This window comes from Protomyctophum bolini, assembly GCF_963924005.1.
Source record: "Protomyctophum bolini genome assembly, chromosome: 8".
Lineage (NCBI taxonomy): Eukaryota > Metazoa > Chordata > Actinopteri > Myctophiformes > Myctophidae > Protomyctophum > Protomyctophum bolini.
The window spans coordinates 38,135,628-38,207,716 of record NC_137869.1 but is presented as its reverse complement, the minus strand read 5'-3'; the positions used below and the strand labels follow the sequence as shown (position 1 = coordinate 38,207,716).

Here is a 72,089-nt window from a genome sequence, read left to right as displayed (position 1 = left end):
TTATTATTATTTTCCTAAATGTTCCAACCCAAATCAATATATATATCATCCCCCCTTTAAAACATGTAGGACATGTTTTAACCATAGTCCACCACAGGCCAAGTCACAACGGTCCACACATCATCCAACCATATTGTTCTCCCATTTAGCCCGAACAGCACACCAGGCACAATAACAGGCACATCATTATCTTGTATTATCTTGGCATAAGAAACTTTATCAACCTACACCCATTTGGTGTCGAATCTAAACATGTAATACAACTGTCTACCCTTCTAGACATGGAAATGTAAGCCCCAAAATAAACTATTCATTCACAGATTAGTCATTCATTCAATTAACCCGACTCCGCACAATAATTCTAAACTTAGGACCTTGTTTCCGCAATAATCAAATACTGTAGGGCGCATGATTCCGAAATATGACACCCCAAATATCATTGACACCTAGCCGTGTCGCCAGATCCACTTTGTCGACATGTTTTCCCCAAAATGACTCTTCCCACTAAAATGGAATTGAAAGAAAACACACTGACAAAACCATTAACTCCTACCCTACCTCGTCACATTACTACTACTTGTCGATGGTGGATTCAATACTTTGTAATATGACGGGATACGCCAGGTTCATATATCCTCACCATTTATGAAAATAGTTACTCAAAGTTACACCATAAACGACATCTATGTTATCAGTGTCTTTTCTTTCCCCGCTCACACCCCATATATTTACTTATTTAAATGACGACAGCTCATACTTGCTCTTACTACCATTATCGAATTAATATGCCAACACCATCAGTGAGCTGCGAAAGCACTTTCCGCTGTACTGTACTGTATTTTACTCGCACTCTACCCTGCCAACAAATTGAATCTCACCTCATCTCATCTTATCTGTGACACGCATTCCACCGGCCCTGAAGACCAGAGTGTAGCACAGGACTGTCATGCCTTATTACAAATACTATTCCAAATCAATTGTTATTTAACAAAACCATGCCCGCTATATACTGCACTTATATCCTAATTAATCACTTAACTGATACAATACAACGTAGAGATTGACTGATTTTACACCGGTATATTTTCGACCTCCCATAACTGTAGTAGCACCTTAACTTAACTGTCCATCTTCATTTGTATAAGCATATCACTGCCCACACATGCTGACGTGATTCATGATCGATCACTTATCTAATACTATAATATTGACTCATTTACATTAGTATTGTAGTATCCGACCTGCTGAGCACCTGATCATAGTATGTCTTTACATTCAGCCCTAACAATCTAATACCCTGCACTAAACGTCTGTGTTACAGAAGGACATGGGGGTTTGTTACTTTTTTTCCCATGTTGTAAACTAAGTCATAAACATTCTAATAGCGCTAGGCCAGCTGTTTTCCCTATGCTTTGTCAAGTCAAGATCCTGGTCAAACTAAAATCATATATCCTGGGGCACAATCATTTAAAGCTTACCAGACCCAACCACCCATTTCTATACACAGCAGCCATGAGTTACAAACCCTTCGAACAACTATATCCTAAATTATCACAATTATAGTTGTTATTACTCTAATATATCATATTCCATGTAGGCCTATGACTTATTGCCATACTCTTTGTTTTTACCCAGACCTGTAGACGCTCTGGATTAAGATAGAGCTCTAAATGCCTAAATTGTAAATTGCATTCCAGTTTTCTCTGAATTTCCTTAGATCTTTGCAAAAGATGTCACCAAATCAATCATCGTCACAATATTCTTATTTGCCAATCAGTGACTAGTTGTTAGCCTGTGTCAGGCCTAAAGAAAGCCCTTAAAAGCTAACATGTTATCCTCAATAAATGCAATCTCTTATCAGCCACACAGTGTTCAGGCGAATTCTTCAATTTTGTCACATACAGTAATACACATAGTAGCCTACATGATCAGGTCTCTGGCTCAAATACCACAAAACTAACTTTTGCCTTATTCGGGACTCTATAGGTGGGTGGGGCCTTGGGGCATTGGGGGTAAGTCCCTGCGACATACTAGTGTCATATCCAGAGGTGTACTTCTACATCAAGCTGCCTCACGCTACAAATGACATGGGATACATGGGATCCTGCCCTATGGGCCTCATGGCTCGGCAAGGCTACTTTACTCCCAATAGTCTCACTGAAATAACCCCGCGGGTTATCCACTAATTATTTTTTAACATTACCAATAACAAATGACAGCTACAAAGTAACTATCTTGGGAAGTAACCCTTTACATTCTCAATAGGAAACACAACTAGAACTGTAGTTATGGTCAATTTCTGTCCACGAATGGGCTTTATAAGGTGATCCACTTTAACCCTCTACTTTCTGCAGCATGAACCATGTCACACAGAGGAGAGGCAAATAGACAATGAACCAATTGTAAAGGGGTAATTATCTCACACAACAGCATGACCCCCTCCCAGGCCAGCAAGTATAGGCCTACTATCTGATTACATTTTCAACAAACTGCTTGTAGGACTGCTTATTTTTAAAACACTTGTCTTCTCACTATATCAAATTTGTCATCTTAAATTGTATTTCACTATTTGCTGTCCTAATAATTTCCTCAAAAGGTAATGTAATCCAGGTCCCATTCCATAATATCTTTCCATTCCGTTTTATCTTAAACCTTAAACAGTTCACATTCTGCTTTTCTCTGAATGTGTCTACAATTTAAATAACTTGCCATCGCGTATATTTCAGAGAACAGGAGATCTGGTGCATTTGGCTCTTAACTAATTTACAACATTAATCAGGGCACGGCCTGTCTGGGGACTTTAGACTATACATTTTTAAACCACGTCAGGGGAGAACAATGGCTCCATTTTTTACTGCTTAGGGAATTCACATGCAATTTTCCCAATTAACAACAACGTCAGACCATGAGCTGATCAGAATGAGGCAATACACTATTTTAATAGTGATTATAGCTACCATTTTTCATAAAGGCTTAACCCCACACTATAAATTATATAGTGAAGTCAATAGACGAGGCTATCGTTGGTCACTATTATACCTAAATTACTTTTTAGCTCCACGTTCTGATACAGCTTGTCCACAATGCATTTAATCATTAAAAGAACAATGTCCACGGCACTACATGTGCTTCGAATATGGCCTAAGGAAATCTGTAGACTTCTGCTCTTACTACAGCCATCTGCCTAAACATGGTGTCCCAAAACATTCCAGCAAGCCCTGCGCTGTGATAACCGGGTAATCATGGCTCCATGAACAACAGCTGGGTTTATGTCACAATGTGGTCAGATATTTTCACTCCAAAGCAACACAAAGAATACCTATAGAATTAATTAACCGTTATATTCTCATCATACACATTTGATCACTCCTCAGACATACAGTATGTGTTTTAGCATATCTCCCTATACTTTTTCAGTCCTCCGCTAGAGGATCATGACACTTCATATAGAATGGATTTATCTACATCCAGTTATACTAAGTATTATTTTTCATACCTATCTCCACTTTAGGCTCCCGGCTGTTAACTATTTAACATCACTTTTCACAACGATCTCTCACACTCCTTTTCTTCTCATTCTGTCTGTCTCTCTCTCTTCCCCACACACATACGGGCAGACAGACATTTAAATCGTCATGACAGTCATATCCATATAGCGCTCAACATCATTTTATGCTCTCGCTAGCAGCGGGACCCATAAGACAACTGGCGAGGATTATAACCTCCCTTATTAGTTATTAGTAGCTACGACTTTAGGCAAGACAATTTGTCTCCCTTTCAGATCATACACTCACAGACACACTACACGTAGGACAAACACAGACGCACAGCTCGCTCAAACAAACAGACACATGCATGCAGCAACAAGTAATCGAGTATTTCTACTCTCCCCTGCAGCGCGCATGCGGAGTCTGTGGACCATACTCCTCTATACACTCCTCTCCCAACTAACATAGGCCAATTATTCAATACACCAGCCCACAACCATACAACAACCGATCAACAGTCGCAGTATAAACAAAACAAAACTTAAAAAATCGCATCCAAGAGAGATAGATTGAGTGCAGCGAAACAAAAAAGGAAAAATAAAAATAAGATCACCGGATCACCATTAGATAAATCCACGCAGGGCCGCGTGACCCACTTGTTGAGCATACACACAAGGATCCAGACATTGGGACACCCGGTCTAGATACGAGTATCCCAAATAAGAAAACAAATAAATAATTAAATGACGGAGGCTGACAGGAATTGTCGTCACCGCTCCACACTTACGCGCACACACAGCCAAGATAGACAGAGACACAGCCCACAGAAAGGCAGACAGATCGACCACACTTTTGACAACATACAACAAAACAACCTACCCTATCATTGCAAATTCAATTTTAATCCAACCATTTTCATCACATCCATCATAATTAACTGGTACCAATCTGTACCTGGTGCCTCTATACACCTCCCAAGGCTCTTACGTTACCTGCCTACACATATTATAATGGGATGATTTTTTCACATGGGGTGAGCTCAAAGCCTTAATTCTATGTAACCCGCTTCTGTTTACATATTCAGTCTTAACAATTTTATATAACCTTGTGTCACATATTCAGTTTTAACATTCGAAAATTCTTTGCCCCCCTCATGCGCCGTCCCACAGGTATATAGTCGCGAATTATTACTCCGTTTAATAGGACGGTCTCCCCGCGATCATTCCCCAGAATGATCGTTACCAACCAAGGCGCAATCCCACGTCCCTAATTATTCCCAAAACGCAATAATTAAGCTTATGGCCGCCACTGCATGACATACCATCGATCATGTCAAACCAGTTCATTGTACAGTATAAATGAAACAAATAAAAATATATCTCAAAACTAACAAATAACAGCCTCACGCACCATTCATTCCGTGTCAACCCGGTGTAGGCTACCCACCGATATTATCCAGTGAGCCCCCGCTCCCGTCACCCAAAGCTGACGTTCATGTCACATCATAAACACATAAACACACCCCAGAACGATGCGGCCCTTATAATCCAAATATACTGTACAATGGACGCATATAAAAGTCGTATAAACATGATCGCATTCAACACGTTCCTAGCAAGTCTTTTTTGGACAACATGGGGTATTTCCCAGATAAGCCTGTATAACCAACACAGGTTTGCAGTAGATTATTCACCGCTCGACTTAATATGGACTTAAATGACTCCAGCGCAGTCGGCACAACATCGCACAGATCCGGGAAACCCCGTGTCATCACATTTCAGTTTTCACTTTTTATTTTAGTTTTATATTTTATATCATTCCATTTAATTTAATTCAATTTCACTTTCAATTAGTTTTACAATTTTATATCAATCTACTTTATCCCTGGCAATTGCGATTCCCAGAAATAGAGTAGGTAATCATTATTATTAATAATAATAATTAATAATAATAATTATTATTATTAATCATGGACTCTCACTGCCCGCAGTTTAGTAATACTCTCACCATTATGCAACCGACGCCAAATCAACGTGGTTCTTTCCGTTAACCTGTTCCTGGAAACGCAGTGAGTCAACTCACCAGGTCTCCCCCCCAAAAAAATAAAAAAACAGGCTGAGATCGTCCGCAGCTGGCTCGCCAGATTTGTAGTAAATTAAATATGGATAATGCCATAATGGTGGAGAATATACCTTGCAGATTTCAGTAGAATAGATCGGAGAATCCAGGCACATCTCTTTCTTTCAAATAGTATACAAGTTTATTCGGATTAGCCAAAACATGTGACATACAAGGCGGAATGCATCCTTGCAAGTGCCGCTCTCAACACGAGGCACAGTTAATATACACATTCAATTGTCCAGTTTCCACTTAGTGCATGTACGTGCATGTGAGTAGACTTTCATTGGTGTTCTTGTGTGACAGAGGTGGGTGTGCTTCTTACTCCCTAACGACTCTCATGCCCTGCTGCTGAACCCCAGTCCGGACATGCTATGATATATGGGACCTCGCCCAAACTCAGCTTTGTATAGTCTCCTCCGGCTCTTCTGACCTGTATGACCCAGGCCTGGACACTGGACAGAGCATTCCTTAGCTCTCCCCTTAGTATCGCTCCATGCTCATACAATATCTTAACTCACCCTTTAACATGGACTATAAGACTACATCTAACCCACAACTCCATATATCTCACTGTGGAATACATGACCTCACCTGTATCAGTGTGTAGTGGTTGTAAACACAGGTGTATTATTATGTGTCTTTATGACATGATGAAACCACCTTAACATAGTAGGCTACTAACTTCTGTTTTACCTCTGAGGGGGAAGGGTGGCTTGGTTTGTGAAATGATCCCTCTGCATGCCCTCCAGCTGCTTTAGTTGGAGGCAGTCAGGTTACTGGGTCTCTCCCCATATCTATCCCAGAGTGTGTCCCCAACTCTATTTATCTATATATATATATATGCCTACTGTATAATGCCTATATGTCTGGGCGCCAATACACAACAATCTCTTGATAAAGTAGATGCTGGTTTTATAGTCGTTTTTTTTTGGTTTTTTATAGCCTATATGAAGATGCATGTTGGTTTGTTGTTACTTTGTAGCCCTTGCTGTTTTCTATGCACTCTCATGTTTGACCATTTACCCTTTTTATTGTTTCGGGATAGGATAAAATCACCTGCTAAATGCTTACATTTTATGGGGGAATAACTGAGAAGGAAAGAATAGCATATAATACAGTTACATTCACCAGGTTTAAACAACAGGGACCTCCATACCAAGCCAAGTAATCTTAGGATGGGAAGCCCTTTCGTTTTTTGTTTTGTTTTCCCTCCAAGATAGGAACCCCTACAGTATATAGCAGCATAATTGTTTTTAATAAATATTAGACGTTTTTCAGAAAACTTAGGTCAGTATTTAGAAGGCGTTTTTAGAATCAGCCTCGCAGTCCTAAATGGGTTATGCTTATGAGTTGCTGAAATTGCGAACCAAGCTTATAAGTGGTGACAAGGGAGGAAAGGAACCTCTTAAACCTATGGCATACAGTCCAGAATGCGCTCTGAGGTATCCTTTGGGCATAACAACGTTAATTGCAGGACCTCGTACCTATCCATATGGCCAATGGCCATTATACAGCAGATACAGCATACTAGAATGTCCATTCTTGATGAGGATTCTTAATAGCTGAACATTTTGATATCATCATCAGTGCAAGGCAAAGTCATCTTTGCGTGTTACTTCAGTGTTTTTCCGTGCGATAAAAATGCAATAACAGTTTTCTTTTTACAATCAAATGAAGTTAATGGTTTTCCACCAAAGAGAGGCCGCATTTTGGAAATAACAATTTTGCTACTGCAAATGAACTGAACTCCCTGGTGAAGGGAAAAGCCTGCGAACATTCCTGGTTTAACCTCAGTCAATCTTGCCAGACCCGTGCTTATGATATTACAAACAAAAACAAATGTGTGCACGGGCACATGCACACACGGACACACACGCATGCACACATGGACACGCACGCACGCACGCGCATGCACACTATAACTACATTCTTGAACTGGATATTTGAATGTCAGAATCGTTTAATACAAGACGCGACACCAGGGAGCGACTTGGGGAAAGTGGGGAGGGAGTAAAGAGGATGAGCTTTTCATTCTGTCTGGGCTGGCGGATTCTATTACTCTTTCTTTCACTCTTTCTCGCTCTCTCTCACACACACAAGAATGCACAGGCAAATGCATATGCACAAGCCTTGCTCACTGATTGGGCCTAATGGTCATTGCAAAGTGAAGTTCTGGTGTTGTGATACAGTTACCTAAATACAGCTGCAGGCCGTGACAAACGGCATCATATAGAGCATCAGTCTCGCCCCTTTCATGACGACGCCAGGCCCAGGAAATAATTCCCAATGCATTTTTCCCATAGACATTTCAAAAAGTATTTATTTAAAGACCATATAAGCGTCGTACAAAGCCAACTCGAGTTGTGACAAATCATGACAACAAACACGATATTTTGGACCAAACAAATAATTACAAAGAATAAAAACAACAAAATGTGTTTTTTTCTTCTTTCTAATTCTTTGTTTGGCCCAAAACATTGTGTTTACTGTCATGATTTCTCACACGACGACGACGCTTAAAAGGTCTTTAAATAAATACTTTTTGAAATGTCTATGAGGAAAATGAACGAGGGAATCATTTCCTGGGACCTGGTAGGGCGTAGGGGGCGAGTCTGCGATGCTCTATAGAAATGCTATTTAAACCCTGGCTGGCACTCATATAATCTGCCTCGTAGTCTACTGCAAAACCCTATCCGTAATTAGCTCCTGTATTTCCCTTCTTCCTATATATACGATGTTATTGTGCACACTGATCCCTCTCAGACAGCCACACAGAACCCCTTGCAATGAACCGGTCCGTTAATTAGAGACAGGAGTTTTATTGTACTGTAGTCGTGGAACAAAGAGCTCTGAAATTACTATGGGTGCGCGCTGCCTGTACAGCCGAAGACAGACGACACAATCAGAGGGCTTGAAAGAGGCTAAGCATTTGATTAATGACACATCCGGTGACCCATGATTCCAATAAGTAACACCACATTCTGATTAACCCATTCTGACCTGAGATCAGATTCATACGAGGTTTCCACCTGGACACACACTGGTCTGATGAACCCATTCTGACCTGAGATCAGATTCTAAAAATGTCAGTCGTTCTTCGAATTTTTCAAAAATAGCAGACCTACAAGCTCGTATCGCGCCACTCGGTGGCGCGATATGAGCTTGTAGATCTGCTATTTTTCAATAGGTAAAGCATAACATGATGCTAACACCAAAATGGGTGCCCGGTCAGAATGGGTTAAAGCTTTGTCAACCTACTAGCTTTCTTTTTTTTAATCACCACATTATGCATGTGCGCTCTGTGGTCACGCTGAGATATGGACTGCAGACAACAGTCCATTTCTCAGATCATGACAAACAAACAAAGAACACAATGCTTTTGTTTTTCTAATAGATGACTGGTAATAATTGATCATTTAGATTAGTTTCATTTCATATTGGCATGCTGTGCAGCTGCGCCACCGTGCAAATGATCCAAACAAAACAGATGCATACGCCTTATCCATCATCGTTTGTATAGGCTGAAACCAAGAGGTAACGGAAAAGGTTTATTTCGAGCATAGACACATCTGTGGAAGACAACAGTATAGGCTACTGTAATTGAGCACATGTTGAGCACAATGTCAAGGATATCACATCCGTGGGCAAAATTATACATATTATATGTACATGTATAATGTTGCTCATCTTGTAGTGGAGGACATGGCAAAGCCAACATGTGGCACTGCTAGAAGTGCAAAAAAAAGAAAAGAAAGACTGACAAAAGCTGTCAGCTTTTCAGGCTAATTAAAATCGCAGCTTTGCTCGGTTCTCAGATCACTCCAACACAAAGACCCCTGAGTGGCATCATTGAGCAGGCTCAGGCTTAAGTGAATGTTTACCTCCCCTAATGACTATCTGTCTTACCGCTGAGTAAATGTGGTTGACTAGCTCTCCTCTCGCACTCGTTGTTCAAGCATGCACGCACGCGCGCGAGCGCACACACACGCGAGTGCACACACACGCGAGTGCACACACACACACACACACACACACACACACACACACACACACAATAATTATTATGGTGTGCATCGTAGTGATAACTAATTATGTTGAGCTCAACTAGTATTTCAATTAGGCCGTGGATATTCAGCCATGGGTAAATTAAATGTAATTCATCAAACGCAGCACCAACTCTCTGACCCCAGATCCTTATCATAGACTTAACCTAAACAAACAGATATAAATCAAAGATGGACGCCTCATTGGCCGCTGCAGTTCGTTGGAGCCATGTGTGTCGACGGGAGGGCAGAACAATTTACAATCTGGCGCGGAAGTGCGGAAGGCACGCTACGCTACGCCCCGCTGCCACTCAAGTGACTAGTGGCCAATCACAGCGCATCTTTTCCGGGACTTGCCAGACCCGTACATCCGCTCTGTGACGCATGTGGAAGCTTCTGTGAAGCACCAACGCGGAAGCTTGCCCTCTCTCTTGAGAGCATTCGCCCCAGAGCCAGAAGAGATGTATACCTTATCTGTAAGCAAATCCAACGCTCATGGGACTTCAACAGGGTGTCCGGGACGCCTAGGGGGTTCTCAGAGTTACTACAGTGGGGCCACCAAATATTTGTGTGATAGGAACTTATTTTTTTACATTATCCACTTCAACCCTGGCATACCCCTGGAGGGTAAAAAGTGCAGACCAAGTACAAAGCCAAAGGTCAAGTATGCTAAGTATTGAGGGTTTAAGTGGTTATTGGTTAAATGTCTGAAAATACACATTAACATGAATCCATGATATTAATAGAAAAAAATATAATTTGCAAACAAACAAACAAACAAACAAACAATTATGCAATTTTGTAGTGGGGTCCAATGTTGAAGGCCTAACTAACTAAGTGGCTAGCATGCACAAAAATGGAAAACATATCCAGATAACAGCGCCTAACCTGAACCAACTGCAAGCTAGCCACATGATTGGCCCTATAAATCAAATGGCAGAGGCTGAATATGGATATGACCAGACACAGACAGTAGCGTCAAGAGGCATCAAGAAAGGCGCTTTCCGGGTTTTTAAACAGCTGGTGGATGGAAATTACACTATAGTGCACATAGCTTCAACTTAATTGTAGCGAAAAGGCAAAAGCGTATCGCTATACAAGTTGAAGCTGCGCGCCATATAGCGTCATCTCCATCCTGGCCCGCTCTAGGTGTTTACTCGCCGCCTCTTGATGCGAAAGTGTGCCATGCACCGGGCTATCCACCACCTTTCAATTACCAATGCAGCCCGCAGCGGGTCGTGGTGTAAGAAGTGAGACTATGTGCAACGCAGTACCCAAGAGGGTTGTTATTGCAGTGCAGTGTATTTGGTCTCTATACTGCGGCCCCACAGACATTGAGACAACACCTTGTTATATCCGTGACCTACACGTGACCTGTGTCCTTCCCGCCGTTATAATGAGCTGACATTCTCTTTGATTATCCAAGGGTCTGCACAAGCCTGGATCCCTCGCATGTGGACAGAGATTCACACGCAATAAATCCCAAATAGCCTGGCACTCGATCTGAGATGAGATGCAGCAACCACATGCAAACCGCATGCAGCATGAATATACAAAACAATGTCCTTTTTCAAACAGTGTGTGCCGCTGTGCCTCTGGGCCTAGGGTTTGTGCTGTAAAACCTTCCTCAAATACCAACTCATTCTGCTGAATTAATCAGACACCCTGCATTGAAAATAATATTTTATTCAAACCTCTATACCTCCTCTAAACCCCCCCATAACCTCTATCCTCTTCTGCTCTGCAGACACACTTCCAAGATATTATTAGCAGAAATCTAAGGGAACCTGCATGTGTTTTTCTCCCACCAAAAGCCTACCCTACAAAATGAACAGACTACAGCGTGTCTCTTCCCATTCCACAGATGTCCTTCAAGAGTCGCGTAATGCCACGAGGCAGAGGTTGAATTGGGAGAGGAGCAGCAGAGTGCACATGCAGTCCTGAGACGCGGCGCGGTGGTGAGACTGTGACAAATTGACGCTTTCTCTCACTCCGGCTGCACTGCGAGTATAGCTGCACCCCGGGATTTTAGCTCCTCTTTGAGTTTCGGGAGCCAGCAAATCTAGCGACTCAATGGTGTTCATTTCTCTAATCCAATCCCTGTATAAAATAAAAAAAACCTCGCCTTTGAACATCTCAACAGCAAAGCTGAAAGGCAGCCCTATCCCTTCCTTCCCCTCCACTCGTCTGCTCTCTGTGTGCCTTCACTGATCCGCGCTCAGTGTCCAACTCATCAGCAGTGGGATAAAGTCACATCTAATTAAGTTGGCTGCCGACGCCGCGAGTGGTGATTTATTCTGAGGGACAGAAAGGATGAGGCTATATGAAGAATATGACCAGAACAGAACTGAATGAGCTACAACCTTTCTTCGTCGTCATCATCATCATCATCATCATCATCATCATCACCATCATCACCACCACCACCACCATCATCATTAGTATTAGTAGCTAATCTGTAGATACATTCTAGTAGGCCTACCCTCCTATATTCTATAACTATGCATATGGAATTCATTTGGATTACGCTTGTCGCTCGACTTCTATTCATCCGGATATTAACCTGAACTGCAGCTGACTTCTGTCTAATTCTCGCCCGAATCAAACACACGCCCCCCTCCCTCCCTCCCTCCCTCTTTTGACGAGTGACCACCACCAAATTCATCCCTGCATGGCTGCCCCTGAAACCCTCCTCCTCCTCATCCTCCTCCTACACTCACACCTTCCCCCCGTTCTGTCCCAGCCAATGGGGAGTGGGCTCGGCGCTGGAATAAATTAATCGCTTCGCACGGCAGGAAGAGAGAGAGAGAGAGAGAGAGAGAGAGAGAGCTCCATTCACACTGTACAGAGTACAGACTGCACGGGGATACACTACATACATACATGCATAGAACGCGCATCATCAGCACCACTCGGTCTCCGGACGCCCGAAGTGCGCGTCTCTACAAACAAGAGGAGTATAGCCTAACCGGGCGGGCAGGAGGCTAAATGCTTCATGCTCACCTGCATGATGGTAGTTCCTTCTCGCGGGACTCGCGCATGGTAAAATATTACGGTCGGAGCGACGCGTCCCCACAAACTTATAGTCATGTTCAACACGACTTGGATTGTTCCTCGACGCAGCGGTGCGCGCTTTGTGCCCGGCCGTTAATATTCCGTTGGATTGTACAGCCTGTTTATCGGATAAGTAAGGCTTTCCGTGGAGGTATGCGGCGGTGAAAAGGAGAGTGGGCGCCCGGGCTTTTTTTCCAAGTTCTTTTGGACCACGTAATATATTAGTGCCTCTCTTCTTTGTGTTTGCTGTTACCCCTCAAGAAGAATAAGAAGGAAAGGCAAGAAGAAAAACATTCCCATGCATGCCGCGCTTTATATGCACTGCCACGACCACAACTTCACTGGCCATTCAAAGGATTTTGCGGAGAGTAATTCCTACCACAACGCAAGGACTATAAGGCTTGCACAATCAGGTAAAGAAAAAATAAACCTGTTTAATTAAAAGTTTATTTTTCCCCCCTCTTCTTGTTTCCTTGGGACACCATTTGGTCTATAGGCCTATACATATGTAACATTTTAATTAAACAAATTAACTATTAGGCCTACAACATGCAGTCACTGCTTATTTAAAAGTATTTATAATATATTGTGAATCACACAGCCATGCGTGTTTGAACCAACAGGAATAGAAAGTGCATGAATGACTCTCCAAACTATATCTCAACGTTTATCTCTTTCACTGCTTCTCAATCTCTATATCTCACCCTCTATATTCTTGCTCTCCAACACCCAAAACGTGAAGAGAGAGAGAGAGAGAGAGAGAGAGAGAGAGAGAGATTGATTGATCATTTGATTTCACAGTATGTATAGAATACTATACATTTCAAACGAAAGCGCAGGTCAATACAAAAAACTGTTACTGTTATCACACCATGATTAAGCACTCACAACAGGGTCCAGCATTTTCAATTCATCAGAACATTTAGAGACGTACAAATATATATACACTTCTATAAAAAAAAAACAGGAAATCATCATTATAAAGAAAGTAAAAATGGGAAAAAAAAACATTATTATATAACGTATTATGTGGAAAAAGGGGTGTGGGAAAGAAAGAAAGAAAGAAAGAAGAAAAAAGAAGAAAATAACCCATATTCCTCTCTTTACCAAGCCTTAACTCCCCTTGTTCTTCCTCTCTCTCTCTCTCTCTCTCTCTCTCTCTCTCTCTCTCTCTCTCTCTCTCTCTCTCTCTCTCTCTCTCTCTCTCTATCTATCTCTCTCTCCCCACCCAGGATTATTTCGACGCGTGGGGAGAATGAGGAGTCATCGGGGCCGGGCGGGGAAGCAGCATGAGCGGCCAGTGCAGCTCCGTTAGACTGGTGGCCCTCATGTTTCTATGGAGGTGGTGGTGGTGCTTTACACTGAGCCTGCTCCAGTGCTACGTGTGTGCCAGGGCGGCCGACACGGCTGCCTCCCCCTCCTCCTCCTCCTCGGGCGCTGGCGGCGGAACGGGGCCCCTCGGCTGGCTCCTGTCCGATAAGGGACCCTTTCACCACGCCCAGGAGTTTGTAGATTTCACAGAGCGCCACCAGCAGGGCTTCGCCACAAAGTACAAGATATACAGGTGAGCAGCATAGCGGCATGTGAGCACATCCACGTCCACGATAACGAGGAGAGTCGGACCACTGTCATGCATATAGCCATAAAGAAAGACGGAGTTCTGAAGGGTGGAATGAAACTGTAGTCAGATCCAGATATGTAAGGGATGTTTGAATTTGACATCATGTGTGCTGCTGAGAGCAAAAGAAAGTATCTTGACATGAAGCCGGAGGCAAGTATAGGCGGGCATTCAATTCACGTACTGTAAGAGTTTAATTAAATATCGCGCCTATAAAGATGCATATTCAGTCGGTGGCAAACGTGTGGAATGTGGAATCAAGATTAGTGTTGAAGGAAGACGACTTAAGAGAGTTTAAGAGTAAAATCCTCATGCTAATCCAGTTGTATCTGTGAGAGAGAGAGTGTGCACATTACATGTGTAATTTTAACCAAATGGTCCCTTAGTTTCCGGGTCCACTTTGGTTCCATTTGTACACACCTTGTTTTGCACCAAACAGCAGAATTACAGAGTGTACAGAGTGACTTCAAGCAGGCTGGGTACCACAGGAGGGGCTTTGGTGAAGCAGCAGGATATCAAAGATAACTGACGGAGCCAGATGATGTGTGGGGGGGGGGGGTGTTGTGTAGTATTTGTGGGTGTTACTTGGAAGCACTGTAGTTAACTTGCAGCATTGAAGCGTGCCGCTGTGAGATTTACCTCCCGCTTTAGAGAATTCAACCTATAGAACGAAACGGATTAATTAATTCACACCTGTTTAGAAGTGCTTAATTACAATGTACAGTACAATGTCGTTTGGGTTATAATGCCACGGAGCAGCTTGTTCCAACAAGCCTATACTGTATGTTGGTGTCATATTAATGTACCTGAAATGAATACCCGCTAAATGTAATGCGATCACTAACTGACGCTGATGAAGAAAAGACATCATTTTAAGGAATGGTATAAATGTAAGAAAGCCTCTCCTAAAGAGGACTCTCATCACGTTGTGCTGAAAGAATTCATCCTCTGTATGCCGGAACAACAGATGTACCGGTATACGTAGTTGCACGCCACCCAGACAGTAGTAGGTCTGCTATAGCTCTCAAGGCATTGTGAGCTTGTAGATCTGTTCTGGTATTTTTGGTGAGAGACATAAAAAAAATCAGGGATAAGCTTAAGGACAAGGTTGTAAAAATACTTTAATAGGCTTTATAGCTATTTTGACTTCATTATTGCTGTTTTGCCTTAGAAAGAGAGAGAGAGGGAGACAGACTCTCTCTCTGTGTGTGTGTGTGTGTGTGTGTGTGTGTGTGTGCGTGCCTGATTTCCCACATTATGTGCCAGCGTTAACACATAGGTGTGTGCGTCTGTGTGTCCTTTACAATACTTTGGTGCAAGCCCAAGTGTGTTCATACTGTACGGTACGGTGCAGTGAAAGTCTGTCAATAGACGTCTGAACGTGCCTCGTGTCGTCCGTGCGGTGCATACGGTATACGGTACTATCTGTGCGCGTCACACGAGTGTTTTGATCCACTGCCGATGAAGAGCCGTGATACTGTGTGTGTGTGTGTGTGTGTGTGTGTGTGTGTGTGAGGGGCTGTCAGTGCGTCTGGAGCCGCAGACGAGAGTGCCTGATGGCAACTGAACGCCGTATTGACTGACACTGGCATTTAGCGGCTGACACAGGTGAGGTGACGAGGCAGCCAGCCACAGATGGAGAGTGTAGTAGTGTAACTCCTCGTCTTACCCCGGGTGCTCCCCTCTATCTCTCCCTCTCCCCCTCTCTCACACACACACACACACACACACACACACACACACACACACACACACACACACACACACACACACACACACACACACACACACACACACACAGAGAGTAAAGTACGTGGGAGACTGTAAAATGTAACCAAATGGATTTGGTTCCATTTAGGCACAGTATCCATGCAGAGTCACAGATGAAAAAACAAAAAAGGGATTTCACTGTGCAGAAATGGGTCCATGCATGGGTCCATTATAGTGTGCAACGTTCCATATCTTTGTCTCTCCCTCATGTCCCTCACTATTCCCAACTCTGTCTGCATTTTTTCATCTTTTTGACGTGCGCTAGCCCCTCCTATATTCAGCTATTAGTGTAGACTTTCGTCTTACACAAACACTACATTCCCATTGAATGGAGTCATGTGGACGAGCCAATAGACATGTTACGTCATGACGATGTCTGATGATAAGAGCCCCTCCGATATACAGGTTTAATGTTTGTCTTTAGTTCAATAGTTTGTTTTGTAAACACCATTGACAATGAAGGGAGAATTTACGTCATAAGGTGCCTCATTACGTCATATTGTCTCTGTATTGTTAATGGCGTTTAATGTTTGTGTTGGCACCGTTTGTTTTACATCACCATTTCATCACCCGAGTTAGACTAGTGCCCCTCACTTCACACGGGTGTGGTTTTTACTACTACAGTACATCACTTGCTTTGCTTCTAGATCCGTCTCTCGTCTTTCTGTTTCTCCCAGCCTCTGCATCTCTCTCTACCCCCTCTTTCTCTTTCATTCTTTGTATCGTTGCACACCACCCAAAGACATTATACTGCGTAACGTAATCAGAAAATATACAGACACTGGTAGACACGACGCACGCACGCACACACACACACACACGCACGCACGCACGCACACGCACACACACAGGAATAGGTGTACAAGGAATAAGAAATTACTCTTAATTAACCCACAAGGTGAAAAGAAGGTTAAATAACGATATTAAAAGCCCAACTCCACCTCTGTCATTACCGCCAGATGGATCTTCACAAGTGCCGTTTTTTTTTCTCCTTCTCTCTCTCTCTCGCGCACATTCGCCCACCCTCTGATGATTTCAAAGTACCAATTGCTCTACTTCACTCATAGTCATAAATATTCCCCGGAGCTCGGTTGGCCTTTGCCGTCGGGGGCCGAGGCGAGAGACCGTCAGGGGCCGAGGCGAGAGACTTGAGGGTTGCTGTGAGAGAGAGATGAGACGAGACGAGGGGACCGGAGACTGGTCACTAGTGCCTTATCTCCCCCTGGTGGCTACTTATTGCACCGGGAAAGCTGCTGACCTTTACATAAGGAGTAGTTCACGGTTCACGCAAACAAAAAAAAGACTTGTTTTCGGGTTAGGTTCAGGGTTATACACACACCATGAATGAAGCCTTGAATTCAATTCTTTTTCTGAAGCGGGTAATTTTCTGACCGGCGCAGTCTCTTCCTACTTGAGTCTCTTATTGACCGATCGTCGTCAAGTTATTGGCTGAGGAATGTGACAAAAACCAAACAACCTCTGTGAATTCCAGGCTTCATGGGGCGTGTGTAGTTGATAGAAAAGAAGTCATTGCAGGGGTGAACAATGAACAATTGCTCAACAAAATTACCTACAATATTCACTCTTATCTGAATTTACTGTTACCGTTTACAGTTGCTGTCCACAACCTAAACACACTGTTGTATACAACGTCTGCATGTACAGAATCCCTGGTTAAATTCCAACTAAGCCTACTGGTGTGTGAGACAGTGCAAGTCGATTCCTATACCATACTAATCGATCGTATTGACTCCTCAACTGCTCTATGATCCGCACCAATCACTATTAAACGTGATTACTGAAATACTATATTTAATTACACATGTCCTCCTCTCCGACTAGTAAAAGATATGCAATGTAGCACAGGCATCAATAATGTAAATGGGTGTTAATTGGAGGACCATATGTTTAGTGTATAACCTAAGATGGAGGATAGTAGTGTAATTAAAAGGGAGAAACGTTCCGCATCATCCCAGGCTTGTTCTAAAAATGGCTCTGTGAAATGTTCCTTTCTATGCTCGTTTCTCTCTCATTTTTTTTTCCGGAATTAAAAAGAAAAAGCCACTGCACACGGTAGCATTATTATTATTAGTCGCTCAAAATGTCAGCTCAACCTTCATTCACGGGTCATTTATTTTGTGAAGATCCCACCTCTGTGGAGCAATTTCTCATCTCCTGCTTTTATTTGTGCCCCCCCAGCGCCTTCGCTGCAATTTACTGTGACTGTGTGTCATCTAGGCGGACCTTTCTTGTAATTAGGCAGTGATTAAGGACTTAAATTGGATATGAAAATGTGTTTATTAACCCATACTGGGCGGGAACCACTCTTGGTGTTATACTGTAACTGTAGCTATTGAAAAATAGTGAAATCTTTGAATATAATGCTTTCACGGCGAACACTTTTAACTCATATCTTTGCTTGTGGGAGGTCCCTGTAACTACACATTTTCAGATGGGGGTCTGCGGGCCAAATACAGATGATTCTGGGGGTCCTTGACATGAAAAAGGTTGAGAACCCTGCACTGACATAGAAACGTAGGTTTTTCAGAAAACTCAGGTCAGGATTTAGAAGACATTTGTAGAATCGTCCTCAGGTCTAAATGGGGTAAGATGATATGGTGCAGGGGCATGTTCCGTCTTGTATAGCGTCAGAAGTAAAGTCTGCTATCCTTTCTCTGTGTTTAGATGCTGTAGTTAGACCTTTATAGATTCAGTTGTCATGGCATTACAGTATGAAGCACAGGACAGATCGAGAAGAAGAGATACAGCTAGGACTAACGAATAATAAGAAATGGAGTTAGCAACGCACAGGGATTAGGAGGTGTAGATATAAATGAAACAGTGGTTCTCAAAGTGGGGGTCCTTGAGGGAGTTCCAGGGGGTCTCCAGGGGGGAATGATAATTTGGAACCAATGGGTCTGTAACCCATCAGGGTTTAAATTAACATTGACTTTGCAATATAAATTGGGGTCCCGGAGATAGAAAGGCCATTAAAGGGAAATTTCACCCTTTTTGCATGGAAAAATATAACACTTTCCTGGGGGTCTTTATGTGTGTAATATGTGGTTTTAGATATTTTAGATTTTAGCAGTGAGCCCAGTGTCTCTGATGTCATGGACACTGGGCTCACTTACTTCCTGGACTACATCAAGGAAGCTTTGAGAAGGAAAGGAAATGGTCACGTGACTGGGCTGCGCCATGACACTTTCATGGACACTTTCATGGGAGCAAAACTACACCCGGAAGTTCGGCAGAATGCACTGAGAGTCAATGAGAGCTCAGTGACCAGCTCATGAACAAACACTATTTCTGAATGACTGAGACCTTTTGTAAAGTAATCGCGTCTGGCAAATAACAGAAGACATGTAACACATTATTGTCTGCTGTGTTGCTTTTCGATGTGTACACTTTGTAATTTTATGAGCACCTTTCTGAACGTACCAAGTATCGCGAGACTTCCCACCTGTTCCGGCAGCCAAATCTCACGATACCCCAGAGCCAGAAACGATACCTGCTGCTGTTCCTCAGTTAAAATGATATACTGTGCACTCTGTGCACATCGAAAAGCAAGTGATTAGAAAACAACCTATGTCTTCGTTTATATTCCTGAAGCGATTATATGACAAAGGTCTCAATTGTTCAGAAATAATGTTTGTTATGAGCTGGTCCAGCCGGCTCCATTCACTGCCATGTATTCATTGAACTTCCAGTGTGAGTTTGGCTCCCATGAAAGTGTCATGGCGCAGCCCAGTCACGTGACCATTTCCTTTCCTTCTCAAAGCTTCCTTGGACTACATGCTGTCTCAGTGACAGCGTTTCCAGGAAAATAAGCTCCACCCACACGGCTGAATACCGCGACGGCCAGATTCCCGGAAACGCTTGCCCCCGCGGCAGTCAGCCATGTGGGTGGAGCTTAATTTCCATCCACCAGCTGTCTAAAAACCCGGAAAAGACACCAGCAGACAGCAGAAAACGGCCGTGCCTGTCTGGCAACAGCTTAAGACAGCCCTCCACCTATCCACAAGGAGGAGCAGTGCCCCAAAGCATTATGGGAATTGTAGTCCATTGGGAACCACTGTTCTACAGCAGTGGTTCTTAAAGTGGGGTCCGGGGACCCCCAGGGGTCCTTCAGGGAGCTCCAGAGGTTCCCCAGGTAAATGATAGTTAGTAACAAAATGGACACGTGGCTGAGAATCACTGCTAGAGCTGTAAAAAACGTCTCTTACGGGGGTCCTTGGCATATCTTTTCAATTGGGGGTCCGTGGGGCCGGGCTAATTAAGTGTCAATTTGGGGGTCCTTGATATGAAAGAGGTTGAGAACGACTGTTCTACAGAATGTAAAGACAGGGAACAGAACAGAACTGTGTGCAAGAAAGTAAATGCAACTAAACGAAGCCGATCAGAATTGACAGAGCATATTACTGTAAAACACTGTAGACTCAAGTCTAGTTTATACTTTGTCATATGAAGTATGAATTATAGGCTTTCGCTTACACACGGCTCCCTACAATTTGCACTCACACAGCAGCACTTGAGTGAGTGGCAAAAACACAATACAATACTGTAATACAGATAAAAGAAAGACAAGTATAGAGTGCTTATATAGTGACTTATTGTAGTGTATTAAAAGTACAATATTTTCCTCTGACATGTAGTGGATTAATTAGAAGTGAATTAAAATGATTGAAAATGGGAAATACTTTACTGAAGTAAACAAACATTTTCCTGCGGTGATTAACCCCTTTAGACCTGAGCTCGATTCTACAAAATGTCTTCTAAACCTCATGTTTCTACTGTATGTCAGACGTTCTCAAACATTTACATGTCAAGGACCCCCAGAAATATATGAAATTGGCCTCCATCTGAAAATATGTTGTTCCAGGGACCCCCCCCAGAAGCAAAGATTCAAGTTAAAAATGTTCGATTTGAAAGAATATATATATTCAAAGATTTGCGCCACATTTTCACGATTTTTCAAAAATAGCAGACCTACAAGTTTGTAGCACGGCACCAAGCTTGTAGATCTGCTATTTTTCAATGGCTAAAGCATAACATAATGCTTAAAACAAAAAGCGGTTCCCGCGCAGAAAGGCTTAAACAATCATGTTCCAGATCTCCCTGCCGAGTTTACAGTAACCTTTGAAGAGCCACTGTGAGCCGACTGTGTCCTTGGGCTTGTGATGAGAATCTGCTTTAAAAGGGTGTAATGTAATCACTTGTCGTAGTGTTGAAAAGCATTAAAGTGGCGATCACGACAGCAGAGCGGAGAAGGAACGGGCGCGCTACCGCCGCCATTGTAATGCATTGGGCCTCAATTTCCCATAATGTACAGTAGGTAGTAGAGAGATGCTCCGACCAATCTGCCATCGATCGGTGATCGGGCCGACATTCACTCCAAATGACTCGATCGGTGATCTGCAATTGACCCTATCTGTGATCGGCAGGCATGTAACGAATCACTCAACTCACGATACGATTCGTATCACGATATGACGTTCACGATACGATTTCTCACGATATTTTAACAAAAAAAAGAAGTTTTCCAGAAAAATGTCAGTTTTTTAAATGTTATATAATCTATCTCCCCCATTACTTTTGACAGTGCAGAAACATAATTGCCTTCCTTGATGTATTAATGAGCATCAACGACCATCACCTGGGCACAGTCACAGACACACAGCTCCGCTCTGCAGTGCTCTACTACTGAAAGTGACTGCATGGAGTCACTCACTTAATTTCTGTGCAACAACTGTAAACATGCTTTCTTGTTTAGAACCTAGCTCGAGTTAACACGTAAAAGAATCTTTCTTCGATGGCATCGATCGATTCATATCGTCGGGATTAATATTGATATATATCGATATACGATCGGCAATTTACTCTATCTGGAGAAACCTATCTTTTATACCATTTAAGTGGTATAAAAGTCAGATATTCAAGTATAATGTAGTTTTGCATCTTTGTGACAGGCCTACACATTCTCCCCTTCCTCCACACACACAGGAAGAGTTTTGACATATAATAATATTGGAAATATTCAAACTTTCCCCTTACGCACAAGATCGGTATCGGCCGATCACGAGAAAAACAATCAGTGATCGGGGATCGGGCCCAAAAAACCTGATCGGAGCATCCCTACTAGTACGTACTAATGTCCACCCCTGGGCATGATTGAGGGGACAGACAGACAGACAGACAGACAGACGCACAGGAGTCCTTCTACTGCAGTCAAAGGTTGAATGAGACTCCAGCACAGAGGCAGTTGAGTGTCCTCGTCAGCAGCGGCAATGACAAGGACCTCATCCAGTGTAGGGTCTATGTCTTCTGACAAGTGTTTGATGTGGGGTGTTATCAGGGGCACAGATCCAGGGCGGCATCTACAGAGAATGTGTGTGTGTGTGCGCGATGGTGTGTGTCTGTGTGTGTGTGTGTGTGCGTGCGTGCGCACTAGTGGCTATTACAAACTAGTGGCAGTGAATGTTATGTTGCGGTTTCAATACCAACAGGGGCTGACAACGGTTTCCCGACTGCCCGTAGCCGTAGCAAGTAAATAAAATGTCGAGTCAGGTGGAGTTTTATTTCAGGGGAAGCATCTTTAGTTCACTATAAACACTACACAAGATGTCTGTGGGATTTAAAACGAGTCATATTGTATATCTACAGTATAGTAGGCTATAGCTATTAAGATATTTGGCATAAATGTTGAGGTTTGTCCATATCTCACAGCCCCAGAATTGACAAGTAAAGTAAAAAACAATATATAAAGAGAAAGTCTTTTGCCTCACTTTTCGGGCAAGCACATTCTATGTCTGGACAAGTAGAACATGACCGCGTGGTTGTGCCTGCAAGTCAAAAGGAATCATGTCGTCAGACTATAATAGAGCAGCTGTGTCAAGAAGAGTTCATGAAGTCTCTTAGGTGCTATTCACCCAGTGAGTGTGTCTGGGAGGTTCAGTGAGCAGAGCCTGTATTAACAATAATGGGAATGCCTCATTATGTACCCAAAGTCATTCCAGGCACTTCGTTTTTTTTGTCTGCGATGAACAGACTCTTGTCAGGGCTGTGACAAATTTCAATACCATAGGGAGAGATCTGGAGCCTTCATGACAGCACACTCTGTTGTAAAAATCTGGCTTTCTCCCCCACACCGTCTTGATGTCTAGTATCTCTCTGGTGTAGTGGCATTTGTGGGAGGTGTAAATCAATAGTGTGATTGCTTTTTTATTAACAAAGTGCACAGTTCTGCATTTGTTTCAACCAGTGTTTCAAACAGTGTAGTGCTTACTTTAATAATATTTGTATAGTCAGCTGTCACATTCTCCTGAATAATATTCAAGTGGGGATGGTTAACATATTTAAATTGTTTTACACGTGCATTTACCTCAAAGGCTGCATGTAATGTAATTCCCTTTTACAGTATGCCACTCAAACTGTATCCTGATAAAAATACATGGACATGTTTTAATACATTATGGTGTGTATCTGAACGAAGATTGGCCATATCTGCAATCCTAACTACTTTGAAAGTCGAAGCTTTACTTTTATACTAGCATTACTTTTGTGTAGTACAGTACAGTAAGCACAAGTACTTAGTGTTGTAAATAAAATAAAATGTCTTTAGAAAATAAGTGTCATATTGTTAACCAGCTAATTCACTTAAACTTTTCAAGATAGAATATACTTAGCATAATTAAGTATAACACTCACATAAACATAATGGCAAAACGTCCATCCACTCAGTAGACAATGCTTCCTATTAGTTCTAATCCTACAAAATGTTTCAATCTCAGCACCTGATTTTCCAGCTATAGGTGACTTTCACCCACACCATTTTACATCCCTTATTTCATTTGACAAAATACTGTTGGAATAAAAGGAATTCATTTTGCAGAGTGGAACCACGTTTCCGAATCAAAATCACAGATTACTAGTTTAACCCATTCTGGGTGGGAACCCCTTTTGGCGTTTAAAACTAAGCATTATGTTATACTTTAGCTATTGAAAAATAGCAGATCTACAAGCTCATAGCGCGCCACCGAGTGGCACGCTACAAGCTTGTAGGTCTGCTATTTTTGAAAAATCGTGAAAAGGCGGCACAAATCTTTGAATATATATTCTTTCAGATGACTTTTTTCTTATTATTTCGACGTCAAGCCTAAATGGGTTAAGGGATAATTAGCTGTTTAAAACATCCACATGAAAGCAATTTGTGGCATCATAGGCATGGAAAAGTGAGATGAGCAGGAAGCTCTATATGTGGTCTTATTTATGCCAACTCTCAGCATGGTTAATAGGGTCTCCGCTAATTAATAGCCTGATGTTTGTTTGATGTTGTCGAAACACCATTGGTAGCACTTCATGCGACGTTCAGTGAGGTCATTAACTTGTATTAGATTTGCAACTATTAACGGCATCATTACACACTCTCTCCATCTCGACCTTTCCTTATCTTTCTTTCTGTCACAGTTTCTCTGAATGTGGGTAAACAACCTTCATTGTTTCCTCTCTCTTTCTATCCCTGTACCTTTTGAACAGTCCTCCCCCTAAATCTGGATCATAAGAAGCTCAATTAACAAAGTCGACGTGTTGCCCCTGAGCATTTTGACTTCACGCTGACATGAACCGGTGCCGTGCACGTTGATTCATTTTGGGTAAAGTTTCTTCGAATGTCACGACAAAGACTTTTGGAATTCTTAATTTTGTTGATGATTGATCATGTGCATCATGTGACGATGGAGTATGTGCATGCATATATGGAGAAGGGTCAATGTCACATGACATTTAATTAAATACTTTTTTAAACAAACTGAACACTGCTTCTTCGGGGACAGAAAACAGACCTCCACCACAGTGATTTTGTTTCAACCAGTGGTCCTTGAGGGGGGGGGTTCTAGATGGTCACCAGCTAAATGATGGAAGAGTTGGTAAACCAAATGGACCCTTATCCGATCTTTAACTGAGAGTGTAAAGTTACAGGTCCATTTGGTTTCATTTTACGCTCTCAAAGGTTACATTTTTGTTAAACACCTGCATTAGGCTACTTACTTCACAACATGTAAAATAATTGTTATTTTGATCATTTTCCTGTTATCTCTCCTAATGGTACCAACATTATTCATTCAATTGTGGCTTAAATCTTATCCAACAACAAAATATTCTTTAGTTTTGGGTCTGAGAGGCTAAATGTCATCAAATGGTGGTCCGTGGCTCAAATGCTGAATAAATACTGGGCCTTGAAATGAAATGTTGAAAACCACTGCTCTACCAGACTACCAGAGCTGTCTGGATGGTTCATGATGTAGTACAAGATCAGAGATGATGTATTCTGGCCCTAAAACATCCAATGCTTTATAAACTAACAACTAACAAAAGGAGCATACAATAGGATTTGTATAATCTGCTGGCAAGTGCTTGCAAATACATAATATGTTGCAAATGAACGCGGCAGGGCAGACTTTTAGTCCTATTTTACAGAATTCTCTTCGGGGAGGTCCTTCAAATAACTCTGAGCCCATATCAACCATTTTTCACAATGGGTTATTTTAGTATCTGGGATAACCAAGCCCACTACAAAACACAATACTGTGTTTTCACATCCTTGCTGAACCAGAGTAAAGATGGACAATGTATTGGACCAGTGGTTTTCAACCCTTTTCATATCAAGGTCCATTATTTATTTGGCATTTGAGCCACAGTCCACCATGAGATTTAGCCTCTCAGACACAAAATATTTGTTGTCACAAGAGTTCGTCCACAATTCCATGCTGTATTGATATTGGTACCAGAGAGATAACATGAAAACCTTTATCATAATAACAATTTCTCTACATTCTCTAATTGTGTAGACTCCTTGTAAATTAAGTAATGCCAAATATGTTATACTAGCGCATGACATACTAGCGTCATGTCCAGGGGGTGTACTTGTACATCAAGCTGCCTCACGCTACAGATACAAGAGATATATAGGGCTCCATTTTTGTCTCCGACTTTGCAATTCAGCCGCTGCCCGAAAATTATGAATATAGGAGCTTTCTCTGTCCCTTAATGGTATTTTCTTCCCCGCCTCACCCGCTATATACACCGGTATTTGCGCCTAGAGGTGTGGTCATGGGCGTGCTGGCACGCTTTCCCCTAAATTGCAATTTTGGTCACATACATTTGGGAAGTCGATAGTGGAGATTAAAAGCACCCGTAAGCCGTGCCAAATTTGGTAGAGCGGCGCACGGCACGCTGCGCGCGCCTCAATGGAGATGTCTGCAGGCACAGAGTAGGCTGCCTCATCTCTCCTTATTCTCCTCCTCAATGGAGATGTCTGCAGGCACAGAGTAGGCTGCCTCATCTCTCCTTATTCTCCTCCTCAATGGAGATGTCTGCAGGCACAGAGTAGGCTGCCTCATCTCTCCTTATTCTCCTCCTCAATGGAGATGTCTGCAGGCACAGAGTAGGCTGCCTCATCTCTCCTTATTCTCCTCCTCAATGGAGATGTCTGCTGGCACAGAGTAGGCTGCCTCATCTCTCCTTATTCTCCTCCTCAATGGAGATGTCTGCAGGCACAGAGTAGGCTGCCTCATCTCTCCTTATTCTCCTCCTCAATGGAGATGTCTGCAGGCACAGAGTAGGCTGCCTCATCTCTCCTTATTCTCCTCCTCAATGGAGATGTCTGCAGGCACAGAGTAGGCTGCCTCATCTCTCCTTATTCTCCTCCTCAATGGAGATGTCTGCAGGCACAGAGTAGGCTGCCTCATCTCTCCTTATTCTCCTATCTCTTTAATGGAGATGTCTGCAGGCACAGAGTAGGCTGCCTCATCTCTCCTTATTCTCCTATCTCTTTCCTATAATCAGCAGAAGCCGAGTGCCTGCCACTTCCTTGTGTCCATTGTGTTATGCGTATGGAGAAAAAAAAAAAGAACGGCACGAGGGGGGGGATAAATAATGGACCTTGATGTGAAAAGAGTTGAAAACCACTATTATACTATTAGACAATTACTACACAGGGCGTTGGTGGCTCAGGGGTAGAGTGCCTGGATGGTAACCGTAAGGTTGCCAGTTCGAACCCGGTGTCTTGTCCTTGAGCAAGACACTGAACCTCTAATTTCTCCCGATGTGCTAGTTGGTGCCTTAAATGGTTTCCGCTGCCATCGGTGTGTGAATGGGTGAATGTAATGCACAATCTATATGTGAAGCGCCTTGGATAAAGGCGCTATATACATGCACCATTTACCATTTACAGTACATGGACAGATTTCCTTCACTAAAGTGAAGAGCAACAAAGGGTAAGGAATAGCATTTCTTTGGCCAAAAAAACCTCGCAAGAGACAAAGGAAGGAGAGGGCCTGTTGTTCTGGACCCGATTTATCAACACAGGCACAAATGAGGTCAGTTCAGTTCACCTTGGGCATTGGACTGCGATTTACACAGTATATTACATGAAGGGGCCATGATTCTTTTTATGCCTTTCTTGTTTTCCTATCTCCAGCATCCTTCTTGCCCGTCTGCACAGCACTGTAGTTCGATTTTAATCTGCTTTCCCTACAGGCCATTTTTCTGCCTTTCTCCATAGCACCATTTTAGTTTTTTGTTCTATTTTAGGTCAATACAAAATCCTAACGATAGAGTGTGTGCCTTCTCGCTCACCAGTTACCACAGTAGGCCTATCTCTTCTGTCCTGTGCACCATGGCACGCACAGTTCAACACCAACAGAGCATGGTTCCCAGACCTTTTAGCCCGTCCCCGGGACCCAAACTAGTGAAAATAGCAGATATACAAGCTGACAAACGTGCCTCTTTGCGCTGCACGGTGAGCTTGTAGATCGTCTATTTTCACTCCTGCATAAAGGTTAATATGGTTGTTTTAATTTTATTCATGCAATTCTTTGGAAAAATGGTTAGAATGTATTCTTCATGAATGAAATGGAGGGGGATATTCACCCGCAAACCCACAATTGGGTTCCGACACTGTCTGTTTGGGAAACAGACAGTGGAAATGCACTATGCACCATACTGGTTGAATGAGTGCTTTCTGGTTTGATAGATTTACACCTGTGAGCTGTGAATGTTGTGAGTCCAGGCAGCTCCATTACAGGTGCGCGTTCTATCAAACGGAATTGGCATAGCGGGTAGTCGTGGTCTGAGGACCTGCTGAACTGGTGACAGCAGGTTTCCCTAAAAAGAGAGCATGTTCTCATTCCCGTTACACTAAAGATTGGCATCTAAAGAAGGACCTGAGGGGTCCTCCACGCATATAACTCAAAGTTGTATAAGTCAGCAGTACGTATATCTATAAAATAAGCAAGCAGCACGCGCAGACAATACACTAGTTCTTTCTTTCAATTATTTTATTAAAGGACCAAGCAGTCCTTATTCTTCCGCCAAAAATAGCAGTTCTGGCTGAACCGTGCAGTTGGTTTTTGCGAAATTTGGAAATATGGTAGAGGGCCATGCCAAACGGTGAGGATGCGAAGCCCACAACCATTGGCCAAAAGGTGGCGCTATAGCACTCATAGCTCATGAACCTTTTGACCGTCTGCAATGAATCTTTGATACACATACAGGTATGCGTCTCCTCATGCCGAACAAGTTTCGTGCTCTTACTTTTGACCTCTGACCTAAAAAAACATGAACAGCGAACACACTGTAGTAATGAATAATGGACCAGGACACACATAATTTATCACAATCACAATAGAACAACTGATTGTGTCTGGATAGCACAGTTGTTATAGCTACCGCCTTTGGAACACAAGGTCATGGGTTCAAATCTGGGCACTGCCAACTCAGTGTATGACGATTAGCTTGGTTTGGTGCTGCAAGTATTCTGGAAGTCCTGGGAACTGGGAGTGTTAATTCCTTCGGGACACAAGGTCATGGGTTCAAATCTGAGTACAGACAACTCAACGTATGAGTCTTCAAGAACCCTGCCCCCCACTATAAAAAAAAACGACCCTGTCACAATTCCATGGTCTTCTTTTTCTCAAGTTTAGTCTTCCTTTGCGAGCGGGCTGCTTATTTATGTTATGGATATACAATACTGTACAACTTTGTTGAATAATTCAATACTCTATCAATAATTCATACTTATAACACACACAAATAAATTGCATAAAACAGTGCTGCCGGGCAGGAGACGTGGAACGTGGAACAATTTAACAAACTCCCACTATACGTTCGACAGGCAGCCTCTGTAGACATATTTAAAGCACAGCTCAAGACCTACTTCTACACTTTTCTGTTTTTCTCCATTGCTTAAAGCACTTTGAGCTGCATTTCATGTCATGAAAGGAGCTATACAATTTATTTTATTTTATTATTATTATTATCCTGCCACACTAATAGCCAGCGCAACACCCCATACTTTGTCCGCCTTCTCCTACCAAACCACACCGTTTGCACCCATCTCACCATGCACAACACCAACAGCATGCCTGTCCAGACATCAAGCACTACTTTGCATCCATGCAACTGTCATATTTACAGTACAATACCCATTTCTATGAAAGAACACATTCTTGCGCAAGACCACCAGCCTACGTCAAAATCGTCACCACTTTGCCGAGTTACGCCAACTCCGTTCACTTCATGGGGCCAGTCCAATGGCGCATTGGAGTCTACGGCCTTCACAGTGACACACGCATTACATGAACCACACGACCGGGATGATTTCCGACCCCTCAATGTCCAACCTCGCTGCCTCTGCTCCACACCAGCTCATCCTAACGCTCTACCTCAGACTACACTAATAACTAAGGACCCATGATGGCCACCGCCAGCAACAACACGCCGGCAAACGCAGCACAACTACGCTTGGTGAACGCAGCTAAAGCAGCTGCCGTACAACATGGACCTCACATCAGTGCCACGGCATCAAAACTTCACAGTACACTGTGGAGGATTTTTGTATTGAATTTACAAGTGCGCGAGCGAGTGTGTGCGAGTGTGTGTGTTGTTGTGTGTGTGTAATAATAATTAATAACCCATCCGTTACTACATGTGGAGTCTGTCAACTCCCGCATTTTCCTTCTTCCCATATTGCGCTGCTACGTAACTCTAGGATGACCCACCCGAGGGGCCGCGAAATTCTAGTTATTATTATCGATATTAGAATTATTTCTAGATCTCTCTCTCTCACACACACACACACACAAACACACACAAACACACTCGCCAGAGTAGATGATATCCGATTTTGATGCCATCAGTGTATCATAATGGAATTGCTGTCATTGCCATTTTTGAAGCTATATCGTGCAGTTTTGCGTTGCGCTTCAGCACGGTCGGGAAGCCCCTTCAGATCTTCAGCGATAACTCGTCTAATGTCGGCACCGAGCGATCTGCATGGCTACGTTCTATAGTACATTTCACTGGAGTGCCGTCGTCAGCGTGTTATTCACTCGGTTGATTCCCTGATTTGTTATGTGAGGCACTCGGCAGCACCCGGGGCCATCCTGTGTGTTGTGGAGGATCCTTGACACCTCAGTGCGGACGGATGGACGGATAGCAAGGCCTCTATTCCCTGCCTGACTGACTGACTGACTGCCTGACTGACTGCCTCCCTGTCAGTGGCAACTCTTGGATCCCCCGGTTCTAGGTCACCCCAGTGCACTCACAGGGGTGCCTGACGGGTAGCCATGCGGCAAAGCTAACCCCGTGCTGCCATGCGCCTCGCTGAGAGGAGCTATACGGGTGAAATAAAGCTACGGCAAGACTTCTGTAACAGCCTTGTTTGTGTGTGTGCGTGTGTGTGTGTGTGTGTGTGTGTGTGTGTGTGTGTGTGTGTGTGTGTGTGTGTGTGTGTGTGTGTGTGTGTGCGTGTGCGCGTGTGTGTGTGCATGCGCATGACTGCACTCGCACATCTGTGGATGATTGGGTATTTGTCTTTCTTACGTATTTTTCACTCTCTTGACAACAGCTATGGGTGGAGTAGAGCAGTGGAAACATATTACAGTATATGCTTGTGCACGTGCGTGCGTGCGTGTGTGTGTGTTCTGCCTGTGCAACTACCCGAGCTATAACCTGCGGCACCAGCCATCCATAACCGTCCATCAGTGAGCGATGGTGAGGCTCGGTGTGTCGATCAGAGCTAAGCTCTCCCTCTCTCGCCCCAACCAGCCATCCCTGGTGGAAGGAGAGAGAGAAACACTAATGGCCTCTCGTTATAGAGAAATGCCAACATGAAACAGTCTCTAATGAGCAGTTTTCTGTTTTGTACGTCTCTCAAGGGCTTGTTGTTATTGGCAGGAAATTGATTGGCAGCGAGCCCGGACCCATGGGGCCACTGCGATATTCTACCACAAAGTTAGTGTTGCAGCAAAAGGCAGCTTTTTGAGTTTACTGCAGTATGTATGTTTTATAATTTGCCTGTGTGTGTATTGTTACAAAACCCAGACATCCTGTTTGCTAGAGCCCACCTTTCTCTTTCTTGTTGTAAAAAACTAAAATAAACAGACAAAAACTCTAACGTGACCTTTGTCCCAGTCTGCGATCCAATTTGCTCCATAGCCTTCTCTGTCCAGTGAAACCCTTGTGCCTATTACTAGCTGCATTTGAACAGCATCAAGCAGAGCCGAGCACATTTTGTTCCGGGTAGATAAAGGCAGGCTGGCATGCTCCAAGGTTTTATTTCAAACAACTTCAGATGAAGGCCCTTCCGCCCTTCCCTCAAAAAAATCAGCCCTGTAAGGAGCAGCAGGCCTCCATCCAGGATGGCAACGTGTCCAACCGGAGCGTGTTAAAAAGGTGGCTCGAAATGAGGAGAGATTTCACCAACATTTAAAATCGGTAGAGAAAGACAGGTTCGTTTTTCACAATGGTGTGAAGCATTATCATAGTCAGAGCTAGAGTTCCAAACAGCATGATATTCATCTGTTCGAGAATAGCCCACAAGATTCGCATAGAGGTCATGCAGACATATTATTTCCCTGCCTGGCAAGGGGCAAATGGGAATATAAGCCTCCTCGTGTGAGGAAAGCTGTGCAGGGTTGTTGTCCACATATAAATGGAAAGAATATGCCAATTTTCTCTCTGAATAGGTAGGAAAACAGGGTCTCCACGCTCATGAAAATGACTGGAAATAATTTGAAATTTGAAAAACTGTTTACCAGGTCTGGAAAAGATTTGTAATTAATATGCAATATGTTCACTGGATTATAAATCAATCAGTGGGGGGATATTAAAGTTTGCCCTGGGATAGGTGATGCAGCAAAAATGTGTCACAGCATATTTTTATTTGCCTATACACAATTTCGCCAGAGACATATACCAAAAAAGGGGTTTTGGGGCCACTGAAACCAAACGGAGCCGAGTTGGGGGGGGGGGGGGGTGAATTAGATCCTAATTCTTCAATAAATGCTAGCGGGCTAAGTGTTAATTGTTTTTGCTAAACCTACCTACACTAGTCCAAATCCTTGTGGCATTGCAAACTGAAGTAAGAAACGTGTGCGACATATTGTGCCATAGGATTGCAATAGGCCTGGAAATGGGATGAAATATTTTTCGGTAACATTATGGTAAATTCATTGCGAATGTGACTGGGAACCCTGTGATAAACAGGATTTAGAGTAGACATTAATTTGCTCCCCGTTTCCTGGTCCTGCCTTAGGAACAGTAGCAACAACACTAAAGCAGCTGTTGTGGCCGTGGCTGGGACACGTATAGCATCAGTTGCTGCTGCTGATGTAGCCTGGAACTCACCTATGCTTTTTATGGCATAGGCAGCTCCGCCGGGAGAAACTATGCGCAGCTGCGCGACATGAGACTAATTACTTAGAGTCTTAGCAACAGAGAGAGAGAGGAGTGTGTGTGTGTGTGTGTGTGTGTGTGTGTGTGTGTGTGTGTGTGTGTGTGTGTGTGTGTACATGTGTGCGTGTGTGTGTCAATTTAACAAAGGTGCAGACGATCAGAAATCAGCAGAGAGTGAGCAATGTTTGCGCTACTCTATGCCGAATTGATGTGGCCTCAGACCCAGACTTTTTTTTTCTCCCTGGAAATAAAAACGTCTGGGTTTCCAAGGCTACTGCTGACGTTAACACAACAGAGATTTGAACTCACTGTCCCATTATGAATAGAGACCTTCATAATCCCCAACACTGCAGCCTCCAGTACGTTGGTGTGTTACGGCCTTGGGAACCCAATAATCACAGATTCAACCGTCGTCTTTTTCCAAACAACGTTGCGTGTTATTCTGCAGAGCAGATAAATTAATTTAGACAGAGCCTACGTTGTTCATTCTTCATTACACCGAAAATAGCAAGCTACAAGTCATAGACACTGTGAGTTTAGATAATTGCTGTTTTAGATTTGTGACACGTTCGTGTGAATGAGCAAATTGTTTTTACATTAATTTTCTACATGACAAAAAAACTATCAAATAATGGTTTGTTTTTATAAACTAGCCCTTACCCGTTGTGAGATATTTGCCCCCCTCTTGTGGCCGTGGGGGGGGTACTGCGCCCGGTGCGTTTTTAATTCAGTAATAAATCTTGCATCCTTTGGTATTCTTCTCCTGATAAACTACACGGTTTGCACACATCTCACCATGCACAACGGCGACAGGTAGCCTGTCCACACATGGACCGCTACTTTGCATTCATATTCATGTCATATTGACAGTACAATACCCATTTTTGCATTTTTTAATCCACTAATAAATTCATTATAAATCATTAATGTGTCAAATTGGAAAAAGGGCTCCATTAAGACCTCCATATAATTATGGTCCATGCCTGTGTGAAAAGTGGGAGTGATTGGGCCAGCCAATGTTGAGATAAAGCGCTGTCAGGGACATTCAGACAGACAGACAGACAGACATTCGCTGAATTTTAGTATGATGATGATGATGATGATGATGATGATGATGATAATGTTTGATGTGGAAACACAAGCTTTTTTTGTTGCCTTATAATTAAAAAAATGTGGCCATGTTCCCTCAAACTGATGCTGGTCACATACTGTAATTGTACCATCTGTGCAATGGTGCACTTTCTGAATGAATTTCTGAATGACAGAAATAGTAGGATTCAAGAATTTGAATTGTGATGATTGTATTAAAGTTTAATACGATTTTATGGGAGAATTAATAGTCAGAGTATCTATGCTTTACACTTGCACACATTTGTAATGCCCATGCTTGCTATAATTATGTTATTTAGTTGAATCCGATTTTATGAGATAATAATTGAGAGTTCTGGTATCTATCACAATTCAGAGAATTCCACAATGCTAATGCTAATTAATTTGTGCGCGGGTTCAGGTGGCCAAGTCATAGACCGTGATATGCGGAAGTGCCTTTCACACCTGTGCTTCGTGTGGCCGTCACTGCCTACCTCTGCGTTTTCAACCCAGGTTTGGGACTACTGGTCAATCACAGTGGGGCTTTCCTAGAACTGCGGTGATCACGGCACGCTCCCTCTCCCTGTACTTTCCCTACCTCTCTCTATCCTTACTCTACTTTACCTCTCTCTCTCTCTCTCTCTCTCATTCAGAGAGAAAAAACAGGCAAGAAGAGATTTCTATGCCATCAAAAGAAACGTTATAAAAGTTAAACATCCCAATACAAATCTGGCTAAAGATAACTAGACTCAGTTATAGAACCCATTTCCCTCTATGGATGCGGAGTCTGGGAACCACATGCCGATCAAAAACCTGAAAAATGGGATAAACACCAAATTGAGACTCTGCGTGCTAAATTCTGCAAATCCATTATCCGCATCCAACGGAAAACGCCACAACAACGCATGCTTTTATGCATTACTATACCCACTAATTATCAAAAACAAAAAGAGAGCATAATTTAAATTCTATAACCACCTAAAAGAAAGTGAACCAGACACACTCCACAAAAAGGCCCTCGCACACAGTGAATCCCTAGAAAGATGGCCCCTCAGGCAGCCATTTAGTTCTGGGACAAAACAACCAACAGACAACAGGACTAAAACAAATCATAAGAAAACAAAAAGAAAGATCTTACACACTGGAAAAGATCTACCGAAAACCAGAGCAAAAGGGAATGCTATTTAGCTGTGAACAAAGAATACACAGTAGCAGAATACTTGAGCTTGACCTGTAACCAATCCAACACTAAGGAAAGAATTAACTCGATATAGACTCAGTGAACACAGTCTTGCGATTGAGAAAGGCCGCCACGGACAGAACTGGCTCCCAAGAGAAGACAGAGTATGTGCCAACTGCACACAAAACGAGGTAGAAACTGAGCTACACTTCCTAACTGTCTGCCCACTGTACCAAGACATCAGAGACACATTGGTCCTTAGTAGTCCTTTTGGTCTTTTGTATTTGCTCTATTGTTTAGTGTACCCTCTCCCCCTTCCCCTATTGAAAGGCCTTCAAACGTTCCATCAATAGACATTAATAACCTGCTGTGCTGAACACCCGCTGAGATTCAGTGCCCTTAGAACCAACCCTTTAGGAAGAAAATCTAAAAACAAAAGCAGCCTATATTGTTGTGGAGCTGTGCTGGGCTTGCTTCACCATGACTAAATCGATGTTAATAATAATAATAATATCTGGGACTTATATAGCGCTTTTCATAGTACTCAAAGACGGAAGTCAGGCAGTGGTGGAGGGAATGTCCCACGGGCCCTGATGCGAGATTGATTTGACAGCCCAGTGTATGGGGATTTTGAGTGACGGAAAATGCACGATTCCATAGTTAACTGTGACCTTTAACTGTGACCAGTCTAACTTCGAAGAGAGGGGGTGAACAAACAAGAAAAACAACAAATGATAGCCTACTCTGGCAGCCCTTGTGCATGCAAATTTCTGTTAGCAAACCACAGCATGCAAGCCGCCTTTGTTTTCAATGGTCCCTCCATTTACACGTCCGCAAACCCGTTCTCATCACATATGCTATATACTCTAAGGTTCTCACCTATCGGCCGGAGTTGCACTAAACCCCCCCCCATTAGCGATGCTAATTATCCCAAGCAATCATTTAATCCACGCTAAACGCCTGGTGTGTGTGTGTGTGTGTGTGTGTGTGCGCGCTGCTCTCAGACATGCTTTTATTTGTTACTGTCAGTATAGTATAGTACAGTATAGTACAGTATAGTATAGTAGTAAGAGAAGTGGCCTACAACACTATTGCCCTGGGTAAATACAGAATAGATATATTATATTTAAACTTACTATTACTACTATTACTTACTATAGCCTATTATCCACAAATGGCTCAACTGTTGAATAAAGGAGAGGATGTTACACTATTCATTGCATGTCTTAAATTGACATTGAGCTTTTTTGTTAAATAAACATTCGACCTCTTATTTAAGTTACTTTATACCATTTTGGAACCGAAATAGAGAACCGTTAAGAACCGGAATCGATAAGCAGAACCGGAATCGGTACCGGACTCTGTGTAATCTGTGCTTCACAGATTACACAACAAAATAGAAGAAACGTTAGAAGAAAAATATTTGAAATTACGAATAAACGTAAACAGGGATTAATGACACGACCTATAGTTAAAAACAATGCTAAAAAGGTGTGTCCTAAGATTTCTTCTAAAAATGTCTGTGGATTCAGAGAGCCGCAGGTTTACAGGCAGGCTGTTATGTTATATAGGAGCATAATAGCTAAAGGTTGCTTCTCCAAGTCCATGCCTTATAGTTTTGGGTCTAGCCTTAGGAACCTCTAAAAGACCATTTCCAGAGGGTCAGAGAGCTCTTCCCAGGCACATACCCAGGCAGCATATCAGATGAATAGGCAGGTGCAATTCCATGAATAGATTTAAAAACCAGCAGAAGGACCTTTAAAATCAATTCTGGAACAAACGGGCAACCAGTGAAGTGACTTTAAAATGGGTGCGATGTGTGCTCTCCGTCTGGTCCTGGTCAGTACTTAGAAGCGTTAATATTCTGACCGAGATGCATGGTGAACTGAGAAATTAACGGAGAAAAAAAACACACACGCCAGGGAGGAGGGGGCGCGTGCACACACACACACACACACACACACACACACACACACACACACACACACACACACACACTTGAAAGCAATGATGCACTTTATGCACAAGTTACTTATTCTGTGTTGCCCTTTGGAGGCACTGCTGAACTATATAGACGCACATTTTACCTTGTACTTTTTTCTTGTACACTGTATACTGTATATATGTTTTTATACTTTTTATACTTTGTCTCGGAATGTACCGGTAGTGTGCTTCACTGCCTGTCTGTTTGTTTTTACGTTTTGTGTGAGGACTGAGGATGACATTTTGCATCTTTGCTAAATCCGGTGGATATACGTTGCATTTGGTTGTAATGTTCATGAATATGCTTGTCCCGTCGAAATAAACATATAAAGTAAAGTAATAACAATAAAAGTACAGTTGCACTGCTAAGTTAGCACGGGTGAGATTTTTGAGTGGTGCAACCACTCAAAAAGCTATGTGTGTGGGTGGCTGGCTGGCTGGGTATGAGCATGAAAACAGCATGGTTGTTTTTCACCACCTGTGCACAACACACACGCACATATTAACTGTATATATGATGATTTTGGGTGTGCCAGTACAGTGCCAGTACAGTACAGTACAATACAGGGTACAGTAGAGGGAGTAACTTTCATTTCTCAACCGTGGTCCTGTAGGTCTGGAACTTCCGGGGACCCCCACACGCAGTTGCACCACTCACTTCACACGGGTGTGATTTTTTTTATTAACAGTTAACATTTAATTACTTAGCCATTATCACTACACTGCATTGGTGACCGCCGGCGCCAGGTGATGATTGTGTCGTAACTGGGTCAAAGCAGATTAGCAATTGCCAGCACAATTCCTGCACAGCTACAATAACGTTTGCCCCATTATCAGCAGTTTCATCCAGAGACCACTCTTGGAATGAGCAGGGAAGAGTATTGACCAGATTCTGGTGTGAAAACTGTCTCAGAGCACTTCCCAGTTGGGAGTGTAACGTGAGGCTCAAGTAGGGCATCATATTTACACTGGACCCGCATGTCCGTTGTAGCAGAAAAATGTCCCACTTATTCATGGCCGGGTTTAAAGTGGAAAGAGTGCCCTGTGCATAAAATGGCAAATGGCTCAGGGCCCATAGCTGTGCACATGCACACAGTTTGGCACGAGCCATAATCTGTCCGTGCAGTTATTTGGTCTTCTTGGTTATACGCTTGTTTAAGTGCATTTCATGAATGGCTCTTTCTGAAATAAACAGGTTGTGCCTGCCTGGGCAGTTCATATACTGTACGCTTTGTTGAAGGACTGAATCATGGCTCAAATTGATGGCTTGTTTTAAGTGCATACCACTTTTTTGCTGGACTGTTAGCATTTAGTCACTCTGGCCAATTGTCTCGGACGTAATGCTGAGCTTGTGCCTCATCGAGTGAGAAGTACAACGGGTGCCTTTCACTGCATCGTATAAAGTGCTCCTAAGATGCGATGCTGGATTTGTCATGTTTCCTCGCAAGACATTGGATTAATATGTATGTGTATGCGCATACATGTCAAATATGTGTATATGCTGTTTTGCCTTTTATACTGTGTGTTTGCTTTACCTATAATTGTGTGTGTGTGTGTGTGTGTGTGTGTGTGTGTGTGTGTGTGTGTGTGCGCGCGCGTGCGTGACATTGCAGGGAGTTTGGCCGCTGGAAGGTGAACAGCCTGGCCCTAGAGAGACAGGAGAACAATGGCTTTGCCCTGCCTCTGGACCCCGAGTTCCTCCACACCATACGACAGCTGGGCAGGAGGCCCAGTCTCATCGCCATCACTGACAGTATCATCAGGAAATACGGAACCCACTTCCTGCTCTCCGCCACTCTGGGGGGTAAATAAATAAAGAAGAGTGAATTTGAAACTAGTTACTTTACTCGGCTTGAGCGCGTCAGGATAGAAAGGGAATGTTGTTCTAGCGAGAGGCCGGAGCTGGGAGACCAGCTAGCCCCTCCTATGTCCAGCTTTGAGGGTTTGTGTAAAGACAAATATTGTCCTATTAACACAAACATCGAATGCCATTGACAATGAATGACCAGCTTTGAGTGTTTGTGCAAACACAAACATTGCATGAACACAAACATTGATACGAAGCTGAGGACGCAAATTCAAATTGGCCGGAATGAGATGATGTGTGATGATAAGAACGCCCCTCACTTCACACGAGTGTGATTTGTTTATACAACACACATAGTAACAGTGAATCTGCAATGAATGATTGCCTCCTGTGACGTCATGTGGCATCCACAGTGGGAAGCACACAAGTGGGATTTTTTTAAATAGTCGATTAAGTGTTTAAACTGATTTTTATGCTATATTAACTAATTATGCTGGAGACCCCCTGGAACCTCCTCAAGAACCACTGGGGGTCCAAGGACCGCTCTTTGAGAACCACAAACCTACGCAATGTCAGTGCTCACTGCTTCCCTTCTGTCTGTGTGCCTGTGTGTGTGTGCACTGGCATTTACAGGGGAAGAGTCATTAATGATCTTTGTTGACAAGCGGAGGTTGAGCAGGACGGCTGAAGTGAGCGAGGCCAACGGAACAGCTGTGACTCTGGAGGCTCTGCACCAGCTGGCCGCCTCCTACTTCATTGACAGAGAGACCACCCTGCGCAAGCTGCACCACATCCAGATCGCCTCCACCGCCATCAAGGTACAGCGCAGCACGTGCCTCTCTGTCTATCTGTCTATCTGTCTGTCTGTCTGTGGCCCCAAAGAACTTTGGTTCTAGAACTGGTTCCGCTCTAGATTTTTTCAAACGTTGGGGCTTTCAAGGAACCAGCGGCCATTTTTGAGGGGCGCTAGCCCCTTCTATACACAGGTTTAATGTGTATCTTTAGTTCAATGTTTTGTAAACGCCATTGACAATGAAGGGAAAATGTACGTCCTAATGTACCTCATTACGACCCGTGTGGATCTGGAGAATTCTACTGAGGGTTAGAAGAACTCTGCTCCGCGTCGTGCTTTATACTGTATGCCTCCTGTGGCTTATTGCTTTAATATATCTCTCTTGATATCAAAGTCATTTTCTTGTATAGTATGCATTGCCTGTCCTACAGTAGCCTGGCCATTTGCTAAATGCACAATAGCTTGGGTTACAGTTACCGGTACTTTAAAGGCAGGGAAGCCATAAGGCTGCAAATAATACATCCAATGGCACTGTACTGTAATTTTGGAATGTGACATTTTTATATTGAACAGATCGTTACAGTTTGAAAATGCTACAGTTTGAACAATACCAGATGACGACTTGCTTCAACTCATGCATCGAGACATCCGAGACACAGTGAATGCAATTCAAATTAGCCTATATTGTTTCTGCAGCATCCTAATGTTAAATAGTGTAGATGAAAAGCAGAAACAAAGTGTGTCTATCTCCCTGTTGAGAGTTTCCAGTTGCAATAGTATTTATTTACGCACCGTCTCATTTCGTGTAATTCATGTCCCCATACGTTGCAGACGGTTTTGGCATAGAATTAACATCCTAATGTTAATTAATTTCTGCGTTCTTTATACACATCCAAAACATCAGCTCCCTTGAGATTCCTACTGTATGTGCAGTATGTGAATAAATAATGGGCCTTCCCTTGATATGAATGTGTATAGGATTTATAGAAATATATGTTATGTTACGTTGTTGTATGTTGCTTTTTGGCGAAAACAAGCTACATTCAACTGCCCATTACTATTGAATCCAGTAGCGTATGCAGGAATTACAAGTTAGCCAGGCAAAAAGATGACCCCCCCCCCTCCACACACACACACACACACACACACACACATTTTCCCCCCCTATTTAACAACATGCTTCATTGTCGTAATGAGGGAGGCGCGTGTGTGTGTGTGTGTGTGTGCGTGCGTGCGTGTGAGGGAGGGCTGAATGTCACTGACAAGCCACAACCCGCGACTCGGGGAAAAAACCTGCAACACTGGAAAAGAATATGCTAAAAGTCGCGGAAAATAAGCGTACTTGGCTTGAACACAAAGGTGTATACATTTGCATGTCTATTAGGGAGGGTCGTGCCATGGAATGGTAGAAACCGTAGATGAGCTTTAGTCTTGCCGCCCGCCAATGCTACGTTAAAAATGTCTTTATATTCTTTAATCAATGTTTTGATATGATCGAGTCGATAACGGTCTCCCGTTAGCATCCCAGTGTAAAGTGCGAGACTGGCCGGCGCCATTTTAAGATGCGCGTGCATCCACTTGCACTGTATCTCCAAATCGGCGCAATGAGTCGTTTCTGGTCAAAACAAGGTTTTTCAACTGCCCACAGCTGCCCACATACTCGGACGGGTTGTTTCTGCACCCAGCGAGAGAACAACAACCGGGCAAGACAACACACACACACACCATTAAGTCAGCGTAACATCTGGTTACGGATATTTGGCTCTTCAAAATAAGAGTTTAAAGGGGGGAAACCTTGGCAATGCGCGTTAAATAAATACATTAATCCTGGTGGGGGAGTTAAGACATAATTTTGGAAATTTCCTTTTTTGTATCGATGGCTCCATTTTCAAACCTGAGCTACTAGATCAGCTATTTCCGGCAAATGTTCGCCAGAATAGTCTCTATGGTTCATGTGGTTAAAAAGCTCAAAACCTGTAAGAAGCGGTCCTGCAGGTGCTGTTCTTACATAACGAACTAGCATCTTCGACGAGCAAAATGAACACGATAGTCGATAGGACACTGTTGCGTATAATATTTTGAGACATGGAGTAGGGCATTTGAGGAGGCTCAAAAGAACACTAGTGTTTATTCCAACCCCCGTTATTTCATAGATAGTTTATATGTTGGCTTTGGAAGAGACATACAGTAGTTTCCATGGATATCAAGTTTTGTGCCAATGATCCCCCTGCATCTTTCGCTTCTCAATGCCTTCAGGGTATGACCATTCATCACTCTGTCAGTTGTTATCAATTGGGAGAACGAATTTAATCTCCTGATTTTGCCCTTCGCACCACAGGGAATATATATTTTTGGCAGTCAGAGGATATTTGTATTCACACGTGTGACTGTTTCTTGTCGCGGACTAGCGGCGACGATAAGATTAATACATTGCAGTTTGAAATAAAGTCAGCGACCCATAACAAGCACAAAATAAACTAGTTTGTCATTCATCCAATGCCCTTCTTACAGTATGATATGTGATGTGAGACGGCACCATACTGTATATGCCATGGCACATTTTGATATGGGGTGTTATGAGATAGGATGTGGTAACATCTGATTTCATCCTTTTTTTCCCTCCTCTGCACCAAGTGTCTTTGCCATTTGAAAATAGCGATGGCTCACACGTGTTGTGTTGCAGCATGTAGATCAGCTATTTTCTTCTTAATGTTAGGAATTTTCTAGATGTGTTTGTTTGTTTTAAAAAGATGTAGGGAAAATAAAGTGGGACCCATAAAATTTGGTCCACGAGTCCCACAAATGGGTCCCGACCCACTGTTTGTGAAACAGTGACGTATACACCTCAGAGCCCACCACTGCCCAAATGAACTCATTCTCCTCGTTGGAGAAGGTGCCCCTGTTATTATCCCTATACCTAATAGAGTGTCACAGTCCCCTTCCGCCCTCTTTCAGGACGACGAGAATTTCCCATAAATCTTTCCCATAGACGTTTCAGAAAGTATTTAGTTAAATAAATACTTTCTGAAACGTCTATGGCAAAAATATTCTGTTCCGGACCGGACTACAACGCTCTATATAGCCAAATTCCAATACCCCAAATCTCGGCCACTCGCTCACTCGGTCACTCCAGTATGGCAAATTATGGTGAAATTGGTGAGCTGCTGAAATATGACTTCACACAACTTACATGGAGGTCTTTAAATACTTGGCCTGAATACCGCTAGGTTGAACTCTGCTAATAAACAAACTGCAACGATTTACATTCGGACACTGGCGATTGTCTAGACTATTGTCACATATTTCAGCAGGTCACCAATTTCACCGTAACACCTCCATGCTGCAGTGAGCGAGTGTGAGTGAGCGAGTGGCTGATATTTTGGGTATTGGGATTTGGCTTATGCACGTCTCTCATTCATTTCTCTGTCACAAAGCTGAACTGCAGTCGCTCTCATTCAGTACAAAAGCTCCGCTGCACCACGGGTCAGGTCCTGCTGAACTTGCTAGATTTTGTTGTTTTAACAGGTTAATAGGGACCCTATTTTACCCGATAAGACTGTACGTATAGCCCTGTATCAGCGGTTGTGTGACTATATGTTTTGATGATCTGATGGCCAACGGGATTCTGCAATTATCTGCATTTTGAGATCGTGAAGCGAGGTAAGGTTTTAGCAATCGAGTGCTGCAGTCACTTAACAGCACAATAACAGACTCTCCGGAGAAAATTAGAGAGATCAGTATTGATTTCAGCCATCTCGATGGTGTGACTAAAGCTAAAAAAACTTGCTTGCATTTTCCCGAGCCACAGTGCATTTGTCATGGCCGTACCCTCAGTGATGTTCCAACTATACAGTCAGTCCATCAAAGAATGAAACCCTAGATTTTCTAAAGCGAATTGGCCACGTGAATCCGGGCTGCTTTGGCAGCGGCACTAGGCCGAAGTGCTGCTCGAAAAACACTCTCATCTGAGATGAATAGAGAGAAAAAGACCTCTCAGAGTTACATTTGTTTGTGTGGCGTTTTCAGGTGACCGATGTAAAATATGCACTGCATCAGCAGCCTTTAAATCAGAACAGAACTTTACCTCATGCCGATGAAGATGAATAGCATAACAGAAGCTGGCTTTAAATGGAGCATGGGTTTAACACATTTATTCAGTTTGGCCGAATATTCCGTCATATAAAATCCAATCGTATATGCATCCGACGGAATTCTCCGCCATATAATGCCCGGCAGAGAATTTATTAAGAGATAGCATAATTTTAAACGGAAGAAATGTTTGGCCTGCTGGCAAAAAAACAAAAAAAGAGAAAAAGATTGAGATACATCGAGGCAAAACGAAGAGGTTGAAGGAAGAACCGTGCCGGTACATTTACAGTACGCATGCATCAGCGTGATGAATCATCGCTTCAATTTCAATCATTTCTTTTCGAGAGCCCCCCCGCTCCATTTGTCAGCCATTTTGGGGTATGAGTTAAGGTGTCGCGTGCTAATGAACAGAAGACGCGTGAAGAAGACAGACTTTGCGCCGTGGGTAATGAAGGGGTCTTTAGCTGAGGGGAGAGGACAGGAAATGCTACATCAATCAAAGGCTGCTTACCTATGATCTACAGCCCAGGTTTGTCTGTGTTAAAGCTTCATTACAGTGAGCTGCTGGGTGGAGGAGAATTATCATTACTGGGGGAGAAGAGAAGAAGTGATGATGATTGCTTGACCCAATTTGCTGTGCCACGTCGTCTTATAAATGTTCAGTCGGTACACGCTTCATCTGACGGCAGAATAGAATAAAATGTCTTTGGACTGAAGGCTATAAGAAAATCAGATAATGGCTCCTTAGATGTGACGGCGGGAAGCGGCAGCTTGCCGCAGTTGTGATTGCAGGATAAACAAACAAATGGAAAAAAGAAGCACTCTCCGTCCTTCATTTCTCACGCCGATGAATAATTCATTACATACTGTGTGTTTGTCTCTGTTATATTTTCCCATGCATAGGAGGAGGCCTTCGCTATGTTTCACCAGTTTCAATTGAAACGGGCCTCCACGCTCAGGGGAGCCTCGGAGCTCCGACTGACTGTCAGGCGTCAGTCAAACCTCGGCCACCCTTGGCTCTCGCTCTCTCTCTCGCTCATTTGCTGCCTTTCTCTCTCGCCCGATGTGTGAATGTGTGACTGTGAATAAGTGTACAGTATTTGTAAAAATGTCGTTTTAATGTGGGCACCCCCACCAGTTCATTAAGTATGCCTGGTTTGCCTGGTAGGTGGTGATGGGTGGTGATCCACCTGAACTGAAGCCGCACCCACAGCTGTAGTTGTATGATAAAAGGGAGTTAGGGGAGGGGCCGATAGTGTGATGTCACTATATTACTGGTTTTTTCATTGGCACGTTTGACGGTGAAGGTTTCAGGCTCCAGGAAGAAACCCTAAATACAAAGGGAATCATTGCACATAACCATACCAAGGGGTCTAATGAAGTACTTTCACCTCTTAAACACATGAAAAAGGACACTCCATCTTCAAGTTACACCTTTTCCCTGTTAATAACCTGGGTAAAATGTGCAGCATTGGGAGGTAAAGGGGAGACACTTTATGAGGAGAGGTGTTGTTGCTGTGAAATTGTCGAGAATAATGGCCGCACGAGATATTTAAAAGTCAAAACTATTTGTACTCCTGCATCAACAGAAGAATTATGTCATAGGTATATGGGGCCTCCAGATTCCTAAGTGCCTTCCGTTTGACTTTCCACTCCTGCGTAGAGTTCACCCTTCCTTCCAGGAGATCCATATCTTTGGATTTCTTAAAGCTAAGTGGTCAAAGATGAAGGAGATTGAGATAATTGAGATTTTGTGTCACTGAGTATACTGTAAATTAGATTAACCCTTTTTGGACTGAGCTCGATTAACATTTTTCTGAAAAACCCATGTTTCTATGTCAGTGGTGCTCAACCTTTTCCATGTCAAGGGACCCCCAGAATTATCTCTATTGGGCCACCGACCCAAATCTCAAAATATGTAGTTCCAGGGACCCCCCAGAAGCCAATAATTTAGTTAAAAATGTTCGCTCTGAAATATATATTCAAAGATTTGCGCCACATTTTCACCCTTCCACGACATTTGCAGACCTACAAGCTCGTAGCGCGCCACTCGGTGGCGTGCTATGAGCTTGTAGATCTGCTATTTTTCAATAGCTAAAGCATAACATAATGCTTAAAAGTTAAAACACCAAAAGCGGTTCCCGCCCAAAATGGGTTAAGGCATCAGATGAATTTAACATCTTCCAACCAGGATGTCTCCTTAATTTGTAGCCGATACAAAAAGACTAGGGTTAAGAAAATGATTGCAGAAGAAAAATAAAATGATTGCAGAAGAAAATAAAATGATTGCAGAATCAGAATCTGCAATCATTCTCTCTCTGTGTGACTATAGCTTAGTTTACCCCGTAAGAAAGAAAGAGAGAGAGAGAGAGAGAGAGAGAGAGAGAGAGAGAGAGATAAATAAAGAAAGAAGCTAGTACAGTATCAGTACAGTGTCAGTATAGTAATACAACTTTCTACTTGTAAAGGTTCCCGGTTGCCTAGCTCCCCCATGGCTTATACTGTGGTCCCCCATTTTCTCTTCGGTACAAAAGATAATCTTATTCTGATGCTATTTTCTGCCTTTCCCCCCCCCCTTCTTCATATTTTTCCTTACCCGATAAGCTGATCCCTAGCTCGATGACATTAGAGAGTAAGCCAGTGCAACAAAGTGGTTTTAAAACATGCACTATAGAATCCTCAAAGAAGGAATAAACATGCGGAAACATCTCCGATGTAAATGTGGATTTGCATGTCATCTCCTGTGCATTGGTGATTAACACATTTAGGACTGAGACAGATACTATGAATTACTTCTAAATCATTTTTCTGAAAAGCTTTCTGGAAAAAACTATGTTTCTAGATCAGTGGTTCTCAAACTATTTCATGTCAAGGAATATGCAATTGGCCGCCGACCCCCATCTGTTATTCCAGCCCCCCCCCCCCCCCCCCCCCCCCCTCAGAAGCAAAGATATGAGTTCGCTGTCAGATCTACAAGCTCGTAGCGCGGCACTCAACAGCTGAGGTTAAAATAATAGTTAAAGTCGTTAAACGCTAAAGTGACGCAGAATGCGTTCCCATCCTAAGTGGGTTAAGAAAACAGGGTGGTTCTTCGGGTGCAGAGAAAGCAAAGGCAATTTTGAAATGAGCAATGATCCTCATGAAACATTAATGTCATTTCATACCTTTTTTTCCCCCCCATTTCTTCTCGCAAGCAGGAATTGCAGGCATTTTAAAGTCCATTATCACTCAGGCATCTGACAACGCTGGCTCACTAAGTGGCTCATTTTATGCTGCCCCTCCTGGAAATATGCATAGGTGAAATTAACAGAAACGATGAAACTTCATTTCATGCCTTTAGTATTATTACAATATTAACCCATTCTGACCGGGCACCCATTTTGGTGTTAGCATCATGTTATGCTTTACCTATTGAAAAATAGCAGATCTACAAGCTCATATCGCGCCACCGAGTGGCGCGATACGAGCTTGTAGGTCTGCTATTTTTGAAAAATTCGAAGAACGACTGACATTTTTAGAATCTGATCTCAGGTCAGAATGGGTTCATCAGACCAGTGTGTGTCCAGTGGAAACCTCGTATGAATCTGATCCCAGGTCAGAATGGGTTAAAGACACAATTTTTTGGATGGTGCGTGCGTGCGTGTGTGCGTACGTGACTGTGTGTGTGTGCATGCGTGCGTGCGTGATGACAGTACCACTGTCGCTTTCTGATCACCTTCATACGGCATGGATTGAAATTGGAAAATAGTAACAGTCTCCCAATTAGTTCCCCAAGCAGAGTAAGAAAGCTATATTTTCAAGGTGTCTTGTGTTTGTCTGAGTCTGAAAGAAACGTTTGACATGAAATGGATCACGAGTAGGGAAAGTGACAAATCAAACAATGATAGAATGTGTCACGTCTGCAACGTCAGCAGACAAAATAAGTGCTTATTCTAGGAAATCTTTTAAAGTGCAATTACTGGTCCCATTAAATGCAGCTGTGGGTTTTCGAACACAGTCAGCGCAAATATATTGCACTCAATTATGGCATATTAATACTTCCCCACAACACCCACCCCCAGACAATCAATCTAATTTACATGACTCCAGAATATCTTGGACGTCTTCTCGGTTAGAACAAAAAGGTGACCTGCTATAATATGCTGAAATGAAAAGATATTTCTTTTAATATGACAATTTGACATATAAGATATGATTATTCTTTTTCTTCCTAAATTGGTTTCTAATAGAGTGGGCTAAACTTTGAACACATGGTCCGCTCCACTGGGTTCTTGTTGCAGATGGCCTCATTGATATGCATAGAGAAGCCATCTTTAGATTTGCATTCGGTCCATTTTTCCCTCTAAGTTGTACATCTGTCTGTGTTAGAAATTAATAACTTTGAATCCCTGTGGAGGCTGCTTGAATTGTAATTAATTGTGCCGACTAGTCTACAAATAAAAGAGGAAATATCTCAAGTCTACTCAAGTCTTCTCTCAGCTCGCACACACACACACACACACACACACACACACACACACACACACACACACACACACACACACACACACACACACACACACACACACACACACACACACACAGAGAGAGAGAGATTAATCGGTAAACACATCGGTATCAAATGATTTTAGTTGTTTTTAGATTAATCAGCATCGGTTCGATTAATCAATCAGATGAACCGGTCTGTCTTTATAGATAAACAATCCCAAAGTAACAGCTTGAACAGATCTACAAGCTCACAATATTAAATATAAAGGTAGTTAAGTTAAATCTCTGCAGTGCAGATACCCTGTTACATGTACTTTTTAGAATGTTAATTTTTCAATACAGAATAAGATCACATCGACATCTGCCGTGATCGGTTATCGGCCATAAGAGCAATTAATTTTTATCGGATATCGATATCGGCCAAAATGTCTCATCGGCACATCCCTACAAAAAAAAATCATTATGCCATCACATCCATACAAAATATCTTTACTGAAATGAGTAGTGTTATGTAACATCAATAAGGTGGGGGGGGGGGGGGGGGGGGGGGGGTAACCTGCAATCACAAACACCAACCTGTCCCTGTCTGCAGTACATCCTCACTAACCTTAAAAGTAAATGTTAAAAGACAGGCAACTTTTCTGCAGGCAGGGGGAAAAGTTACTCTCTTTCTGCTGGCTGGATCCTTCAGTTTCTGTCATTAATCTCACACTCGCGATATGGTTACTTTTATTGAGCCTCAGGGAAAATATTAAAAGAAGCGGCCCTGGCGTTTCAATATAATTCGCTGGTGACAGGGAAGGAGATGGATTCTCCCACGGGCTGGCAGTTTGTCTTCACTGGTGCCAGACGAGGCTAGATATACACGTATATGTGTGTTCTATATCAGGCCTTTGTCAAGGATGATTGAGATCTGTGATCGCACACACAATACAAACACAAAGTCAAAAAAGGAGCTTTTTGCCTTGATCTATTAATTAGCACAACTTTCAGGACAGTAATGATGGTTATAATGAATAAAGAATAGAGCCGACCAAATTGTAATGCCAGTTCATGCCAAGCAACAGTATGTAGCCTACTGTATAACATACTGTGTGTAATTGTTTTAGACATGCTTAAGGGGCAGAATTCTTTGCTCATTATGGGGGTAGCAGTAATTATTTTTAATGTAAAAATATTGCAGTATTTTTCAGAGATAAGCGTCATCATCTCGTGGGAATACTATCATTATCCAAGATCAGATACATTTTGAGATTTAAAAGGCACCAAAATGATCATTAAATAAATTCTTCTCAGATTCACTACTGCATTAGTATCATGCATGCAGCATGCTTATATAGTCAGAATGTCTTAGACCAAAAGCACTCATTAGGTTCCAAATTGGACACTGCTGTGCTAGTCTTTTGGAAAACGAAAACAGGGTCGACCCGCAGAAATGGAAAAGATACACAAAACTATAATTGCCCATGCCAAGAATGACGAAAGGAGAATTCAGAGCGCCAGGCTGTGTCTTGCAAGTCAAAGATTTTGACCCAGACATGATCTGTGACACACGGATGGCTACGGCGGCCTTGCCCAAGGATCAGAGAGACATGGTTCTCATGGGCATTATAAAGACGTGCATGAATGACTCAGAAATGACACGACTAAAAAAAGTAAAAGTATTACAGTATTTCTATATTATAAGACATTTGAGTACTTTTTCCACCACTGGTGTTCTCGAAGCTAGGTCTGTGCGTCGTGCACCATTAACAGAGAGAGGCAGCGTTACATTTTCCATTATCCTGGATCGCTTCAATGTTATTGTGTCGACCCCAGGACATGGAGACATACTGCAGGTTATTATTCAATGACTGTTAGCAAGTTTTTATAGACATCGTGTGTGCAATGCATCGAACGGATGCGGCTGTTTGGCGCTTCTTAGTTATAGCACTGTTAAGTGTGGAGAGGGCACGGAAACAGGTTGTGTGCGTGTATGTATATTTGTGGAAAATGGAAATTAGCTGATACAGTGGGCGGGCTTTAGACTGGATGTAAGCCCTGCACAGTAAGTAGAAAGGGACTGGCCTTAAGTCACACCACCCGTTAGTCATTGTTAGACATGTGCTGCGGGTTACAAATCACCCGTGGCTTCCTGAGGTTAGGGTTAGGTTAGGGTTTGGGATGAATGTCAGGCTACCAAATAGAAACCAGGCTTTCCACCCTGTCGGCATTCGTGTATTTCTTAACGTTGTGTTAGTTTGTAACAAAGTGCTTGTTTTGTCCAGGATCAGCAAAATAAACTATTCTGTATGACCTTTAATTAGTCCCAGGGAAGGTGCAATATTAAGTCTCAGGGAATATGTTGCCTGAGAATTTTCTTTAGCATGATGAGATTTATTTTCCATTATTGTGATGCTGAGCTGTGTTTAGAGCTGAGCTTTTACTTTTAAAGAATCAAAGTACATCGAAATGAAAACAGCAACATCATTGTCATTGGTTTGACCTCCTGTTAGTTCGGCCATTACTAACCCTATCTCTAACCTAAACATAACCGCAAGCACGGGAGCAGCGCATGTTCGCCAACCTTTATGCATGTTGGCCAACCTTAATGCATGTTGGCCAGACTTAATGCATGTTGGCCAACCTTTATGCATGTTGGCCAACCTTAATGCATGTTCGCCAACCTTAATGCATGTTGGCCAACCTTAATGCATGTTGGCCAACCTTAATGCATGTTGGCCAACCTTAATGCATGTTGGCCAACCTTAATGCATGTTGGCCAACCTTAATGCATGTTGGCCAACCTTAATGCATGTTTGCCAACCTTAATGCATGTTGGCCAGACTTAATGCATGTTTGCCAACCTTAATGCATGTTGGCCAACCTTTATGCATGTTGGCCAACCTTAATGCATGTTTGCCAACCTTAATGCATGTTGGCCAACCTTAATGCATGTTCGCCAGACTTAATGCATGTTGGCCAACCTTAATGCATGTTGGCCAGACTTAATGCATGTTGGCCAACCTTAATGCATGTTGGCCAACCTTAATGCATGTTGGCCAACCTTAATGCATGTTGGCCAACCTTAATGCATGTTGGCCAACCTTAATGCATGTTTGCCAACCTTAATGCATGTTGGCCAGACTTAATGCATGTTTGCCAACCTTAATGCATGTTGGCCAACCTTTATGCATGTTGGCCAACCTTAATGCATGTTGGCCAACCTTAATGCATGTTTGCCAACCTTAATGCATGTTGGCCAGACTTAATGCATGTTTGCCAACCTTAATGCATGTTGGCCAACCTTAATGCATGTTGGCCAACCTTAATGCATGTTCGCCAGACTTAATGCATGTTGGCCAACCTTAATGCATGTTGGCCAGACTTAATGCATGTTGGCCAACCTTAATGCATGTTTGGCAACCTTAATGCATGTTCGCCAGACTTAATGCATGTTGGCCAACCTTAATGCATGTTTGCCAACCTTAATGCATGTTGGCCAGACTGAATGCATGTTGGCCAACCTTAATGCATGTTGGCCAACCTTAATGCATGTTGGCCAGACTGAATGCATGTTGGCCAACCTTAATGCATGTTCGCCAACCTTAATGCATGTTCGCCAACCTTAATGCATGTTGGCCAGACTGAATGCATGTTGGCCAACCTTAATGCATGTTGGCCAGACTGAATGCATGTTGGCCAACCTTAATGCATGTTTGCCAACCTTAATGCATGTTGGCCAGACTGAATGCATGTTGGCCAACCTTAATGCATGTTGGCCAACCTTAATGCATGTTGGCCAGACTGAATGCATGTTGGCCAACCTTAATGCATGTTCGCCAACCTTAATGCATGTTCGCCAACCTTAATGCATGTTGGCCAGACTGAATGCATGTTGGCCAACCTTAATGCATGTTGGCCAGACTGAATGCATGTTGGCCAACCTTAATGCATGTTCGCCAACCTTAATGCATGTTGGCCAACCTTAATGCATGTTGGCCAGACTGAATGCATGTTGGCCAACCTTAATGCATGTTCGCCAACCTTAATGCATGTTGGCCAGACTTAATGCATGTTGGCCAACCTTAATGCATGTTCGCCAACCTTAATGCATGTTGGCCAGACTTAATGCATGTTTGGCGACCTTAATGCATGTTCGGTCGACTAACAGGACTTCGGATCTATGGGCAGTCCCCCAGTTAAGCTTTTAAGGTTACATAGAACTGTACTGTTTTACTATAGGACTACTATAGGCCTACTGTAGCCAGTAAAAGCTGGTCCGTCTGATCTAGTGTTGTCAGCTACCACTTGTGGGGGTGGTTAGAGTTTGGGAGTGATTAGGCATGGAGAGGTGTTAAAATGTTTTGAGATTTATGGTCCAACAAGTTTCAAATGGTCTCCCTCAAATATCTTTCAATTTCAATGCACGATACATCATATGAAAGCTTAAATGAAAAATGACCAATGCTCCCTTGTGGCACAAAGCACTGTAGCCAGTCACCAATTACTCATACTTTAACTGCCCTGCACTGTCTGCCTGTCTGTTTTAGGACAGATCTTGTTCTGAATATATTGTTGAAGCTGCAATGAGCATTCCAAAACTTTTAATGAACTACTAGAAAAGTGTGCTTCTCAGAGCACAGATCTCTGCCAGGCTGGTTACCTACTCAGGGCTGTTATCAGCCGACAGGACACTACTACAAGGAGTACAGGACAGCTACAGTCAACATTTCTGTACAATTGTTTAACTTAAGTTGGTAAATAAACAGCAGTTATCTCTGTGTCTCGTCTGTGTCTCGTCTTCCTCTGATCCTCTCTCTCTCTCTCTCTCTCTCTCTCTCTAGCTCCCTCTCACCCCCTGTCAAAAGCATTGGTTTCTGCTGCATTTTAAGCTGTCAAAATCAAACCTATATGCTACTTATATGCGCAGCGACGTTTCACTTGACGTTGTCCAATAACAATTTATAATCTCAACCACAGACAACTTATGTGCCTAAGAAATACGTATTGCCAGAAAATAGCGCTGATGAGAAAACTGTGAAATCAATTGGGGCAGTGCAGGCAGGGCATCAATTAAGGCCATGTGGCATCTATATTTGTATATATATATATATATATATATATATATATATATATATACTTTTTTCTTTTGAGGGGCAAACGGCCAAACAGAGGGCCAACGAGGGCCATGGCCGTCGTGAAATTCCTGCCCTGGTACGCGTGGTAGCAAACATGTGTTTTGTTAGAAAACTCAAAATGGCGGAAATTCTAGTCAGGTGGAAATGTGTGTGGCCTACAGTATATGGGTTGAGTTGTGTCATGGACCAAGGAATCGATTTATTGGTTGTACGACCTACCCACAAACAGCATCTTACAGCATCGCCATGAGGTCGATTAGAAACATTTGTGAGATTTGTGAGAGTGTCTTCACGACGCGCAAAGTTTCAGGCAGTAAAGCGGCGCTCGAGATTAGCTGTATACACAAACACACAAACACATCCCCGTTCAGGGCAAATCTGTATGGAGGTGGTATCACCACAATGATTGTCCAGACTGGATTGGACAATAGATTGTACTTTGGACGTGAAATTGTTACAATTACCTTACAATGGACATTAAACTAGCTTTACAGCACTTCATTCATGGGCATGGCCTGGCCCCCAATTACATTTTTGAGTTATTAACCCCCCTATGAGCCGGTGCGCACCCCAGTGTCCTCAGGCAGCAAGAACCTGGTGGTTGCTCCTCGGTGGAGGAGGAAGACAAAGGGGTGACTGTGCCTTTGCTGTCAGCGTTGCTCGACTCTGAAACAACCTGCCCAGCTCAGGCTTGCTAAATCTGTGTCTAATTTTAACTTAAATGAAATGAAATGATGGACAAAGCATTGTAGAAATGCCTTTCCATAATTTATATTGTGAAATGTAATTCTTTGTTTTATTTCTTAGTACACTTTATACAGTAATAAAAACATACTTTCTGTCCTTGACAGCCCATACAGTACATCCAAACAGAAAAGTCCTTGTCTGATTGCATTAAATAACATTAAACTCACTTTGCCACTCACTTTATGCATACCCTCTATTTATGTTATATGTTTTTAATTCTGATGCTGATTTATTTTTCTTTCGTTTTATGTAAAGCACAGAAGCACTTGGTAACCTTGTTTAGATAAGTGCTTCAAAAATAGAGAATTATGAATATGAGCGCTATCGTTTGACAGATCACACCTTGACATATCCATTAAGCTTCACTCCAGAACACGTTTTGTTACAACTCCATTTTCAGCCGTCTCTCTGGTTTTGCCATTATCCTAAATGTGATTTACACAGTGGGGATTAAATAATGTGTAATGCATTTTGTGTTCCCTTAAAAGTGGAGTTAGAGAGCGAAAAGGGAATTGTTAATTGTGTTTCTTGTGACATTCAGCTTCATCTCTCTCTCTCTGTCTCTCTCTCTCTCTCTCTCTCAATGTCTCTTTACTGTGTGTCTCTCTCTCTCTCTCTCTCTCTCTCTCTCTCTGTGTCCTTTCCCTCTTTTGTTTTCCCTATCTGAATATGTAATCATGTTAGTGGGTGTCTCTAACAGTACAGTATCATCATAGTGGGTGTCTCTAACAGTACAGTATCATGTTATTGGGTGTAACAGTACTGTATCATGTTAGTGGGTGTAACAGTACGGTATCATGTTATTGGGTGTAACAGTACGGTATCATGTTATTGGGTGTAACAGTACTGTATCATGTTAGTGGGTGTAACAGTACGGTATCATGTTATTGGGTGTAACAGTACGGTATCATGTTATTGGGTGTAACAGTACGGTATCATGTTAGTGGGTGTAACAGTACGGTATCATGTTATTGGGTGTAACAGTACAGTATCATGTTATTGGGTGTAACAGTACGGTATCATGTTATTGGGTGTAACAGTACAGTATCATGTTATTGGGTGTAACAGTACAGTATCATGTTATTGGGTGTAACAGTACAGTATCATGTTATTGGGTGTAACAGTACGGTATCATGTTATTGGGTGTAACAGTACGGTATCATGTTATTGGGTGTAACAGTACGGTATCATGTTATTGGGTGTAACAGTACGGTATCATCATACGCCTCTCTTCTCCTCCCCGCTAGGTGACTGAAACAAGGACGGGCCCTCTTGGATGCAGTAACTATGACAACCTCGACTCTGTCAGCTCCGTTTTGGTCCAGAGCCCCGAAAACAAGATCCATTTACAAGGTTGGCTCTCCATAATTGAACCCACCAAAATTTCAGATTGTCACACTTTTTTCTCTTCTCTGGAGAGTCTCTAACAGCGACACATTAACGTCACAATTAATTTAGCCTCAATCAGTCTTTCCTGTCTGCCGTGCAGCTTCAGAACAAAAGCATAGAGAACAACAACACAGGATTCAACTTAATATGAATGAATCTGATCAAATTGCATGTGAATCCCAGTGCATGATAATCACGTGTGTGCGTGCGTGCGTGCGTGTGTGTGTGTGTGTGTGTGTGTGTGTGTGTGTGTTGGATACAATAGCAACATATGTCAATATCCTAAAGTGATCTTGAAGTGTTGGTTGTTCAACAATTGCCACTAAATAATGGTTTCAGTTCAGCTGGATATAATCATTATAGTCCTCCATGAAAAATATACTAATGAAATTTATACTACTTGTGCTACTGGATCACGACAAAAGTAGTTTAACACTGAGACACACAAAGTATAGGCTTAACATAAGACTTAGACAGTACTATAGGCCCTACAAGCATTTTCAATCTGGCTTGAAATTTCTTGTGAAATTAGTCGATTAGTAACAGCTGCGTTGTTACTATAGCGTTGCCAAGTTTAACTGGGGGCGTGCCCGCTGAAGCCCTCTATGTTGATTTCCCATGATGCACTTGACAGGGCGGCAGGAAGTGTGTTAATTGCGTTGCTCCTGTTATTTAATCATGGTGCTGCATTGGGGGATTACGTAGTAGTCCTTAATGTGCAGCATTGTGTCATGGTATGTGTTCATTTGGTGATTTTTGTTGGTATTGTGTATTTTGCTGCAAGACCATGAGGTTTGATGTTTATCTGTTCTGGGTTTGAGTGCATTTTGCTTCAACAGAGAAAAGATTCATGTCTCATTTAAAGCTATGTCTGTCATACAGTGTTTTGCATAATTGCATTTCAAACTTGTATATTGGCTATTTTGTTATATGACGTTTAAAATTAGGCTTAGCTGACAGACATTGAACGTGAAGATTAATAGATTGCAATAGTGTTCTTTAGCATTATGGTCACCCAGTTTTCTTAGTGTTTTGACAGTGCAATGTTTATGATTGGAGTAAGACTTACTGTAAGATTGGAGTCATCAGCTCTGCACAAAAAGTCATCAACCCTGCACAAAAAAATAAAAATAAAGCACAATTCAGTAAAACATAGTTCCTAAAATGTTTACATGGTTTCAATCTCTCAGACTTTTTTAACATGCGTTGACAACCTGTCAAGGTGATGCGATTGGTTAAAATAAACTTCAAGCCCTGATTTGATGGGTCGTTGCCACAGACAGAACGCCTAATACTTTGGAGTATATTATTTCCTTGAATGATTTACATGATGTACAGTTGACACAAGTGGTAGAAAACGCTCACGGTAGAAAACCGTATGCAAAACGGATTTAAATGCAATACACAAACCAAGCTATATACACTTCAACTGTCAATTATTCATGGTACGTTTGTCTAACTGCCATGTCCTCTGTCATTGTAACGTCTTCTAACTGCCTCATTGCCTCCAGGCCTCCAGGCCATCCTGCCACCGTACCTGAGGGCCAGATTCGTGCAGGCAGCTCTGAGCTACATTGGCTGTAACGAGGAGGGCCAGTTTGTGTGTCGGGACAGGGACTGCTGGTGCCGCTGCAGCGCCGCCTACCCCCAGTGTAACTGCCCCGAGGTGGACCTGAGGGCCATGGAGGCCGGCCTGCGGCGAATCAGAGACTCCTGGACGCTGGCCAACCGGGACTTTGAGGAGTCAGGTCAGTGCTGTCAGTGTACAGTGCATAAATTCTGCATACCGGTATTCCACCCCCACTGGTGGAATATTACCCTCCACTGTTAGGGCTCCATAAGTGCCATTGCTCACATGCTATACTAATGGAATACTTGTGCCAGAACGTTCACATGGATATGGATTATGGAATTATTTAATGGGCGAGTGAAAACAGAGCATTTATCACATTTAGGCCACGCATTTTGTACCCGAACGGAAATGAATCAGGGTGTTTCTATGGCTCTGTGTGTGAAATACTGTACAAACTGTATGAAACAACAAGAGCCATTCTAGGGCTAGTTCGAGTCCCGTTCATGACAACCATTGCTGCATGTCTCTCCCTTGTCTCTTCCTCCCTTTTCCCTGTCTGTCTTGTAACTATCAATAAAAGGCACGCCAAAACGCCAAAAACAAGTCTTAATAAACAAAAAAAACTATTTGGATCTGAGATGTAGTGGAGCAGAAGTAAAAGTACTGGAAATTGGAAGTACAAATACCTCGTGTGCATAGACTTGTGCATAGTCTATGCATGGACTTGTGCATATAGACTTTTAGTAGAACGGATAGGGAACGCAAGGAAAAGATGCTTGCTAGCACCCTAAACCTATAGCATATAGCAAAGTACACAGCCCTACTTAGCACTAGTTTGGCTGTCCAATTCATTGTAGTTACTCTTATGTTTTTTCTACAAGACGTTAAGTCAAGCACTTTGATGTTGTCTGTTTAAAGCCACAGTAGTTGGCTTGAATGTAGTAAGTAATGTTCGTCAACTACAGACTAAAGACAATACATATTTTCATGGGGAAAAATGAGAACCATCATGTGAGAATCGAGATCAAGATTAACATTTGAGCAAGCACTAGCCCTACTTGTAAGCCTACACCTAATATTACACAGTATCATAGAAAATGTATTGTTCTTTTGTCACATGCACAAGTTGTGGCACTGTAGTTGAGCGAGTGTAGGAATGAGCACGGTGGAAGTGAAATGGAGGTGAACGTCGGAGGTATAGACAGAGGACAATGTAGACGACTGCAATGAATCACCATCAGCTGATGAGTGAGGCTCCTGCTGTGACACAGGAGGCTCCTGCTGTGACACAGGCTCAAAGGAAAGAATGACTGAATAACTTTACCTCTTTGGAAAGGCAGGGAATACGTGTTCAAAAGGGCAGCCAGACAGTAAAATCCCCCGTGTTCATTTAAAGCTGCTATAAGCAATATTTCTCTAATTTCTAATGACATTTTTTTTAATTTTTATTTGGTATTCAGACTTCCAGCAATGAGTGTGTGTGAGTGTGTGTGTGTGTGTGTGTGTGTGTGTGTGTGTGTGTGTGTGTGTGTGTGTTGCTGCAGTACTATTTAATTCAACCTAGATCACCTTTAGGCAAATAAGACCATACTTAAAGACAAAAATCTGACCTGTCTGAACTGAGTGGTGTGCGTGCATGCGTGCATGTGTGTGTGTGTGTGTGTGTGTGTGTGTGTGTGTGTGTGTGTGTGTGTCAGGCTTCTCAACAGTGACACATGGCGATCAACCAACGCTATTGCCGTACTAATACAGACAGTACATACATGGGGACAGACAGACGGACGGACATAGCTGGTAGTTGGAGTGGCTAGCACCGCTCAAAAGCTAGAGGCTGCTCCTTCCTGCTGGATTTCTGACCCTTAACAGCCCATTCCCACTGCAGGTTATTTCTGTCCGCCCGCTCCCTCAACAGCTTTTTGAGGGAGTTTAAGTACCGCCTGCTCCCACAATATTTTAATTGGGAATATATACAGAAAGAACAGAATATGAGAGAGAGAGAGAGAGAGAGAGGGGGGGGGGGGAGGACTGTGTCGCTGTCCATTTCAGCACAATGCACAGAGACACAGTGGTCTGTGTCTCTGTCCATTTCAGCACAATGCACAGAGACACAGTGGTCTGTGTCTCTGTCCATTTCAGCACAATGCACAGAGACACAGTGGTCTGTGTCTCTGTCCATTTCAGCACAATGCACAGAGACACAGTGGTCTGTTTCTCTGTCCATTTCAGCACAATGGACAGAGACACAGTGGTCTGTTTCTCTGTGCATTTCAGCACAATGGACAGAGACACAGTGGTCTGTGGCTCTTTTACTGCCCAGGGCGAGATGTTCCGTCTTTTAAGCGTCATATTTGTTTGATATCGGCGAGCGATGCACTACACCAGGGGTTCTCAACCCGAGGGTCGCGACCCCTAGAGGGGTCGCCAAATTATTTTGGGGGGTCCCCAATTAAAATAAATAAATAAATGATTTGTTTTCGTGCAACTGAATGACTGGAAAATGGAAATATAGAGTGAACATAGTACACATAGTACATGCATAAACTTTACTTAATGATTATATCTATTTCAGTATTCATTTATGACGTATTTTCTCTAATATTAAGGTTATTTTTCAGTCAGTTTGTATTGGGGCGGGGGGGGGGGGGGGGGGGGGTCCCGTCGGTGGGCGTGGTAGAGGGATTCATGCCTCGGGTGGTCGGCAATCCTCCCGCGAGTGTTTCGGTTTGATGCTATGATATCTGCACAACTAAATGGAGTCACTGTGTTACCTTCAAAAGGGCTCTGAAGTCCAGCTATTTAATAGCTGGGCTATGTACTGGTTCCAAGTGAAGCTGGGCACTAGTAGTGTCAAATACATGCATAACCTGTGTAGGCGTTGAGCTTTTTTCATGCGTAGAAATAACCTTGACACATGTCAATACATTTCAACGCATTTCAACGTTGTGAGCAGGTGTGTGCTTTTCACGGGGGTGTGCCTGTCTGTCACTCCACCTGACGAATTGCCGCATCTCCCTACCAGTCTTTTTTTTTCATTCAAAATAGATTGTTGCTTTCGATGTGAAAATCCCTGTAAACTGCTTTTCATACTAAAAAAATGTGTTCATACGTACACTATGGACAATAATTCACAGTAATTGACAAGCAATAACACTTTTGTGGTAGCCATTGAGGCACATTTACTGCATATGAACAACTTTAAAACTCAAATTAAGGGCTTTAACGTGCCTATGAATTCCCAGATGACTAAGCAGTCATAAAATGGGCCTAAATATTTTTCAACTTTTAGCAGAAAACACTAGCTAACGGACACGTGCAAATATCACATTATTCAAAATAACAATATGAACAGCAGCAGCTTTAAAGCTTCAGCTGTATTATAGCCAGGTGCCTTTCCTTATAAAATGAAATAAAAATGTGCTCAACAACACGGACATCATCACGTATGTGTATGTACCGTAATATCAAATTGAAAATACATCCTAAATACTCCTAATGAATAATAAAATAAAGTAATTAGGCAAAGATCACGCTTTGATCTCGCCACAAAGCAGGGTGCATGGAACAAGCTCCCACTGTACCTTCGTCAGGCAGCCTCTGTAGACATTTTTAAAGCACAGCTCAAGACGCACTTCTACAACATTGCTTTTAATTGATATTTTATTCATGTCCTCACTGTATTGCATTACTGCTTGTTTTTTTATGTTGTTGCCTTGCTTTTCTTCTTTTTTTTCTCCATTGCTCTGTAAAGCACTTTGAGCTGCATTTCATGTCATGAAAGGTGCTATACAAATAAAGTTTTATTATTATTATTATTATTATATGGCCTGTAATTCCAAACATTGGAACTTCCTTATGGTGATAAAATGAGAACTTCCACAGAACTTCCACAGTCTCTTACAGTCTATGCTAGTGACTCTCTCTCTCTCTCTCTCTCTCTCTCTAAGTCTGCTCTGACCTTAGAATGCAGTGGAGGAAGAGAATATTACTTGTCGACTGATGCACTGTGCATCAGGTACCATGCTTGTGTGTCTCCCTTCCAAGATGCGCCCACAGACACTTAAAAATGCCCTCTCTATGGGTGCACTGCCTGCAGGCATGCTCATGGTAAAACATGCCAATTTTGAGAAGGCAGGGACGCGATCTCTGCTGATCTGTTCCGAGTCTGGGTGTTCCGAGAGGTGGGTGTGCTGACTGAGATGTTCTGCCATTTCATCACCCACAGCCGTTTGTGTCAAAACACAGGATGCATCATATTCTCAGTCGGTGAATTGGTGGCTATGTGTATTGGGTGGTTGAGGTATCCTCAGGTCAAACTGGCATCTGGATAATTTACTTTGTTTGCACCTTTGGATTGGATTGTTTTATTAAGAGGCCTAGGTTAGCCTATCTGAAGCATTCATATCACACTTACACTTTTGACCACGTCATCATTTAATCTGGATCTGTAACGAGCATTTTAGGCATCGGTAATGATGTAATCCTGTACTGTATAATGATGTGTGCAGGGGTTTTATGTCACTAGTGCCCATTAGGTCTTGCAGATGTTAGGCACAGACTATGGCAAATTCAGAGAGCAAATAACACGTGGCAGTGTTCACTGGGTCTAATGGACCACGGTAGCGCACGTGACTTGCTGGGGGGCAATGAAAAATTGTTGTGAATATCGCATTGCCGTTGAGCCTGGTGTATCCACACAAGGCATGCAGCATTCATGTTGGCTCCGTGGTCACTGACAAACAGAACAAGCATTGATATGTCTATTCCAAATGCACAACATTTCTGGAACAGCAGGCACCGTTCCGTCTTTGACACACCATCTTCGAAGGGAGCCGCCCACATAACACCCTCAAAACAAGACCAAAGTCATGGCTTGTGCAATGGATTGTGCTGGATATGAATGGTTTCATGGTCAGTCCATATATCGGTCGTGCTGGCACATCCATTACTTTTTGATGATGGTCTTTATTTGAGCTGCCGCTGATGCCTGCAGTGCCTGTGCTCTCCCGTCGATGTGTCTGGAAACAGTGGTTGCATGAGGCACGATTGTTGTTCCATGTCAACAAAGCCTTTCCCAGTGCCAAAATCATATGGCTGAATGTCTCAAGAACAAATGCAACACATCTATCAGTCGAACATCATACCCCTCGCTCAGGCGACCCAGCCCGGGGTTGATCAAGTCCTGACTTATGTCCCAGTAGCTACCCTCAAATCAGTCCCATTAGGGAAAGACCAGGGCTACACAATCCGTTGGAACTACTCCAGAACTACTCTGCCAGGGCTGGGAGGTACGCTTCTGGCGCATGGAAGGACTAGGCTCTGTGGGTTGACTCCTGTCCAAACAGAGGGCAACCGTACTATATCAAGTCGTTTCTTTTGCACACACAGAAAATACATTAGCATTGGCAAACCATTTTCATGTTTTCTGGAGTTTCCGACATTGGCAAAACATTTTCATGTTTCCTTCGGTGGTTCCATTTTGGAGCAGTGTCCATAGTGTCCTGGAAGCAAGTTTTGGTGTTGATATTCCTTTTGATTTTAAAACCATGTATCTTGCCGATCTGGAAAGATGTCAATTTGCAAAGCAGGATCAGTATTTACTGAGGGTATTGCTGGTGGCATCCAAAAAAGCCTTAACTAAAAAGTAGCTTACAAAATGTTATACCAACTATAAATTAATTGATTAATTTAATCTAGAGATCTGGGCACCATATTTGGGGGGCATTCCCATGTATGGGGATATTGAGGGGAAATGTACGATTTCATAGTAACAATGAAATGAAGTATCAATTAGAAGGCATGTTTGATTAAAATTCAATAAAAAGTCAAATTTATAAAAAAATAAATATAAGAAAATGGGTGTTAATAAGCCTGAGTAGACGATGACATGACCCAAAATGGTTTTGAAAGTGAAATATCTCTTTAACCCATTTTGACATGAGCATTGCACATACAAAATGAGTGGTCAAAAGTATTATGAATACTAATACACGGTACTGTGGAGAACACAGGATGTTTTTAAAGAGGGAGAGTGGTTAGTCCTTCGTACTTTCGATCACCACTATTGTATTTTATTAAGTGGAAAGCTGAGAGGGAAGACGTAGATGGAGCAATTTGGAACACCATTTAAATTTAAATTCTATTATTGTCTCCATGGCCATCTCTGTACATCTCTGACCACTACATCTCTGTCTACTTTCTAGTACTTCACATTATCCACTTTATAGTGATTCACTGATTGCTTTGAAAATGTCAAACCATTAACAAATCAAATGATAATAATAATAAATTAAAAAAGCTTGTGGGGATAAGGACATTATCAAAAATGTAAATGTCAATCCAAATCACACACAAAATACAAATTCATGACCGAAAAAGGCATAGGCTGAAGCTATCACTATTGGAATATAGAGCAATTTAACACCTATACAAAACAAATGGCTTTGGACACTTGGACATAGATCACGTATAGTTATAATTAACACAATTAGGAAAGCATTGTGTTTCTTTGCATTCTTTGTAGCCGTTAAATCTGGCTTTGTTCCACCAATTAGCTATAATATAATACATGCTCCTGGACTACAATGACATTGTATTTTTCAGCATTGTGTTTACTCATACATCGTCAACAAGCCACTACACTAACATAATTAGCTTAATTTGTCAAATGAATTCATTGAGGTTTATATAGCTTCCAAAAACTAAACAAAAACAGAGCCAGTCTGTGCAAACAAACCCCAACAATTAAGCCTGGTTTAGTCGAGCGCCCGTGTCACGCACCCAACAAAGCCCATTTTCCAGCTGGCGTTGTGAGCTTGGAGTTCCGCTACTTTCGACGTGCGATACACAACCACACAACCGAGTATAAGAGGCATTATATTTTCAGCAGTTTTTTTCCATTATTGTACTCCCACTCTGTTTCCTATAGATGCGTGCCTTCAACCCCCATTTGTTTTAGATGTAATATGAAAGGGAGGCATTGTTACTTGGCTGCTTTCAGCTGCTGACAAGGTGATAATGGTACTATAGGAAGACGTCAGGCTTTCAGCGATGAGGTGCCATCGTCACCACGGCAAGCTAACATTCTACTTTTGGCAGGAGCTGATACTTTACCCCCTGGGAATCTTGCCAGTGTGTAGTAAGCACGACGGAGAGCAACTGCTGTAATTCCACTGACGACAACAACAGCCTGAGTCTGATAAATAAATTCAGCGAGCCAGGAAGGTGAAATCTATGGTGTTAGAATTATACTTTGAGTAACAGTTAGGACGTAAAGCGAGGGTAACGTACGAGGATGCAGCTAGTGTGTCGTCGGGGACGGTCGGACACACACACACGCGCGCGCACGCACACACACACACACACACACGCACGCACGCGTCCAGTCCCCGTCGTCTCCAATTGTGGTTCCTTGCCATTCGCAAGAAGACGACAAAGAACAAAAAAACAACAAACAACTGGAATGACCGCACAGACAACAGAGCACGCCTTTATGGGAGCATAATATGCATGAGTGATTTACCACTAGGTATCAGAGGGAGGACAATGTGCTATACATAATCTGCAATGGAGCGAACAGGTCTCTCTTTCACCCTCTCTCTCTCCTCTCCCACTCGCAATACTTTCAATTAAAGAAGAGCAAGAAAACACTCCATGTGGGAATCAATCTTTTTGGGAAGCCAACCCTGAGCCCTGAAACTCTGAGCCCTGAAACCCTGAACCCTGAGTCCAATACACTATACATGGCATGGCAAAAAATATATTTTCTTAATAGTATTATTTCATTGCAATATGCCCTGACTAATCGCCAGGCAATCCAATGAGTCTAGAGAGGTTTTCCAATTCGATACAGCATTATCAGCATAACTTGTATTAATTGCAAATGGAGGAACAATTTTCTCACACCGATATTGATTTACCGAGATAACAAACCGTTGATGATGATATTGACATTGAATGGCAGGAAAATGAAATGTGATTATTTTATATCCTGTGCCTATAGTAGACAGCAGTGGCCGAGACAGCAGGGCCGCGAGACGCGACCCCCCCAAAATAATCATATTTGATTTGGTCTGGTATTTTTTAAAACTAGGCTTACAACTCTCCTCACCCCCGTCTGCCTTTCAGATGAGTTCCAGAACTTTGTCCGGAGGCTCCCTACGTTCTACGCGCTCAACACGTCCGCCATCCAGTATTTCTGGAAGATGGAGCCGGCCGCTCACCAGCGCTACCGTCAGCTGGAGCTCAGCAACCAGCAGCTCCTCAGCAAAGCGCGACGCATCGTCAGCAAGCTCTTCACCCTCAGCCGGAGGTGTCGAACACAGCCCAGAATCATCATGCTGAGGGAGAGGTGAGAAGATGGGAGGCTTCACTGCTCACCTTTTTGTCAACACAGATGTCGACACAACATTCTGCGTGTGCGTGTGTTGTATGCATGCGCGCGCGCGTGTGTGTGTGTGTGTGTGTGTGTGTGTGTGTGTGTGTTATACAGTATACAGCAGCACACAGACATACTGTAGACGTGCATGCCAGTGGGTGTGCGACTGTGCGTCGATGTGTATGAGCATGAATTCCTGTACAACTTATGCAAAAGTGAGTACAAAAAAATACCAAAGAACTGAGCACAATTAGGCCTAGTTTAGTGTTAAGTTAACAGAAGCTCGGTTGATTATTATATGCAGTCAATTTGGCACTATACAACTTTGTCATCCCATAAACTAGGCTAATAATGAACTCAAGCCATTAGCATTCATTATGCAGCTCAGGGACATCGCCAGTCTACATTTATTTTGGCAAAAGAAGGAATCTACACTAGCACGGTAGCATTTAACTTAGAATCCTTAGATGAATTATGTAGTTCTGTTCTGTCTGGAGATATGCATGAGGAGATTTCCATTCAAATTCATTTTAGCCCTTAACCCATTTTGGGCGGGCACCCCTTTTGGTGTTAGCATCCTGTTATGCTTTAGCTAATGAAAAATAACAGATCTACAAGCTCATAGCGCTCCACCGAGTGGCACGTGCTTGTAGTTCTGCTATTTTTGAAGAATCGTGAAAAGTGACATGAAAGTGTTTGAGAACGACTGACTTAGAAAAACATAGCTTTTTTAAGAAAACAGTCAGTATTTAGAAGACATTTGCAGAATCGTTCCCAGGTAAAAATGGGTTAACTGGGCTTCATCTACAATTCTACATGCACAAACCTGCCCCGAGGATGGATGGAAATTTAATTTGACGGTACAGTGTGAGCACAGTGGTGCTGCTAGATGAGACGTACCACTGTGGGATCATTCAAAATGCAGCGGAGTGTGAGAGAGACAGATGCTATCAGAACGCATTACAACTCATAATTTGGTGCAATACTTTACAACATTAATACTTTAATTATTAAGGAAGCTCTGATCACTTTAACAGGTTCAAAGACAAAACAATCAGCTTTTAAAAGTAAAGCTGTCCAGCCCTTATTCATTTGAATGACCTTGCGCGCATGTGCGTGTCCGTGCGTGCGTCCGTCCGTCCAGCTGAGCGCAGGCATTACAGTCTCTGTTTGACATTCTCAGGCAATGATGAATGCTCATGTGATAATATATTACGGTAATATCAAATCCACCATAAATTACATAAAAGTTAATAAAGGAATAGACCATGGAACAGAGATAATCTCAGTATTTTCAATGAAAACAAAATATATCCCATATGTTGGGAATTCATTTAATTTGTTTGTATTGATAGACTCAGGCTCAGACTTTAAAGTCAGCTCAGTGTTGTTGTTCAAGAAAACATGTTTTTTTCTGCATGCTGAAAATAGAAATGATCTCTGTTCCATTGCCTGCTTCAGGCTTTTGTATTATTATTGTGGTTGTTCATGGTGGATTTATTCGTTCTTTTTCAAAGGAGAATTCATGCATCTCAGTAAGTCTTTGTCTGAAAAAGTGAGATAAAGAAATAGCCAACAGGAATGGCCACAAAGTGCGCAGACATCTTCCACAACATCTAGAGAAATGCCTCCAACTATACGTTCCCCATTTTGGGATTAAGAATTTCCTAGTACATTTCTCTGCAGTTGTTTTTAGGTCACATCAGGGAGGGGGGAAAAAGAATAAGCTTAGAATAAAATATGTGTCCTTAGCATGTGAGGTGTTATTTGTCAACAAATCTATAGGTTTTCCCCAAATCAGCTTCCCATTTGCATGGTTTATGGCATTCCACTGCACCCTGCTTCTAATGACTCATTACAATTATTTCCATTTAGGCCTGACGTCAAAATTTAAGAAATGTCTCTAAATCTTGACAGTTTCTGTATCAGTGGTTCTCAATATTGGACCCCAAAAATTATATGTAATATGCCTCTGCCCCCCCTTCTGAAAATATGTTGTTCCAGGGATCTCCCCAGAAGCAAAGATTTGCGTTAAAATCTTCACTCTTTAACAATATATATTCAAAGATTTGAGGCACATTTTCACGATTTTTCACAAATTGCAGACCTACAAGTTCATGAGCTATGAGCTTGTAGATCTGCTATTTTTCAATAGCTAAAGTATAACATAATGCTTAAAACACCAAAAGGGGTTCCCGCCCAAAATGGGTTAATGAGCAAAATATATATTTTTGTTTAGGTGGTCAAATAAGGGCAAATAAGGTTACACATTTTACCCTTGCATGCAGTCATGGCATGGAGTCATGGACAGAGCGTGATAGTGTCATTATTGTCACCCCTGGCCCCTGGCCCTGAAGGCCTGTTCTGAGCCAGGAAAAACTCTGAATACGCTGGTAGAATGGAGGACTCAGGTCAGGATATCAGTAGCCACAAAACATTTGACATGTGGCCATTGTGTGTTTGCACGGGAAAGAAATTGGTTTAATGCGAGCCTGCAACATCTATCATCTACCGACAAAATAGCTAGTCTACTACACCCACAGCAGGAAATTGAATCCTTGGCTCTACAATTATGCTGGTCCTGTGTTGTGGATACCGAGTGAAATGACCTGACCGACAATGAACAGCTTGTGCGGTGAGCGCCCGCCTGCTCTGGGGTTTGTCCCTCCTGGCTGCTGCGTCTCCAAGACAATTTGCATGCTGTGCTGCCACGGTGTATGCTAGGATGATGGGACAACTTGTGGGCCTCTTGCTGTGCACAGCTTCCACTGAGAGATGTACACAATTGCCCACATGGCACATGACTTATAGCCAAAGATAACAGACTTATTTGTTGTTTGTTTTTTTTTCAATTGAAATATAGGATGGATTGGTGCTCTACAGTATCTGCCATACATGAATGAATACTTATTATGCAGCATTTGGAGTGTTTTGGGAGGACACATTATATTATGTCCCCCGCATACGGTATGTCAGCTGTTCACCATGTGCTCGCTTTGCCACCGTCACACACACACACACAACATTAATCATTGTTTTCTGTGTCATGTTGGGTTGTAACTGAAAGAGATTTGGCCAGAGTGGGCCAATCAAACAGTTGCATAATAACCTTAATGTAATATTAGGAAGTAGATATAATTATCTTTGCTTTATTGAGTCAAATGTTGGTCTCACAGTCACGTAGGTATTACCGACTAGCACCTGATTCATTCATGGGACATTATTATTTGATTATCCTCATCATAATTTGCATGATAGTCAATTATGAGTATAGCCACATTAATCAAAAATGTAAAGTCAGCTGTAAGTTACACAACCCATGAGTCATACAATATTGTAGATGATCAGGTTAACGACATAGTTTAGCGTTCTGCACTGGGCTTCTTTTGTATGTGTTATGGAAAATAGGTGTTCCTTATTTGTTTGCTTAGAGGCCAAGCGCATGCACACTGTGTAGAAGGTGTGAGAGAGCGACAGAGAGGGAGAGAGCTATGCACCATTTTTTGCAATAATAACAACAACAGTTATAATAACAGTCCACACAGACATATTTCTTGTTAACACTCGATCCACAGTCTGGGGTCCGCATTACTGTCACACTTAATAGTGTGAGTCACACTTAATAGTGTGAGTAGGTGTCCCAAATATGACACAATTTAGGTTATCTATCACAACAAGTCTAAACCTCTCGACAGTGTAATGCCAAGACAAGCGATTACTATAATAAAACGTCCAAGCATCAACATCACTGCCACATGACACGTGGCGGGCTCAAAGGTTGGTGAACCAATAGGAAGTCGGCGCCGGTTTCCAGCGCTAGTTTGTCCCGCCCCTCTACGCTCAGAAAAGCATATACTGTAGGTCTCTTTCAGGTTAGTGTCGAAGTGTCCTTGAGCGAGACGCTGAACCCCAAACTACTCCTGATGTGCAGGTCGGTGCCTTGCATGGTTTCCTCTGCCATGAAGGAAACGAAGGCAATGCACAATCTATATGTAAAGCACGATAAAAGCACTATTTACCATTTTACCCCGTCTTTTTTCTTGCAGGCCCTTCGGCTACTGGCTGAACTACATCCTGTCCATCATGTACTGCAGCGAGAACAACCACATCGGCTCGTACCTGGAGCAGACCAGGAGCTGCTCCTGCCCCTACGAGCACCCCTCCTGCCAGGGCGTGATCCCCTGCACCGTGGGCGAGGGCACCTCGTGCGCCTCCTGCTCCTACGAGAACCGCTCGCGCTGCGCCACCTGCAACCAGGGCCACATGCTGAGCCAGGGCGCGTGCCGCAACGAGGTGCCCGACTCCACGGACCACTACATCGGCTTCGAGACCGACCTGCAGGACCTGGAGCTGCGCTACCTCCTGCAGCGGCGCGACGCCCGCATCGGCATCCACGGGATCTTCGTGAGCAACGACGTCCGGCTCAACAACTGGTTCGACCCGTCCTGGAGGAAGAGGATGCTGCTGACGCTGAAGAGCAACAAGTACAAGTCCAACCACGTCCACATGCTCCTGGGGATATCCCTGCAGATCTGCCTCACCAAGAACAGCACGCTGGAGCCCATGATGTCCGTCTACATCAACCCGTTCGGGGGCAGCCACTCGGAGAGCTGGATCATGCCCATCGACCAGAACAACTACCCGGACTGGGAGAGGACTAAACTAGACATTCCCCTGGACTGTTACAACTGGACGTTGACCCTGGGGAACAAGTGGAAGACGTTTTTCGAGACCATCCACTTCTACCTGCGGAGTCGGATTAAGGCGCCCACGGCCGACGGGAACGGCTCCGTCTACTACGAGCCCCTGGAGTTCCTGGAGCCGGGGCGGAACCTGGGCTACATGAAGATCAACAGCATCCAGGTGTACGGCTACAGCATGCACTTTGACCCGGAGGCCATCCAGGACCTGATCCTGCAGCTGGACTACCCGTACACTCAGGGATCGCAGGACTCCGCCTTGCTGCAGCTGCTGGAGATCCGGGACCGGGTCAACCGGCTGTCCCCGCCGGGACAGCAGCCCATGGACCTGTTCTCCTGTCTGCTGCGGCACCGGCTCAAACTGTCCACCACGGACGTTGTCCGGATCCAGGCGGCGCTGCAGACTTTCAGTGCCAAGCAGCCCAGGTCGATGGAATACGAGACCACCAAATTATGTAGCTAATAAAGTGGCCGTCGTCCAAATTGCACAGATGGCCGCGCGGTTACCACACTCGCCCGATGACGGTGAAAATGTTGGAACGGAGCGAGGGAAGTTTGCGTGGGATGTTTTCAGTGTCGTTGTGGCTGTCGAGAGTGCATTTGGGATGGTAATGTCAACTTTCATATGAATTTGTACAACATGGTAGGAAGGTTTTACTTCTACCGACACCATTTATTCCTCCCCCCCCCCTTCTTGCTTAAGATTAAATAACCTTGACAGTTATGGATATCAAATAAATACCTATCATCAAATAAAAACTGTCATCACTGACAATGTTGCCTACTACTGTACGTAATGTGCTGAAGTTCGTAGATTGCACAGATTTCAAGAATTACCTACATACGTAAACGCTTTTGCTGATGAAGTATTATCCCAGCAATGCATTCTTCAGCATGTCGTTTTTTTTCCTTTTGGTACATTACGTTTCTGAGTTCAACGTAAACATTATTGTTTTATTGCAGTGCCCCCGTGTATAGACTTGCACATAATGGCAGATACATCTGTTCTTTTTTTTCTTTCTTTCTATTTCACATTTTTTTATTAAAATAAAGTAATTATTATAATAGAGATACTGTATTAATCCAAATTTGCTTAAGAAAAAAGAAATAAAAAATATAATACACCATGATGATCAACGATAGCCATGTTACAGGCATTCAATGTTACATGTGCTTTTATTTTTATAATATTGTTGTTTGTGAGACAAAGGTTGCAAAAACAACATTGATAAATGTATAAAACAATTTGTTAATACACTAAATAAAACATTTTTATGTGTGGTCTGTAAATATTGCGTTTTTCGTGTGTGCAATACGCAAATTATCGCAAACTATTTTCTTCAAAGTTTTGGTTTGTTGTGATTCGTATCAAAATGTTGTCCTGTGTTTAACAAAAAGACAGACAGACAGACAGACAGGAAGAAAAAGCGTGAAACGCACTCTGTTCGTTATAGTCAACTCTCCAAATTGCACAGTTGAAAGTTAATCTTTCTATTCATCTGCTTCCATTTAGGAAAGCAGATGATTAATTCAGTAGTAAATGGATCTCGTTAGATGCCATTACAGTGTGCCCGTCCCTCTGCGGTACCTTTTAACCTAGCGGTGCCATTACAGTGTGCCCGTCCCTCTGCGGTACCTTTTAACCTAGCTGCCCGTCTACACACAAATGCTTCCATGACTTTGCTGCTCCTCTGCAGATGGCACGGAGGAGACGTGATTTGGCCTGGCCACAGAATAATGATAATAATAATAATAATACATTAAAGCTGTGCATGCACAGCAAAGCGCTGAAAATGACAGTAGACTGCACTCAGCTTTGATAGACTTCAGCTTTGATAGACTTTCGAGACGATGAGGCTGAAAAGCCTGGTGTAGCTCAGGCCGTTAGAGATTGACACGTTAAAGAATTACACTGCAATTATCTAGCAC

The 72,089-nt window shown here is 42.9% G+C and overlaps 1 protein-coding gene across 1 annotated transcript; it reads left to right on the top strand.

The window, feature by feature from the left end:
- The first annotated feature begins 12,531 nt into the window (after positions 1–12,531).
- Positions 12,532–71,369, top strand: brinp3a.1 (bone morphogenetic protein/retinoic acid inducible neural-specific 3a, tandem duplicate 1). The gene is made up of 8 exons (XM_080770662.1): positions 12,532–13,119; positions 13,939–14,270; positions 38,694–38,884; positions 39,521–39,705; positions 55,372–55,477; positions 57,025–57,261; positions 65,211–65,433; positions 69,507–71,369. Exons 2-8 carry the CDS (start codon positions 13,996–13,998, stop codon positions 70,621–70,623), a joined length of 2,334 nt encoding a protein of 777 aa, XP_080626788.1. The 5' UTR covers positions 12,532–13,119; positions 13,939–13,995; the 3' UTR covers positions 70,624–71,369.
- The last annotated feature ends 720 nt before the right edge of the window (positions 71,370–72,089 follow it).

Coding starts and splice junctions, on each gene's coding strand:
- brinp3a.1 (XM_080770662.1), top strand. CDS start 13,996: ATGAGCGGCCAGTGCAGCTCCGTTAGACTGGTGGCCCTCATGTTTCTA. Junction 39,706..55,371: donor TCGCCTCCACCGCCATCAAG/GTACAGCGCAGC, acceptor CCTCCCCGCTAG/GTGACTGAAACAAGGACGGG. Junction 57,262..65,210: donor CCGGGACTTTGAGGAGTCAG/GTCAGTGCTGTC, acceptor TCTGCCTTTCAG/ATGAGTTCCAGAACTTTGTC.